Genomic DNA, 70,341 nt, shown 5'->3' with positions numbered 1-70,341 from the left:
GCAAGCAGATTCTTTACAATCTGAGCCAACAGGGATGCCCAGGGATTATCTGGGTGGGCCCCAAATGTTATCACAACTGTCCTTATAAAAGGGAGGCAGAATGAGACTTGATACACACAAAGAAGACAATCTGACCACAGAGCAGAGGCGTGAAGGTGCTGGCCTGAAAGACTGAAGTGATGTGGCCACTGACCAAGGAATCCCCCTAGCCACTAGAACCTGGAAGAAAAAAAGGAACAGCTTTTCCAATGAAGTCTCCAGAGGGAGAATGGCCTGTGTGCACTGATTTCAGCCCAGTGATGCTGATTGTGACTTCTAGCCTCCAGAGCTGTGGGAGAATCAATCTGTGTTGTTTTACATTACCCAGCTGGTAATCTGTTAGAGAAGTCACAGGAAACAAGGTCTTAACATGTGCCTCGAACTTATGACTCACACTCAGTCTCTTTCCTGGTGCTGGATCTTAAAATGAGACCCCAAATACCAACGATGATTTAATATTCTTAATGGACCATTTCTACCATTGGTTCAGTCTGCCCACAGAGAAAAAGAAGGGTCTCTTTAACCATGCCAGAATTGATGCCACAGACTCCCCAGAAAATTACTGGGGTCCCTGAGGCAGTGTGCTTGGCCAGTGGACTCCAACAGCTGACAACTTCTGAGGTTTCACTTCCCTGGTGGTAAGCCAGGAATAAGAATGCTTAGCTAACAAGTGTTACTTTGAGGTGAAAATGAGTCAGTTTGTGAGCCTCCCACAGTGTCTGCTGCATAGGGCACCATGTTAGACATGGTTCTGCTGATGTCACCACCCCTGTTACTGTCATGAGAGGGATTCCTCCATCTGTTGAAGATACTGTGCTCAGTTGCTCAGTCAGGTCTGACTCTTTGAGACCCCATGGATTGCAGCCCATCAGGCTGTTCTGTCCATGGTATTTTCTAGGCAAGAATACTGGAGGGGATCCCCCTCCAGGGGATCTTCCCAACCCAGGGATCAAACTCGAGTCTCCTGCATTGCAGGAAGATTCTTTACTGTTGAGCCATCGGTAGTAGGCCTCTAATAAAGAGTGCAATGGGCTCCCAGTTCAGAGCACTCAACTGAGTCCTCCAAGATTCCCCCTTCCCTTGTCACTCTGCCCACACAACTGCCCTTTTTAGGTGGGTAGCCACCCACATCCAGTAATATTAAGGCCTCTCTCCAGGTTCCCATCCTTTTCTCCCATGCCTGCCAAGGAGACAAGCATCCTCCATTTGGCAAAGTATGACTTCCAGGAGGATGTTTTCCTTGTGCCAAACACAGACCTTCTTTCCCTCTTGGGGAAAGCCTTAATCTCTGCCCAACACTCCCATAAACACACTGTCCTCCTTCCCAAGACCCTGCTGTGTTCCTTTAGGGTGCTGCCTTGGAATCTCTGATGAGAAGAAGTTTTCAAATGAAACAAAAGCCTCATGAAGGGGAGTGAAAGAGTATCTGGGGCTGAAGGGAAGGAGAAGAATCTTTGCGTGGCTAAGCTATGGCTAAGATATGCCTGGCTGTTGAAAAAATGGGCCGAGGAGGTTAAAATTCTACAGCAGTATCTGCATCAGAATCTTGAAATAAGGAAGACAGGCTGTGTGGGTCAGCCAGAAAGTAACGTCTAGGGTAGAAGAGAAGAAAGACACTGCTGTAAAATGAATTCAGAACGATGTCATTTGAGTGCCAAGGGTAAGTAAAAGTAGGTAAGACTTCCAAGTAAGAAACAAGAGAGGCTGCAGACATGACAGTTATAGGGTAAGAAGGAGCAGGAACACATGGGATAAATCAAACACCTCTAGGCTGGCAGAAGGTGGTGTGATGGACATACATGCCGCTTATTGTTAAGTGAAAGCAGCCTCTCAGAAAGGACCATGTATTGCATGATTCCAACTATAGGATATTCTAGAAAAGTAAACTTGTAGAGACAGTAAATTAATCAGCGGTTTCCAGGAGTTAGGGTGGAGGGAGGGATGAACAAGTGGAGCACAAAGGATTCTTAGGGCAGTGGAACTACTTTGTACACTACACCAGTGGATATATAACATCACATATTTGTCTAAACCCACAAAATGTACAACACCAGAGTGAATCTAATGTAAACTATTGACCTCTGATGGTAATAATTAATTGATGTAAGTTCATCACTTGTAACAAATGTAACACTGAATGCAAGATATTAATAATAGGGGAAACTGGATGGGGAGGGTTGGCATAGAGAAACCCTGTACTTTCTGTAAGGATGAAACTGGCTCTAAAAAATAAAGTTTATCGGTTAAAACAAAACCACAAAAAAAATCAGAAGCAGCTCAATTAGTCGGGGAGATGACCATGTTCTAAAATAGACTGCAGTGATAAATACACAAGCTGCAGCTATATTAAGAAACTTTGCATGCTTTATACAGATGAACTGTATGGTATGAGAACTGTTTTAATATTTCCATATAGCTCCAAGAGGAAAAAAAAATCCAATTAGGCTGACATGCAGGGTAGGTGGTGGGCCTATGGGATGAGGGGAGGTGGGAAAGCAGGTCCAGGAATGGTAATTCAGTAGGAATCCTTCCGGAAGGCATGGATTCTTACCACACCTTGGGATCATTTCGAAGTTCTGAAAATGTCCAACATGGAAGATGGGTGGACACCCAAATGGCAGAGCAAAGACCAGCAGGAAGGGGAGGCCTGAGGAGCTGCCACCCTGGATGGAAGTTATGATGAGGGGTTTGAGGAAAACAGGAGGCATGAGGACCTGGGAATGAGACGCGGTAGCAGCAAAGTGAAGACCAAAGGGAGATGGGGACAGAAGTGAACTCGTGTGCGAGACACGTGTTGACAACAGCAGCAAATGTCCTCTGTGGGTGGGCTGGGCAGAGACAGCCTGACATGGATGAGAACGTGGCTGCCACACTGGACATGAGGTGGCAGCAGAGAACACGTGAGCAAACTTTCTGCAAGTGGTCTCTCTGCCCCTTGGACTTTAACTGCTGAGCTGTTGGCTTGTTCTCACCTTGGGGAGGTCCCTGCTCCACTCTCCATTGGTCCTCCCCTTGCTCCAGGTAGGAGATCACATTTAGTTTCGAGAGCAGAAGTCCTGGTCAGTGGAGGAAAAACAGAGGGCTTGGTCTTCTGCTGGGTGACAGGTCGAGCTCTCACCCCTGGGGTCAGATGTGGATGGACTAGGAGGGGGCCCCATCCTCCCGAGTAGACTCCCCACACCCTGAACCACAAGCCACAGACTTGCCCTGGAGGAGGGATAAGCAGCAATACCCAGACCTGCATCTCAAAGGGACCCACTTCCAGCACCTTCTGGGCCAGTCCAGGCGTGCCTGAAATGAGCTGTGCCTTGGGTCTGGCGATGGGCAGTGACTGCCTTAACTAGGGAGACCAGGTGACTACATGTCTCGAGAGCCACCTCACGGTACACTGTCCTCTGGGCCAGGTCCAAATGTCCCCACTCCCCCCATGTGAAGGTCACAGCCATGTCCTTGAAGCTCACAGTTGGCTGAAACAACACTGGTGTTACCATGGAGCCCTGCTTTCTTAATGAGGAAGCTGGGGATAGGACAGCACAGGGGAGGGAGAACCTCTTGCTCAGATCAGACTCAGACCCAGGTCCAAGGTGTTTTCATTTTTCTCTGGGTATCTCCTCTACTGCTGGTTGCATCGGTGATCCTGATTTTCTGCTTTGGGAACAACGGGGACCTGTCTTGGAGATCTTCACCCCCAGCTTCTGTACAATATCAGATTGGAAACCAGGCAAAGAGGATGCTCTAAATCAGGGGTCAGCACAGCCATGAGACAAATCAGGGCTGTGGTGTTTCTAGGAAGCTAACGCCATGAGCTCAATTGCTTCCTCGTGAAACCACATGTGAGCCATCTAAGGGTGCCGTTGGCGCTTTATGGGCACACTCTCGGCTGCTCTCCTGAGTGGTCTCAGTAAGGGTCAATGGGCCAGAGTGGCTGACTGTTTCTGGAGGCTCAGCTCTAATCGCCCTCAAGGGTCCACTGAGCAAACACCATGAAGAAGTCTAAAGAGACCTGGCCCAGAGACCCAGGTTTGGGGAATGCCTGGCTCATTCATGTGGGAGCCCGTGCACTTCACCCCAAGGCACAGGGCAGCATTACAAGAACTCTCATGTGCGCTGACGTGAGGAGGTGGGTGTTATTCCTGGACGCATCCTACAGCCATGGAGACTAAGGCATTGAGAACAAAGGTCTCCAACTCTCCTGGGATGGGATCTGCTGAAAATATGCCTCCATTTCCTCCTCATATCTGGAGATGCTGTTGTGAACACAGAAGTCCTCAGAAAGCAGGGCTAGGGTTGGCGGGACAATTAGGGATTTAGCCCCTACCTCAGTGCCTCCACACTCCCAAGTCCACCCCCATGCCCAAAGGCAAGAGCCACCAGTGCCAGCTGAGGACTAACCCCTAGGGAGTTGTAGGGCAGGGAGGTGGGGCTCTGACCACATGATCTCCCTGTTCAAGGCTCTGAGGTCAGCCAAGGTGGCTAAGCTCTCTCACTGAAGAGGGCCAGTCTGCCTAGCTCTGGGCCTGGGCTGTCATAGGCTCAAGGTAAATGTCTTGAGGCATGTGCTGGGGTGTCTGAACCATGAACCCAAAGACACGCAACAGTACCTCAACACTCAAATAAAGGAGGGGCCAGTTTTTCCTATCATCTCAAGATACTAAATAGAGAGAAATGGAGGCAGTGTCAAAACAACTGATTGTACAATTTTAAAAAATATCTCAGTGAAACATCAGCCGGTTTCTAAAAATTGAGGTGGGAGAAGGGGACAAGGAGCATATGAAAATTCCCAGGAAGAGAACTAAGGGTACTCTGTGAGGGGGTATCAAACTTCTGGACCTTCTGTGATGCTGCCCAACTGGCCAGAAGCCATACCTATTATCCCCTGCTTCCCTTAATGCTGCCATTGCTTCCCATACTCTGCTTATCTTATCCCAAACCCTTCCCCATGTTTGACTCTCTCTCACTCTGTGTACTAAAAGCACACCTATGCTGCATGCCTGCAAGCATGCACACACACACACACACACCACAAACACACACACACATGTGTACACCACACCTAAGAAGACCGCTCAAGGCTGTGTGTGAAGCTATCTTGTTCTGACATTCCTGTCCATCCATGGGCAATCTACTATGTGAGTTCGTTTTCACCCTCAGGTCCTCTTCTTCCTTGTTGGAGACATCCAGGGCGAGGGCTGGGAACACCTCCCCTCCACAGCCAGACTGCCTGCATTCAAAGTCCTACCTCCACCAGTTGCCTCTGGAGGACCCTGAACAGGCCTCCTCAGCCTCTTGGGGCCTCATCTGCAGAAGTCTGGGAGGAGAGCAGGCCTGCTTTGTGGTGCTGCTGTGATGATTACAAGAGTTGCATTTATAGAGTTTAACACTTGTGCTGACACACAGTAGAGGCCACAGCAGATTTAATTCTATTGGTTACACCTGGACATAAAACTCCTTTCCCTCATGCTCGACCTCTTTCTAGAGGCCTCTCTTTCTCCTTCTCTTTCTAGTTTCTTTTTTTCCTGCCAGTGAGGGGGTGGGGGTTTCAAGTACTGCCCCAGGCCTTATGTCCAGCCCAGACCTCCCTCTCAGGCTCCCTACCACTGCAATTCTCTCCTCCATATCCAGCCATGCCTCTAAAGACTTGATGAAATAAAAATCGTATTTCATGGCAAGACAAAAAAATTTAAACTCTTTCGTTGCTCATTTGGGCCTCCTCCCTCCCATTTAGTGTGCATGGTGCATCCACATTAACCATACCTGCTTAGGGGACAAACTTCCTTCTTTCTAAGGGGTCACAATGACCCACTACCCACTCTGTACTGCAGGGCTGTATTATATCAACTGTCAATTCCTCATCTGACACATGGCCCTTTGTCTCAAAAAGTATACAACTGTGCTTTAACCTCCAGGGTGGAACAATCCTCAGAGCTTTCGGAAAAGCTGCTTCCTGAGTTATAATCCAAGGCTTGAATAAAATGTCCCATTTCTCTCTTAGAGCAAATATTGATTAATGTCTTCGTCCACAGATTCAACACAGCTGATAGCGTCCAGGGTTCCCTCATCCCTTGCACTGCGGCCTCCGTCCTGGCTTCTCACTAGAACCGGAAACTCAAGAGCCCTCCTCACACTTTCTACTCCCTCGGCACTGCCCCTCCACTGAGCCATTTACCGTCGGATTCTATTTACTGAGGCTCTGAAACCCAAACCCCAGCCCTCGCGCACCCGGCAATTCTATGGCCCGCTCTCCACACCTCCAGTCATGTTCACCTCTCCAGCCCCTTCTCACACCGATCTCTCCACCCAGGCCAGCATCACCAAACACGACCAACACGGGCCGCCAACACCTAGGTCCGGGGTTTGCCCGTGCCTTTTGCTCTGCCAAGACTGCCTGTAATTCTCTGTCCACCAGGACAACATACACGTTCTCTTCAAGCCGAGTTCGAAACCCACGTACCAGTGGAAGAACTGTGTCCACGTACTGAGCTCGGGAGGCCTGTGGCGCACAGGGGAGCCTCCGGGCTGGCTCCCGGGCCAGGTTCACCTGAGCGCGCGAGTATTGGCGGCACTTCCGGTAGGTGGCGGAAGTGCGCCCGCTGGGCGCGAGGAACTACAAGTCCCAGAAAGTCGCGCGCCGGCGGCGGTGTTTCTCGCTCAGGTGGCAGTTTCTCCAGTTGCCGCAGCAGACGTTACACCTCGCGGCGGCAGCACAGTGGCCTTTGGCGTCTGGGTGTGGAAGTCGAGCGAGACCACCTGCCGAGGAGCACGGAAGACGTTTTCACAGAGCCCGCTAGAGCAGGGGAGTCGGCCACAGCGGGTGTTTGGCAAAGGCTCAAAGGCCGGCCGGCCAAGGGGAGGGGAGGGCCTCGACTGTGCTCTGAGTGTGGAGTATGAAAGTTGGAGGCCGGCTAACTAGCTGTGCGTAATCGTGTGTGATGGCTTAGGGAAGCTTGTTTGGCTTTCTCCAATTGGTCCTAAGTAGGAAAAGGAGTGCGTCAAGGCTGTATATTGTCACCCTGCTTATTTAACTTCTATGCAGAGTACATCATAAGAAACGCTGGACTGGAAGAAACACAAGCTGGAATCAAGATTGCCGGGAGAAATATCAATAACCTCAGATATGCAGATGACACCACCCTTATGGCAGAAAATGAAGAGGAACTAAAAAGCCTCTTGACAAAAGTGAAACTGAAGAGTGAAAAAGCTGGCTTAAAGCTCAACATTCAGAAAACGAAGATCATGGCATCCGGTCCCATCACTTCATGGGAAATAGATGGGGAAACAGTGGAAACTGTCAGACTTTATTTTGGGGGGCTCCAAAATCACTGCAGATGGTGACTGCAGCCATGAAATTAGAAGACGCTTACTCCTTGGAAGAAAAGTTATGACCAGCCTAGACAGCATATTCAAAAGCAGACACATTACTTTGCCAACTAAGGTCCGTCTAGTCAAGGCTATGGTTTTTCCAGTGGTGGTGTATGGATGTGAGAGTTGGACTGTGAAGAAGGCTGAGCCCCGAAGAATTGATGCTTTTGAACTGTGGTGTTGGAGAAGACTCTTGAGAGTCCCTTGGACTGCAAGGCGATCCAACCAGTCCATTCTGAAGGAGATCAGCCCTGGGATTTCTTTGGAAGGAATGCTGCTAAAGCTGAAACTCCAGTACTTTGGCCACCTCATGCAAACAGTTGACTCATTGGAAAAGACTGATGCTGGGAGGGGTTGGGGACAGGAGGAGAAGGGGACGACAGAGGATGAGATGGCTGGATGGCATCACTGACTCGATGGACGTGAGTCTGAGTGAACTCCAGGAGTTGGTGATGGCCAGGGAGGCCTGGCGTGCTGCAGTTCATGGGGTCGCGAAGAGTTGGACACGACTGAGTGACTGAACTGAACTGAACTGAATTGGTCCTAAGTGGGACAGGGGCAAAAAATAGGGAAACTGGCAGTTAGTGAGCAAGTCCTGACTGTTTTGGACCTGTCGCTACAGAGATTGTGGGTCAGAGAGTTCTGTTTTATGTGGGCTGACCATTGTGTGCATATTCAGCCTCACTGCCTTGTGGGGCTGAGACCACAGACCTGCTATCCCGCCCTGGCTCCTCAAGGTGGGAGAGACCACAGGAAACCTTCCTAGGGTGGCCTTCTGGTGGGAACTACTCTGGCTCTTCATGAAAGAGGTTATCTGTGATAAGCTCTTAATTGAATACTTGTCAATATTTAGACATCACTTAAAACTTAACTAATTTATAATTTATGCAAAGTACTTTCATGGTTCCAACATGAAAACTACAGACACGAAAGTGTACTAAGAGAAGCCTAGCCTCTTTGGCTTCTCATCCCTGTATCCCTGTCCTCTCCCATTGGTAATTATAAGTTTTGGATTGTCCTTCCGTTTAAAAAGTATAAGCAATAGATTCTGTAAGTGTATCCATCACTCTTCCTTGGGTAAAAGCTTCGCTACTATACATAGTGTTGTGACACACTTCATTGTTTTCCACCTAACCGTTTGGTGGGAGATTGTTCTCTGGCAACTGCCAGGGCACCATTGTGTGTTCGGACTGCAGTTCCTTCCACCAGCCAGCTACTGATGACACATAAGCTGTATTGTTTTACAGACAGTGCTGCAATGGATATTCCTGTGCCTACATCATTTTGCATTTTTGCCAGTGTAAATTTAGAATAGATGTCTAGAAGTGGGATATTGGGTCAAATGTAAGTGTGTTTTTAATTTTGCCTAATTCTTGTTCTTTGGAGTAACACTTGTTTCAGCTCAGTTCAGTTCAGTCGCTCAGTCGTGTCTGACTCTTTGCAACCCCATGAATCACAGCATGCCAGGCCTCCCTGTCCATCACCAACTCCCGGAGTTCACTCAGACTCATGTCCATAGAGTTGGTGATGCCATCCAGCCATCTCACCCTCTGTCGTCCCCTTCTCCTCCCCCCAATCCCTCCCAGCATCAGAGTCTTCTCCAATGAGTCAACTCTTCGCATGAGGTGGCCAAAGTACTGGAGCTTCAGCTTCAGCATCAGTCCTTCCAATGAACACCCAGGATGACTCTCCTTTAGAATGGACTGGTTGGAGCTCCTTGCAGTCCAAGGACTCTCAAGAGTCCTCTCCAACACCACAGTTCAAAAGCATCAATTCTTCGGGGCTCAGCCTTCTTCACAGTCCAACTCTCACATCCATACATGACCACTGGAAAAACCATAGGCTTGACTAGATGGACCTTTGTTGGCAAAGTAATGTCTCTGCTTTTGAATATGCTATCTAGGTTCAGTACGTGAACCATGAACTCCCTGATGTTCAAGCTGGTTTTAGAAAAGGCAGAGGAACCGGAGCCCTTATAAGCTGACAGGTGTTGAAAGAGGAGCCACTAATAATAGTAATAAGAATAGTAATAGCTTAAGAGTTTGCCAACTGCCAGCCTGGTAAAGCACACATGTGTATTGATTCAGTACTCCTCTTAGCAACCCTATATTAACTTCTGCTTGGAACAGATAGGGAAACCGAGGCACAAAGAGGTTAAGTAATTAACTTGAGTGGCAAAGCTGGTAAGCAAAGCCCAAGATTTTGAACCCAGGTCATCTTGCTGCAGAGCTGCCCCCCCGCCACAGCCCCCGCCCCTGCAAATATATGCCAGTTCTAGACCAGACTGACTTGGAAATCTGAGATTCCCTCCACTCCTGGTTTGGTCTTGGCCATGTCTCCTCTTCTCTGGAAGATCAATTTTCTCATTGTGCCAGGGGAGCCCTCAAAGTTGGGGTGTAAAAGCTGAGTGTTGGTGTCACTGGCAGGAACCACTCTGCCTTATGTGATGAGTGGAGCCTGTAGGCAGAAACCCAGCACCCCACCCAGGAACGGAAGGAACACTGCTGAACAGCTCTCCTACCAACCGGACCCTGCAGGCTTGGGTGTGCTCGTAATTCCAGGAACAATCATTGCTCTGTTGGTCAGCGCCTCATGCAACTCCAGGGGGTGCCCCTCCCATGCAGAACACTGCTCTCATCTCCTTCTTTCCTGTGGGGAGCCGCATTAGGCATTACTGACAAAATGGAGGCACGGCCCTAAATCCCCTCCCTTTGTTCAGTAGGCACGGACCCGGAATGAAGGAGTTAGGCTTTGTGATTCTGACTTGTTTCTTTCCTCGGCTGAGCTGACTGAAGAGAATATTAAGGTGTTTATTGTTTTTGAGAGGAGCATGAGAAGGCATAAAGCCTTCTGCAGCTGTGCTCAAAGAGTAATTCCTAAAGTTGATCAGAGTGTTCCAGGGTGAGCACAGAGGCCACGGCTTGAGACCATGGGAGGGATTGCTATCTGAAGCCTATTTGTGAGGCAAGTGTTTATGGCAAAGGAGTTTGCTGAATTTAGGGCTTAGGAATAATTAAAATAGTTAGAAAGTAAAGATTTAAGGGATGCTGTAATGTTAGCATATTTTACTATAGCTTATAGAGATTAGGGACTTTAGAGATATTTATAGCTAGAAGCCCTTTCTTAGAAATAGCTTAGGATACTAGGGGCAAACAGGACTTAGAAAGATAAGAATTAAACTGAGGAATGTGGTATGCAGCCCAGATATTAGCATGAGTTACAGGGTATTCACAAGGACACATGAGAAAAAGAAGATAAGAGAATTGCTGAGGAAGGAACTCCTTTTGAGGGGCAACAATGATTTTTGGAGAAAAAGAAATCTGGGTCAATAGGAACTAAAAATATCAAACCTCTGACCTAATGCTTTTATAAAAGTATAAAAGAGAATCACAAGCTTGAAATAAACAGGCAGTCCAAAAAAACCTGAAAGGCTGTCTCAGTTTCTTGCCGACACCGCTCACCCCTTCAGGTTGAATCCCTGGCTGCTGGAGCTGGACTCTAGCACTTTCCCATTTTGTGACTTTTTAGCTTTTCTTTCTTTTTGTGTCATGAAAGGAACTCCTGCCTTTGGCTGTTCCCACTGAAAAGGCAGCAGGGATATTCTCTGCCACTTGATAACGGGCTTTATCAGAGGATTACCTCTCAGAGGTAAGGAGACATGTCAGCCACCTGTTGCTGCGTCCTGTGTGAGTAAATGCTAATTACCCCCTAAGTATGATCTCTAATTCTGTCTCATCACCAATGTGGTCCTGATGGTACACTTTTGTTAAGATGTTAACAGGGCTGCCTGTTAGAATGCCTACTCTGAGACCCAGCCCTGTATTCCTGGAAACAGCAGCAGTGGAAGAAGCCTCTGCTCTTGTGCTCCTGGAAATATCTTCTTTGCTAGATGTCCTATTTAAATAGTTTGAAAGTGGGCACCTCACACCAACTTAACACCTAAGATGCACCTTGGAGTAGTGCCAAGTGAACCTGGCAGAGGGCTTCTTGTTGCTGAGGGCTTGATTTCAACAAACAGTAGGATCCAATAGGGAAGGAGCTTTTGGACCCATCACAGAGGTGGGAACAAATGTCATTCTCTTTATGAAGTTACACTGTGGTGTCAGAATGGTCAGGCAGGCACTCCCACCTCTGAAGAGCTCTGGTTAATTTCTAATGTAGATGCACACTGCACATTAGGGAGAGGAAGTGCAAACAATTTTAGGGTTAACTTTTTCTTGCTCCTCCCTGAAATACAGAGTTTCTTTCATTAAGTGAAAGCAGCAAACACTGACTACCAGGAAAACCACAGCCAGCTCGTGGAATGGATCCCAAGCTTGTTGCATGTCAGACACTCACACTCAGGAGATGGGCAGTGGTTGAAGCTGTTCCCTTCTGAGACAGGCTGGGACCTGACCCCTGGGATCCTTTGCTGCAGGGCCTGCACCTGGACAAATGGTCTCTTTCAGCAACAAAAAACTAAGAAGCTAAAAGGGACTAAAACTAGCTGTGTGCCTACACAGTTGGGGCACATTATCAATGATGAGATACCAAAAGACCAAAAACTGAGCAGAAGCAGGGTACTGGCATGCACCCTGTACACAGCGCCACCCAGGGGTTGGGCAGACCACCTAAGTGACCCCTCCAGCCCAACTCCTGGACACACCCCTGCTCCCCCGCCACATAAGGAACCAGCTGTCTCCTCCTTAGGAAGCCAGCAAAGGTAGCTGTTACTTGTTTTCCCTCCCCTGAGCTGCAGCACGAATCCCAATAAAGCCTTGCCTGAATTTTTTGTCTGGTCTCTTATCTGGAACTTTCTGTGATGAGATTCTTCAATGGATTTCAAGTCCCCTCCAGAGGAACTACTGGATACTCTTAATGGTAAATCCCTGGAACCTAAGAATGATAGGAGGTGTGCTTGTCACACACTTCTTACTTCCCAGAAGCCAGGTACACTTAGCTTCTCAGTTCCTTATTCTGCTTCTTCCTGATATCCTCAAAGGAGGAGATAGTCCACACGATTCCAATTTTGTTCTGTTTTTTTTTTAATTTGTTAATTATCATAGGAGTATTTAAATATTTTAAAATGGGACCAATCAACTATTTACCCATTCCACTTTTATTCTTGTCCATGTGCAAACATTTTTTTAAACGTTATGACAGCATAATCATGTACATAATGTCTTTTTCACTTTATATAATTACAGAATCTGCATAAACATTAGAAACTACAGACTCCGCATAAAACAGATTAGAAACTATGCAAATATCCCCAAATGGTAAAATATCTAAGTGACAAAGAACATTGATACTATAAGTAAAAAACATTGACTCTACATTTCCATCAACTGTTTCCATCTTTAATCATCCAAGGAAACATTTACCCACATCAGTGCCTATTTTATTGTCCTTGTTCCTTCTCAAATCTAGGCCTCACTGCTATTAAGAACACTGTCTAGTTGATCACCTTTAGTAGGATTTTCTTTTAAGGAATCCTATAAAAGCAGAGGAGCAGAGATTGACCATATGTCATTACACTAAAAACTGTTCAGTTCAGTTCAGTCGCTCAGTCATGTCCGACTCTTTGCGACCCCATGAATCGCAGCATGCCAGGCCTCCCTGTCCATCACCAACTCCCGGAGTTCACTCAGAGTCACGTCCATTGAGTCTGTGATGCCATCCAGCCATCTCATCCTCTGTCGTCCCCTTCTCCTCCTGCTCCCAAACCCTCACAGCATCAGAGTCTTCTCCAATGAGTCAACTGTTTGCATGAGGTGGCCAAAGTACTAGAGTTTCAGCTTTAGCATTATTCCTTCCAAAGAAATCCCCGGGTTGATCTCCTTTAGAATGGACTGGTTGGATCTCCTTGCAGTCCAAGGGACTCTCAAGAGTCTTCTCCAGCACCACAGTTCAAAAGCATCAATTCTTCGGCACTCAGCCTTCTTCACAGTCCAACTCCCACATCCGTACATGACTACTGGGGAAACCATAGCCTTGACTAGACGGACCTTAGTTGGCAAAGTAATGTGTCTGCTTTTGAATATGCTATCTAGGTTGGTCATAACTTTTCTTCCAAGGAATAAGTGTCTTTTAATTTCATGGCTGCAATCACCATCTGCAGTGATTTTGGAGCCCAAAAAAATAAAGTCTGACACTGTTTCCACTGTTTCCCCATCTATTTCCCATGGAGTGATGGGACCAGATGCCTAATAGTTTTCTTCAGGGATGCAACAAGGGAAGAGCACCAAGTGAAAGCATTTCTTCACTGATTGTATGCATGAGATTTTTTTCACTATGAATTCTCTGGTGTTCCATAAGTCAGATGGTCTGCTGAAGGCTTTTTCACGTTACATTCATGTGGTTTTTCCACCTATATATGAATTTTCTGATTCACAATAAGATAAAAATCTCCATCTAAAGATTTCCCACATTGGTTACATTTACAGAGATTCTCTCCAATATGGATTCTTTGATGTCCAATAAGGTGAGAAGACGGTAAAGCGTCTGTCCACAATGTGGGAGACCCGGGTTCGATCCCTGGGTCAGGAAGATCCCCTGGAGAAGGAAATGGCAATCCACTCCAGCACTGTTGCCTGGAAAATCCGCTGGACAGAGGAGCCTGGTAGGCTACAGTCCACGGGGTCGCCAAGAGTCGGACACGACTGAGCGACTTCACTTTCCATTGGGAATACTTTTCCCATGACATTTATGAAGTTTTTTCTCCAGTGTGAGTTCTCTGAAGTGACACTTCAAAGGGAGAACTCCAACTGAAGCATTTCCCAACTGATTACACTTTCACATTGAAGAGAAAGGCTTCTTTCTCTTCAGTGTGAGTTCTTTGATGTGAAATTACATCAGAACTCTGAAGGAAAGATTTCTTATATTAATTGTATTCATTAAGACTTCTCTCCATTCTTTGATAGACATTAAAATAAATGACTAAAAGACTTCCCACATTGACTGCAACAGAACAGTTTTTCTTCAGTATGAGTTTCCTGATGCCTAATTAGTTGAGAACTCCTGCAGAAAGCCTCCCACATTCATGGCATTCATGGAGCCTTTCTGTAGTACAAATTATGTAATGTCAACAGGTGGGAGCACCAGGTGAAAGACTTCCCACCATTGATCGTATTAGTTCTTAGGTATGCGTTCTTTAATGTGCAACCAGATGAGAACTCCACTTAATAGATTTACCACACTAATCTTGTCATAGTCTCCAGTATGAGTTAAGTCCTATAATTCTAGACACAGACACACACCTCCAATTTTTAGTGTCCTTTGAGGGATTGTTTCAAACTTGACACTAACCTCCAGTAGGTCTTGACATACACAGATATCATAGACAACGCTGGAAGCAGCAATTGGGAATGAAGAGCAAGGAGAAGGAAGACCATATAATTTGGTGGATGAAGATCCTGAGGAATTGGTCATCCATTAGCTCATTCCATACTCTGAAAACCTCCACTCTCATACACCAAAGTCCTTATTTGACCCTTATTAGAGCCCTGAAAAACTGCTTTAATCCTTTATGTTTCACCCTTGCTGCTAAGTCACTTCAGTCGTGTCCGACTCTGTGCGACCCCATAGATGGCAGCCCACCAGGCTCCCCCGTCCCTGGGATTCTCCAGGCAAGAACACTGGCGTGGGTTGCCATTTCCTTCTCCAATGTATGAAAGTGAAAAGTGAAAGTGAAGTCGCTCAGTCGTGTCCGACTCTTGGCGACCCCATGGACTGCAGCCCACCAGGCTCCTCCATCCATGGGATTTTCCAGGCAAGAGTACTGGAGTGGGGTGCCATTGCCTTCTCCTTTTCACCCTTATCTTCTTCTATTTTCCACTGGCCATATTTTTCCAATTACAATCTAAGCCCCTAGGGGCTGGAAGATGATTCTCACGTGGCCTTTGAATTCTTTTCTGAAGGCATTCAAGGCCTGCTTGTTGAGCAAATAACTAACTATATGTAGATCTCTTGGCTCTGCTGCTCACCGGCTCTGTCCCCACAAATAGGAAGAAGACTGCCAGCCTGGGAAGGTTACTGTGCACACCAAGAAGATGCTGACTCCACATGGGAGCTCTCCTGGTTGTCTAGATGGTTGGTATTCATTAAATTCCAGCTCCAAAAGAACAGCTGTAATGGCGGTTGTTTCTATGTTCTGTGATCTGTGGATATGAGGTAGAAGAAAACCAGATCTTGGCTTCTTCATTTTCTGCAGCCTTCAGCTGACACAATGTAATAAATCCTGCATCACTTTATGCTATGTTAAGGGTGAACTCTTACATTCACATCAGAGATGAGTTGTCTCTGGCCTTCTGAAGCAGTCAGCTTAGGACATGAAGTTACCCACAGCCTGAAATCTTTCCCAACTGAGCCTTTATTACCTTCACGTTTCCTTCAGTGACAGAGTGGTGAGCACAGAGGCTCTTGCCACGAGACTGGGGCACTGCTGGCCCTCCTGGTGGCATCAGCCACCATTCCCTGGTTGATCATCCTCTAGCTCACCATCCAGGCTGCTCATATAATCCTTTTTTTTTTTTTTAACATTTTTTTTAAATTTTTATTTATTTATTTGGCTGCTCTGGGTCTTAGTTGTAGCATGCGGGATCTCGCTCCCTGACCAGGGATCGAACCTGGGCCCCCTGCACTGGGAGCTCAGAGTCTTAGCCGCTGGACCACCAGGGAATTCCCTGCTCGTATGATCCTGACAGATGTCCGTTCATCTGAAGGAGGTTCGTGCAACACCCGCCCTCCTACCTGCTGATCATGCTCCCAGGGCATTTCCTTCACCTGCCTCCCCACACACTCCCCTTACGCACTCTGGGACAAATTCCCGCGTCCACCCAGGGCCCATCCTTTTGTTTTAACATTGCTTCTTTTAACTAAGTCATTAGTGAAAAGATGTTTCAATAGGTGGGGAAAAAACACAGAGAGCCTACTACAGAAATATGTAGTTTATTTATCCATGTTCTCTTTCAACCCTTGTCCACATGCATAAACACTTTACCACAAACATCAGTGCACAGACGTCTTGGTATCTGTGTTTTTAAACTTACATCATAAGCATTTTCAGGTTTCACTAGCTATCACTCTTAACAACCAATGAACAAACAAATTGGAACAGCGAATCAACTGAGCAAACAGCCAGGAGCGAGCGATGGGTTCACGAGCAGCGACTCCACACGGGTTTTCTTCAGCGCAGGGCGGTGTCCCTGGTCGTCCCTGGGTCGTGAGACTCTCATCACCAGAGACTTTCCATTCGCATGCGAATCCCAACCAGGTTTCCTCAGGTGACACTGCTGCAAAGGTGACGCCTGCTCACACGGCTAGAGGGCTGGGAGGTGGGCTATTTCTTCCTGCACTTCACGCTGCTGTGCGTCTTCTGGTGCCCTATGAGGTGCGAGCTCTGCGTGAAGGCCTTTCCGCACTTGCTGCAGGTGTAGGGGCGCTCGCCGGTGTGCGTCCTCTGGTGCCGGATGAGATGGGAGCTCTGGCGGAAGGCTTTGCCGCAGTCCGGGCACGGGTAGGGCTTGGCGCCGGTGTGGGTCCGCAGGTGCTGGGAGATGGCCGAGCGGTCGTTGAACGTCCTCCCGCAGTCGTGACACGCGAAGGGTCTCTCCCCGGTGTGCACCCTCTGGTGCTGCCGGAGGGAGGAGCTCTGCACGAACGCCTTCCCGCAGTCCCGACACACGTAGGGCTTCTCTCCCGTGTGGATCTTCTTGTGCACCGAGAAGTACCTGGGGTTCCGGAACGCCTTCCCGCACTCGCTGCACCGGCACGCCTGGCTCCCCTTGTGGATCCGCGTGAAGGTGACCTGCGCGCCGGCCCGCGGGCAGGGCCTGCCGCCCGCGCCGCCGCCGCCCTCCGCCGCCCTCCCGGCGCCGCCGCGCTTGGCGGGGAGCGCCCCGCGCGAGCCGCGCGTCCCCGTCTTAAGCCCGGGCTCGCGCTTGCGCAGGCGCTTCCGAGGGCCGGCCTGGCGCAGGGCGCCCGCGCTCGGCGCGCGGCGGCGGCTGTCCCCGGGCGGCTGCGGGGGCAGGGCGTTTTCCGAAGCGTGGGCCGCCGGTTTCAGCGCCGGGTCCCAGAGCCCCGGAGCCCCGGCCCGCAGAGCCTCTGCGGAGGTGGAGGGCCGGGCGGCAGCGGCCGAGGCCCCGGCCTCCTCCTTCAGGGCGCAGGCGGGCCCCTCCTCAGGAGGCCCGGGCCGTGGTGTGAACTGCTTGCGGCCCAGGGTCGTCTCCCACCCTGAAAGAAACGCAGACGTGGGGACCGCGCTGAGAGAAAGTGCTGAAAAGGGTGGGTAGTACGCCATAATCAGGTATCCAGAAGCTTCCTGCCGCCCCACGCGCAGCCACGCCGGCGGGGGAGGGAGGCGGACGCACCGAAGCGGCGGCGCTCGCGGAAGGCTGGGCGTCTGCGTTCTCATGCCCCCTCGGGGTTTGGACAGCAAATCAGTCCTTCGCTGGACCCGAGGCTGCCCCTCTAGGTCTACACCGTCCGCTAAAGGCCTGGAGGCTGCAGGGCAGTCTCGAAGGCACGCACAGGCCTTGCGCGGGGCCCAGAGGAGGTATAAGCCCGGCGTTACAGCCTCTGGGGCATCCCAGTCCTGGGGACGGTGGCGGGGCCTTACCCACAGACACCAGGTGTCCGAAGGTCTCCAGCATCACGTCGTGGTAGTCAGTCCGCTGCGTTGGGTCCAGCAGCCCCCACTCCTCCGTGCTGAAGTCCACAGCCACGTCCAGGAAGGTCACTGGATCCTGCAACGTCACACACCTGTCTCAGCAGGAAGGTCAGAGTCCTTGGCAGGTACAGAAGAGAGGCTGGCGGGGACATTCCGGCAGAGCTCAGTGCTGGCACTCCCCAGCTTTGCGGGTTTACTGGGAAACACTGCCTGGGGCCCGGAAGAGGTCCAGTGAGTGTGTGCTGATGAAACCAGAGTCTGGGCCCAGACTGGAGTTCCTTCACAAGGACTACAGGTGCCACAAACGGCTCCCTCTTTCCCCGTGACTTCCCACAGGGGACTACCCCTCGGACGGGTGGCGGGGGCGGTGGGAGGCAGCAGCCCAGCTGCAGTATGGTCAGTCCTTTCGAGATGCCGACCAGGACTCTGGGAGTAAGAGGGCTTCCACTGCCCTATGTCTGGGAAGCACTCTGCCCACGATGGGCAGAGCCTGCTTGAGAAGCAAGAGGCTGGAGCACCTGAATACAGCCATACGTGCCTGTACGAAGCCTGAAGCCTGCCTCAGACCACTCGTTACACGAGACCCCTTCTGTGCTCAAGCCAGGTGTCAGCCCTGACCAAAGCCATAGACACACCATCACTGGCCACTTTCTGGGCCTCAACAGTCAGTAAAACAGGACCAGTCCTATTTTGTCTACCCCCTGGCTCTGGTTATTTTGAAGCAAATACCAGGCTTTGTTTTAGGTGTAAACACCCAAGTCTGTGTTTCCAGAGAATGAAGTCTCTTGTTTTAACTGAGATCAGCAGTCATCTGCATGCCAGGCCTCAAGGCTGCCTGCCTCTCCCTTGGCCCTTCTTCCTCTTCCGTCCAGATTTCCTGACTCTGGGTCACCGTGCCCCATCATGGTCTCCAATGACACTATGGACACTGGAGGGCAGGCCTGCCGGGGAAGTCAGGAGCAGAGAAGGAAAGTGCGACACTCCCCGCTCACCTCAGGCAGTGCCTTCGCGGGCCAGGTAGCTGTGTCCTTCTGCTGAGCCGCGGGAGGGAGCGCGCCGGGGGGGCCCTGGGTGGGCAGTGCTGGGAAGAGACGTCAGCACAGGGTTAGCAGGGCAAGGGCAGCCCACCTCTGGCTCTGGGACTCCTGGGGCCGGCATACACCCACAGCTCATCCCATCAGTGCCCCCTCTGACCTGTGCCCAAACCCCACTTTTGTGACCACAGGGCACCGGCGTCCCTCCTGCTGGCCCCTCTCCCTGCCGCTCCAAGGACTGTTCTGGAGCCAGGCCCTCCCCTGAGGCAGCCGAGTCACCGCCACACCACCTCAGCAGCTGGCTTCACACCTTCTCCTCAAACACAGAGACCCACTGCTGGCCTCCCTCCCGCCCTCCCCCCTCCCCACGGAGGGTGGGAGTTTCTCTGGCTGCCAGGACCAGACTCACTCCCTCAAACACATAGTGATGCAATTTTACCAAGTTTCTTCCACCTTAGAAAACAGCTCTGCCCAGCTCTGTGATGCTTTGACGTGACTCTCCCCCCATATGTCCCCACACGGTCCTTAGGCTTGCATAATGATGATGCGACCCCGCCGCCCCCCCCACCACTATCAAGGGGACACGTGATATGACCCAGGCTGGGCCACCAGGCTGTCGCTTCCTCCTGGCCAAAATGACTGCACCAGGGACAAACCCTGGCCCCCCAGCCAGCCAGTGAGAGCCAAAGAGGCAACTGCTGGAACATATAGGAAAGAGAAATCCCGTGCTGGGAGCCCCTACATGGAAACAGTGTGCATCTGAGTACAGCTACCAGAGGGATGATCCAGCAGAGGGCAAGCTCTGAAGACGTCTGGGACCGCTGGGTCTAGCCACGCGTGAACCTGAATCACTCTGGAAACACTCAGTGTAATTGTGTTTCTCCCTTGAACCACTCTGCAAGGGTTCATAGTGGTCACACCCAAGTTCAACAGATATGCTGGCCAAGAATGCAGGGCTCCGTGGGAAGCCTGCTCCACCGTCCTCTGCAGTACTGATTGGTTTCGCTCGCCCCCGTGGTGGGACATGGACTCACTGACTTTCATCTTATGAGCTTGACAACCGTCTTCCTGGCACCTGTATTAGTTCCCTGGTGTAACAAGCTGCCATGTCAGTGGCTCAAAATAACACAGATTTCCTGTGTGACAGTTATGGAGATCAGAAGTTTGACACAAACTCAAGGGGCTAAAATCAAAGTGCTCCCAGGGCTGTATTCCTTCTGGAGACTTAGGGAGAATGTATTCCTTGCTCCTTCCAGTTCCCGGAGGCTCGCTGCTCGTGACACTTTCCTTGTAGCACCCCTGCTTCAGCTGTCACATCCCCTACTCTGACTCTGACCCTCCTGCCTGTCTTCATAAGGGTCCTCGCAATGACCTTGGGTCCTTCCGGATAGTCCAGGCTAACCTGTCCATCTCTAGCTCCTTAACGTTATCACACATGGGAGTCCCTTGTCCCTTTCGCCATGTGAGGTTCAAGGGGTTCCAATGTGGATATCTTTGGGACCCTCAGCCTGCTGGCCACAGCACCCCAGACTCGGTGCCCATGGAGAGACCACTCCTGCGGCTGCCAGCCCCGCTCCCTGCCCACACCTGCTTCTCCAGGAAGCCCTGTTCTCTGGATGCCGCTCTCCAGGCTCAGATTCCCTCCCTCCTCCTCAAGCATCAAAGTCAATCAGTCAATCATTCACTCCCTCAAGCAGCATCTTTCAAGTACTGGTCACGGACATAGAAAATGGAGGTGAGCAAACAGGTGTGTGTGCTCTGTAGAACTCAGCCTAATGAAAATCAGGGCTCATCAAGGCTGGATCCCCAGTACATCCCAAGCTTGTACCATCTCCCTGGCCCACCGCTACTGTCACCACTCTAGCCCATTGCTGTCAGATGCGTGCTTATTTGTCAGACTCCCATCTTTCTTGCTAGGTTGGAGGCTTGTTGACCTCACAAGTGCATGAGTCCTGTCTGTCTCAGTCATCACCTTATTCACAGCCCCCAGTGAGTGTGCGATTTAGAAGCCCTGCCAGAAATATGTATACATACACCTGTGTGACGGAAATGGATGCAGCAGGGATGCCAGAAGGATAAAAAATGAAGCACGTTATCTGCTGGCCTCCCTCTTCTAGAGGGAGGGGACATATGTATACTTATGGCTGATTTACATTGTTGTACAGCAGAAACTAACAGAATTATCTTCCAATTTTAAAAAAAGGGACGCAGTGCCAGGCCCCACCCCAGAGTTTCAGCAGCTTTGAGGTAGGGCCTGAGGCCTTCCATTTCCACAAACAGGTCCAAGGATGAGGCCATTCTCAAAATTCTTTGATCTAGTGGTAGTGAAAGGTATGTCAGCAAGGAAACATCTAAAGTAGGAGTCCCCAGTCCCTGGGCTGCAGACAGGTACCAGCCCAAGGCCCGTTAGGAACCAGGCCACGCAGCAGGAGGTGAGTGGCGGGTAAGACAGCAAAGCTCCATTGGCTGATCCCCATGGTTTTGATTACAGCCCAAACCACAGCCTCCACGTCTGTCTATGGAAAAACTGTCTTTCACAACATTCCTTGGTGCCAAAAAGGTTGGGGACTGATGATCTAAAACTCTGATTCCCCAAATGGGGTTGGGGAAGGGGAGCAAGCAGATGCCCTTGCCCTAGATGGAGTGGGCACCACCCTCTGCCACCCGTCAGGAAGCCTGGGTTCCTTTGCTCCCACCCTCAAGACACCCTCCCAGGAGCAGCCATCTCCCCACCCTTCCGTGGAACTCACTTCCCTCCTCAGAGATCCAGGTCGCGTCCTCCACCAGGGCCACCGCCTGCCGGCAGTCCCCCGGGTGCTGCGACTCCACCCACTGCCGCAGCTTCTCGGGCAGCGCGCCCAGGAACCGCTCCAGCACCAGCAGCTCCAGCATCTGCTCCTTGGAGTGCGCCTCGGGCCGCAGCCACTGGCGGCAGAGCTCCCGGAGCCGGGCCAGCGCCTCGCGGGGACCAGCCACCTCCTCAAAGTGGAACCCCCGGAACCTCTGCCGAGCCATCTCAGGATCAGCCGTAGGCTTATGCAGATGTTGAGGGGGCTGCCTGAGAACCTCTGGGCTCAGGCCCTCATCTTCAGCATACAGGGCCCGGATCTGGGCATTCCGGGGAGCAGCCACCTCCTGGTTCAGCGTGAGGACTTCAACCACCTCGATCTTCATCAGGGGATTCCCGGCAGGAAAAGGATCCAACTGAGGTTCCAGCTGAGCCTCAGGACACTCTGAAAGTTGAAAACAGAGCAAGACAGATGGGCAAAAAAACACACGAAAAGTTTCGCAATGTTTTTAGCCACCAGGAAAATACAAGTCAAAAACCACTGTGAAATATCACTTCCCAGTCTCTAGGATGGCGATTGTCAAGGATGGGTGGTAACAGCTGTTGGTGAGGATGTGCATGCTGGTAGTAGGACTACAGAATGCTACACTACTTTGCAAAACAGTCTGGTAGCTCCTCAACAAGTTACACAGAGAGTGGTATCATGATACACGGGTTTCGATCCAAAAGAATTAAAAACACATGTCAACACAAAAACTTGTACAAGAGTGTTCACAGCAGCATTATTCATAATTGCCAAAAAAGGAAAACCACTTAAACGTCCATCAAATGATAAATGAATACACAAAATCAGATCTATCCATACAATACATTTCTTTGGCAATAAAAAGGAATGAAGTTTTGATACACACCACAGCACGAATGAACCTTGACAACATTATGCTAAGTGAAAGAAACCAGACACAAAAGGCCACATATGTATGGTTCTACTTATATGAAATGTCCAAAATGAACAAATATAGAGAGACAGACAGTAGAGTGGTTTCCAGGAGATAGGAGAGTTGAGGGGGTTGGGGGGTGATGGCTTCTTTATGATATAGAAACTATTTTGAAATAAGATCATACTGATGGTTGCACAACCTTGTGAATATAATAAAAACCACTGAACTTTACTTTCAAAGGGTGAACTTTATGATATATAAATTGTATCTCAACACAGAATAACAACAACCACCAAAAAAAACCCCAAGAGACAACAAGAACCATGCTGCTATATATGCCTGCAGCCATGAGGTGAACTGAACCTGATCCCACCTCCATGGGGGCCAAGAATGAAAATATCCGGGAAAGGCAGGGATGCGGGGTCTTGGAACAGAGTCCAGAGAGCATTTGCTAAACAGAACTCCAGGATGGCCGTGAAATGCTAAGGAACGTGCACAAAGTAACAGGAAACAAGAAAGTTCTCTACGACTCCAAGAAGAAATGCTAATTCTGAATGACTTAAAGATTCAAAAAATAAATTTAAAAAGGTAAAATTATGATTTACTTTCAATTAGACTTCTTTTATAAAGACAGAAATGGCATGGCTGATATCAAAAGCAAACCTGTACTTTCACCGTTGCTATTGTAAGTATTATAAGCGGTTAAGCACAGCTCTTCTTGGAAAGGAATTTATAGCGTGAACTCAAAGCCTAACAATGGATGCCTAGGAACTTTACCAGACGACCCTGCTTATATCAGGGAGCCATCCAGAGATGAAGACACAACTTCTGTGATACCCAGAGAATGGACACACAGACAAAGGCCAGCCAAAATGAAAGTGAAAGTGAAGTCACTCAGTCATGTCTGACTCTTTGGGACCCCATGGACTGAAGCCTGCCAGCCTCCTCCATCCACGGATTTTCCAGGCAAGAATACTGGAGTGGGTTGCCATTTCCTTCTCCAGGGGATCTTCCAGGCCCAGTGATCAAACCTGGGTCTCTGGCAAGAGCCACCAGGCTCAGTGGTAAAGAGTCCGAGTCCCCCTGCCAATGCAAGAGACGTGGGATCCATCCCTGATCCAGGAAGACCCCACAGGCTGTGGAGCAGCTAAGCCTCAGTGTCACAGACAATCAGCCTGTGCTCTAGAGCCAGCAGCCGCAGCTACAGAGCCCGTGTCCTACAGCCGCAGCTCTGCAGTGAGAAGCCCGAGCACCGCACCAGAGAGCAGACCCAGCTCTTCGCCCCTAAAGAAAGGCCAGAAAAGCAACAGCAAAATAAAAGCATTACAAAAAAAAAAAAAAAAAAAAGCTGGCTGAGGGGCCCAGTGGACAAAGCATTTACCTCAACTGGACTCATCAGCACAGCCGTCCCAGCCAAGTCGGTAGGCAGAAAGGCCCCAGCAGGGCGGCTCCTGTTCAGCCTGGAGACAGATTTTGGCCGAATGGAGCCCACGCTGAGCCTCTGATCTGCCTCAGAACAGCTGTACCAGCGCCTACCCCACTTGCTATACCTCAGTGCGGCCCAGGGTTCCCAAGATCCCCACCAGGCAACTGATCTGAGTACACACAGAGTTCACAATGGACGTCTAGGAACTTTACCATACTAATCTACTCATGAGCAGGGAGCCAGCCAGAGATGAAGACATGACTTCTGTGATACCCACAGAATGAATACACAGATAAAGGAAAGCCAGTATAAGCCAACAGAACTCCAAACTACAACTTCTGTGGCAACAAGCCCAGCTCTCAGGACTTGGTTGAAAGCTTCCAGTTTTTCTTTCTGACCCCCAAGCCAATAATCTCCAATCAGAACCTTCTCTTTTTTTTCACCATGATCTTCCCCCTCCCAATCTGCTTGACTCTCAGTTCAGTTAGTAAAGAATCTTCCAGCAATGCAGGAGACCCCGATTCAATTCCTGGGTCAGGAATATCCCCTGAAGAAGGGATAGGCTACCCACTCCAGTATTCTTGGGCTTCCCTTGTGGCTCAGCTGGTAAAGAATCCACCTGCAATGCAGGAGACCTGGGTTCGATCCCTGGGTTAGGAAGATTCCCCTGGAGAAAGGAAAGGCTGCTGCTGCTACTGCTGCTAAGTCGCTTCAGTCGTGTCCGACTCTGTGCGACCAAATAGACGGCAGCCCACCAGGCTCCCCCATCCCTGGGATTCTCCAGGCAAGAACACTGGAGTGGGTTGCCATTTCCTTCTTCAATGTATGAAAGTGAAAAGTGAAAGTGAAGTCGCTCAGTCGTGTCCAACTCTTAGCGATCCCACGGACTGCAGCCTACCAGGCTCCTCCATCCATGGGATTTTCCAGGCAAAAGTACTGGAGTGGGGTGCCGTTGCCTTCTCCGAACGAAAGGCTACCCACTCCAGTATTCTGACCTAGAGATTTCCATGGACTGTGTAGTCCATGGGGTGGCAAAGAGTCAGACACGACTGAGCGACTTTCACTTCACTTCACTTCAAACACAAAGGATGGTGGTTGACCTCCCCTGCTAGGTTCGACTCTTGAGTAATAGCCTCTGCATGTCCTCTTTTGAGTGGGCTTTATTTCCACAACACTCACTTCCTGAGCAACGTGGTAAATGATGGAGTAAAACTGGAAGACACAGGGAGTATTCAAACACAGGTCAAGAAAATTGTGAAAGATCCCCACGTGAACATTATAAAATTCGTACATTGATTTGAGGGGGACCAAGACAACATTGGAATGTTCCTGTCACATGCAGTAAAAAGTAGAACAGGAAATTACTGTTAAAAACGACTTCCCTACCGAGTTTATGCTTAACCTCTCTTACCAAAACTGTATTCCCCTTCTTGTCCTCTCTGACTTCAATTCCGCGCTAACTGAACATCAATCAACCAGTGTCAGACGACCAAAACTGCTGTGATTGATAGCATCATACTTTAATACAAACTGAAGCTGTCTGTCCAGGGCAAGATGAGCTAACAGATCCTGGAGCCATGGATCACCTGGCCAGAGACGTCATGATAAGTCATCTCAAGCTGCGATGCTATGGAGCCCACCAGGCTCCTCTGTCCATGCGGGTTCTCCAGGCAAGAATACTAGAGTGGGTTGCCAGAAAACAGGATTAAGAAATGTCAAAAAAAACGATGATTAACCCCAGCCTCTGCAATCTTTCCCTTTAAAACACTCCTAGGATTTGTCTCCACAAAACAGTTAGAACTGGACAGGGAACAACAGACTGGTTCCAAAGAGGAAAAGGAGTATGTCAAGGCTGTATATTGTCACCCTGCCTATTTCACTTCTATGCAGAGTACATCATGAGAAACGCTGGGCTGGAAAAGCACAAGCTGGAATCAAGATTGCCGGGAGAAATATCAATAACCTCAGCTATGCAGATGACACCACTCTTATGGCAGAAAGTGAAGAGGAACTAAAAAGCCTCTTGATGAAAGTGAAAGAGGAGAGTGAAAATGTTGGCTTAAAGCTCAACATTCAGAAAATGAAGCTCATGGCATCTAGGTCACTTCATGGGAAAAAAGTGGGGAAACAGTGGAAATAGTATTAGACTTTATTTTGGGGGGCTCCAAAATCACTGCAGATGGTGACTGCAGCCATGAAATTAAAAGACGCTTACTCCTTGGAAGGAAAGTTATGACCAACCTAGACAGCATATTCAAAAGCAGAGACATTACTTTGCCAACAAAGGTCCGTCTAGTCAAGGCTATGGTTTTTCCAGTGGTCATGTATGATGTGAGAGTTGGACTGTTAAGAAAGCTGAGCGCCGAAGAATTGATGCTTTTGAACTGTGGTGTTGGAGAAGACTCTTGAGAGTCCCTTGGACTGCAAGGAGATCCAACCAGTCCATTCTGAAGGAGATCAGCCCTGGGATTTCTGTGGAAGGAATGATGCTGAAGCTGAAGCTCCAGTTCTTTGGCCACCTCATGCGAAAAGTTGACTCGTTGGAAAAGACTCTGATGCTGGGAGGGATTGGGGTCAGGAGGAGAAGGGGACGACAGAGGATGAGATGGCTGGATGACATCACTCGACTCCTGAGTGAACTCCGGGAGTTGGTGATGGACAGGGAGGCCTGGCGTGCGGCGATTCCTGGGGTCGGAGTCGGACACGACTGAGCGACTGAACTGAACTGAATAAACCTTTACTTTGCTGCCAACTCCCGCTGTTGGAGTTTGGCTTTCTACGCCTGGCGCACACGAGGTCAGTTATATTACTGTGGAGTAACTGCAGCTGCTTAAAAAAAAAAAATCTGAAAGCGACTAGGAGTAGCGGCTGCTTGTTCGCTGTCTCCGTGCTTTCCCTTGCAGTCTGTGGCCACCCAAGCACCTGCCGCGTATGTCGCCGCGCACTTAGCTACGGCGGCCGCGGAGCTGGTTTTGCAGAGCCCGTGGCCACACCAGACCACTGTGTACGAAGCGCGCCTGGCCCCTCCTCCCAAGGGTGAAGAGTTTAGACGCCTACGCTCCCTTCACAGCCGCACCGGCTCCTCTCCCAAGTTCTAGGAGCTTAGGACCGCGACTTCCGGCCTGGACGGAAATGCGTCACGCTCCCGCCGCACTACAACTCCCAGGAGCCTCCAAGTCGAGGGACTTCCGGCGCCGCCATCCTGAGGCTTTGGGGTCCTCTGAGGCCTTTGGCAGGTTTGCGGCTCACTCGCCTCTCACCTCCTCCTCTCGCTTTCCCTTTCCCGGCCTCCCTGGGTCAGTGCGGCGGAGCCTCCATACACACCTTCCCGAGCTGCAAGTCTGTCTTGCTGGGTGACGCTGGGTGTCGGGAGCGCGGCCACTTCCCTCGAGAGTAACGAGCACCTGGCTTCCCGGTCCATTTTCCTTCCCCGCCCCTACACTCTTTCCCTGTCTGTTTAGGGCTTTTTTGTCTTCCTTTCTCCGAATTTTCTGATTACACACCTCCACTCGGCAGCCTCCACGGACCTCACGGGTTTTGCCCATTGCTGGCGCGTGATCCGACGAGTCAGCTCGGGGTCAGAAGTCGCCCAGTGCCAGCTGGGGCCGCCCATCCAGACTTGCCTTGGGCGCTCCAGGGTTGAAAAACAGCTCCTGCACCACGCTGTCACCTAATGGCCGCTGCCTGGTCACTCCTTTCCTACTTTTAAAGGACTTTTTCCTTGATGAAACTTACGACAGACATTTGACCTTCCATTTCCAAACCCTTCCCCCAACTTCCTCTCAAATAAGGCTTTGAGTTAGTTTCATGTGGATGCTTGCCTGCCTTAGTTCATACCTGCGTCATCTTGAGCATTTATTTAGTTCCCTTCCTGTTCCTCAGGATTTCTGGAGGCTTATTCCCGCCTCGATGAACATGAGTTTGAGTAAGCTCTGGGAGTTGGTGATGGACAGGGAAGCCTGGCGTGCTGTAGTCCATGGGGTCGCAAAGAGTCGGACCCGACTGAACTGAACTGATTCCCACCTCCCCGCCCAGTTATTCTTGACTTGAAGAGTTTTTTCTTTCAATTACAGCTCTTAAGGCTTGGAATTTCTCTCTGAGGGTAACAAGGTGGGGCTCGCTAGGGGCTCCGTGCTGGGCCACCAGCACCATTTTGAACAATAATCATGCCTTAATTCTCCAGATTGCTTAATAGCTTTTTAGTTTATGAAATTTCCGTATTTTATTCCTTGGTTAATCAGAGGAATTTTTATTCAGTGCTTTCTCCCTTAAAAACAAGTGTCTGGTTTTTTCCTATCCTACTTCATTCCCTCTAACCCCACCCCTTCTTTAATCTGGGTCATATATTTACTTCTTCCTTACCGTTGTGGGCACCAGGGTGTTTTACTTTTTTGCTGAATCCAGTGTACCCGTCCTCCCTGCTGTAGCAACCCTTCAGGTGGACACTGGTTATGCAGTTATAAACACCTACTGGATGCTGTGCAGTACCTGAAATGGCCGTGGGTAAGTGTCACTCCAGGCACCTCAGTCCTCTTGTCTCATCTCAGGAACAACTCCCCAGTCCCTCTAAAGGTAACCCTCAATGCTGTCTGTATTGGCCCCACTTGACAGAAAATGAAAGCTCTGTGTACTAGCTAGCAAGCCTGAACCTCAATCCACACTTCACTCAGGAGGGGCTGACTAACCTACCCACCTGCCTTGGGAGCTGCGTAAAATGATTCCTCAGCCACAAATCCCAAGTGCTGGCTTTCAACCCACCAGCTGAAAAACCCCGGGGGGTGGAGGGTGGGGTAGGATTGGGGGAATTTAGTTCCCCCACGTGCAATTCCTTATCTAGCTAGGAGGCTATTTTACGAATTCACTGAGCCTTTGGGCAAGGGGCTTAATCCTTCTGGGTCTCAGTTTCCCCACCCTAAGTGAATAGGGACCTCCAGGCAGATACTGAGTTGTAAAGGCTGATGGGAGCTGTTGTTTTCTTCTCTCATGCTCTCTCTGCTACCCTCAGGTAAGCTGTCTCTCTCACAGTGCCGTTTTCTAGTGAAAGCTTTGCTACCAGACCACAAAAATAATAGTAACTAATTACAATGTCCTTCTACCAGCTTGTTGGGGGGGCAGGGGCAGCTCTCCTCATCCTTGTTGCACCCTCCCTTTGTCTAGGATGCCCTCAGCTCACCCTGTCTCATCCTTTCCCCATTTCTTACTCCTCAGCTCTGGACATCTTGCTACATCACCTTCTAAACGTGTCTCCCCTCACTGGCCTGCTGAGGCTGCTAACTGGGTCTCACGCATTGGAAACTCCTAAGCCAAGCCCGGAGGAGGATGTGCCAAAGCTGTTGATGATTACACAGTCAGTAACAGCAGCTACCATTTCATGAAGCCCTCCAAGGACCTGCTGGGCTTTTAAAACACCACAGCCCCATTAAGCAAGTGACCAACTTTTACACAGATCCACGCTGGGAGAGGCTACGAATCTGCAGAAGGGAGCACCTAGGAACCAAACCCTGTTCTTTTATGCCTTTTATACCACTGCACATAGCTACAGTCTTTTCCTCAAATGTGCCCAAGTGTCTCATCCAGAAGTCACTGCACTTGCTGCCTGCCTGCCCGGTGATGTCTTTCCTAACATCTCTGCTTCTCCTTCCCCATCCAGCTCTCAGGTCAGATGTCATCTCGGAGCTATCTTCCCACCCAGTTCTAAACTAGTATTGCCCACCCGTGCTTCTCCACTCCTGTATCTTCCCCATATATAGACTCTTATTGTTTCATTTTTCTTCATACCATTGATTGCCATCTTTAAGTATCTGGCTCATTAATTTCTCTCTCCACCCTCTCTAGAATAGCACTGCTCAGTGGAACATTCTTTGGTGAAGGGAATATTCCAGATCTGCACTGTCCAACATAGTAGCCATTAGCTGCAAGTGACCAGTGAACATTTGAAAGGCCAGCACAACTGAGGAACTGAGCTGGTAAGTTTGTTTTAGTAGGTCTACATTTACTCATTGACACAGGCTAGTAGCTTCTCTGGAATGAGTGTAAACCCAGTGAGGGGGCCTTTCCACTCTGTTTATCATGGTGACCCTTCCCTATAACAGCACTTGGCATTTTGGCAGGTGTTCAAGCAGTATTTGTTGATACAGCACAGCTTCTAAGTGCTTTGATGAACAGTGCACCAAGACATTTGGGCCTTTCAAAGGCTTATGCTTGCCCATATTTCAAATTTCAGGAAATCTCACTGGCACTGAAATTGTGTCCATCTGTAAGTTATGGGAAGATAGCTGCTGCTGCAACATTGCCATCTTTCACTTGGGAGCCTAAGCACGTCATGGGGTAAGAGGACCCTGGTTTAAACCCCCACCTGCTTCTTCCCAGACAAGCCAGGTCAGGGACTTGCCTTCATGCTCCCACAGCATGAATGGGGATGTGGAGTTCCTCGGGCTGCTGGCTGGAATAATTATAGGACTTAAGAAAGCGACTTCATGCACTTCTAGCCTTTTAACCCCTCAAAAGAAGTCAGTGTTTTTACATACTTAAGTCTTACATGGCCCTCTAACATAACTTTCTCCAAATAGAGCCTGCTCATTCCTTACCAATTTATTCTTAGGTTCCATTTCAAAAAAGTGTCAATAACAAAGTCTTTCCTCTATGTTGAAGTGGTTATTCCTGCTTTAAGCCACAGGTATTAAGTTTCTGTATTTTATACTCTGTTGCAGCTGCTCAACTCTTACAACTATTTCAGAGGATAAGTTTTTTTAACACATTATCTAAAAATAGATAAAACAGGTGTTCGTTATTACAAGCTACAGATATTTTCTCCTTTTCAATATTTTCCTCATTTTGTGCTTTAGTGAGAACAGTGCTGTGTACAGGTTGCAGAAAGGACCTGTTAACAAAGCACTTAGTGTTCTGTCATTGAGTAGCTTATGTTCTTTGGAAACCTATCTTTTAATAGGAAGCTAAAAAATATTTACTGCCTGGGTTAATACAGAGATGCAACTATTTATCTACTTTGTTCTTAAGAAAAAGTTGGTTTTAACATTTCTCATGGGCCAACTTTACACTTTTCCAGAAATCTTTCCATCTTATTGTTTGTTCATTCCCCTACTTAAAATACTTACTGAACACCTATGCTGTGTCAGGAGCTGGTGACGCAGCAGGAAGATGACAGTCTTCCATTTTATGAGCATAGTTACTGGCAGGACCTCTGAGAGTGGAAGGTCACCCTCCCACCCAATTTCCTTCTCTGGAGACAGTCACATCCTATAGTTTCTCTATTCTCCCAATGGTAACAATTGGCATATTAATACCTGGTGTATGTTTGCAAGTATATTTTTAAATGAAAAAAAAAAAGACATTGGTATCCTGGACGTCTGTACATCTTTATATATATGTTAAGGTGGACTTCCCTGGTGGCTCAGATGGTGAATCTGCCTGCAATGCAGGAGACCCAGGTTTGATCCCTGGGTTGGCAAGATCCCCTGTTGAAAGGAATGGCTACCTGCTCCAGTATTCTTGGCTGGAGAATTCCATGGACAGAGGAGCCTGGCAGGCTACAGTCCGTGGGTTGCAGAGTCGGACAGGACTGAGTGACTAACACTTTCACTTCACACGTTCACGTTAAACATAGATAGGTATCTATGTTACAGGTATATATTTTTAAGAAACACAAATATCTCATGGTGATTGTTTCATATCAGTACATAAAGCTGGCTTATTCTTCATTCTTTGGCCATACCACATGGCAAGGGGATCTTAGTTCCCCAACCAGGGACTGAATCCACAGCTCTTGCAGTGGAAGAGCTGAGTCTTAAGCACTGGACCCCCAGGGAAGTCCCGAGCAGGCTTATTCTTTGACAGTTGTTTAAAACACTATAATGGGAACATGTATTGTTGAATATCTGCGTAGTTTCCTTTCTCTGTATAGGTTTTTAACTTGCCATTTATTTACCCTTATCTATCCAGAAAATGGGCTCTTTTTCTCTTCTTCATTTCTGACTTACTACTGCTTTTATCTTATTTTTCCTCAGGACTCTTAGAAGTTTTTTTTCTCCTCAAAAAAGGTTTGAGTCCAATGCTTAGTTCATTTACTTTCCTTCTTTTTCAGTTAATAGTTAAAGCACTTCAGGTCTTGAAATTACTCCAGAGACTGTACCTAGATGCTAGGGAAAGTGGTCCTCAGATAATAGGATTAAGGTTACATGGGTCCTAGAGAGCAAATGGATGGTAACAGAGAACATGAAGTATTCTTGAATAAAGACTGCACAGTATGTGACCACACCCTGATAGGCTGGATTCCTGCCAAAACGTGTTTGATAGCCATTCAAGGTTATAGACTTTTGACCTTGTCCCCAGGAGTGCAACCATTTCAAAGTTCTTTGTAGCACTATTTTAAGATTTCTTTTATCATCCTCTTGGAGCCTGGCCTAGTCTTCAGACTTTCCTGTTTGAAGATTTCCTCATCTCTTGTAATTTTTCTAACTGTTTATTCACTCAACAGTTTCCTGAGCTGCAACGTCAATTATTTCCTAGCCACTGGGGACATGCGAAGGAGACTGAAATAAGGATGGCTGGCTCACTCATGCTACTTAACATTTGTTCTAGATGCTCAGATAGATAACAGAACCCAGATTGGAGAAACAGAACCTGTTTTACTATATATTCATACAGTTGACCCTTCACATCTGTCTGTACTTCACAGTTTTATTGTATTTTTTTAAAGTAACACGGAGTGCTTCACGAATGGCCTGTTATCCTTGCACAGGGGCCGTGCTAACCCTCTCTGTGTTGTTCCAGTTTCAGTGTGCATGCTGCCGGAGCAAGCACTGTACTGCACCATTTCTATAAGGGACTTGAGCATCTAGATTTTGGTATCTGTAGGAGTCCTAAAACAATCCCCCATGGATATCAAGGGATAGTCCTCATGTGATCAAGGTTTTAGGGTTTGTCTTTCTTATGACAATCTGGTGTAAAAACAGAATGAGACATTTCATTTCTGTTATTCAGGGTGGGTCTCTTCAGTCTGTTTCTCTGTTGTTCTGTCAAACAAGGGGAGAGCTAAGATGAACGACCTGCCCGCACAGATTACACTGAGACTCTGCTCTCATATGAGTCCTCTGATGCTGAACACAGTGAGGACTCCTACTGAAGGGCTTCTGGTCAGTGGGTTCTGTGACTCCTCATGCTTAACACTGATTACATTCTCAGACACTCTTCAATACCTACTTCTGTGATATTGAAAACAGCTGTTTATGAAACCTCTCCACAGCAACCATTTCCCGTGATTTCAGAGTTCTCAGATACAATGACTTGATGTAAGAACTTTTCCAAATGGAATACCACTGGAATTTTTTGTCTAGTATGAATTCTCTCAAATTAGGCTATAAGCGTTTCCTGCTATGATTCCTGGATTTCTTCCATTTGAGTTCTCATATTGAAAAACACCTGATGAAAAGGACTTCCTCCATTTGAGGTTTTTCCATGTGAGTCTCCTCTGTGAGCTGAGCTAAAACTAGGCTTTCTCACACTAAACATATTTACTCTTGTTCCTAAAAGAATTATCCTTTGTATAAAACAAATGATTTCCTACGTCCCCCACATGTTGGTTTTATAGCCCATGTGAGTCCTCTCAGGCTACACAAAAAATCTTGAGAAGAATTTCCTTCTATTCCTCCCAACAATACAATCTTCTTGTACTAGCCTTTTTTTCCCTACTAATGTCTATACTAATTTGAGTTGCCACATTCATATTTTCAGGGCTCTTCTGCTTAAATTCTTGACAAATCAAAAAAATTAACTGTCCTGCAGGCTTTCCTACAATCATGACCTTCAAAATAGTGTCTTTATTCCATTGCATTGTCCCTAATGTCTGATCTATATAGATTATGTCTCAAGATATTCCACCCAAGCCACACATATGGTAGGTAATACTTTCTTGAAAGAACATTGAGAAGGCTTAAGATGTGAGTGCCATCAAATATTTCTCCACATTTCTTATCTTCACAGCATCTTTTCAAACTAGTGCCTTCTTGAAGATTAATTCCATGTCTTAAGCATTTACCCAGGTTCCTTTCTACTTCGGCCACTGTCTGTGCTGCCATTTTTGCTGTTCTGGAGAGCTAAGACACGTGCAGACTGGGCTGTATTCATGAGGCCTAGCTTTTGTTCAGTTCGTTCTCTGCCTTGAGGAGAGGCACAGCTACATGAGTGCTGGGAGAAAGGGACCGCTGAAGGAGACGGTTCTCTTAACAGTAAGCAGGCCATTCCAAACACCTAAGACTCCCATGTTTTTATGCACTGCCTGGACCTCAGACAGGGGCATGCCACTGGCTTCACAGACCTTTACTTGGGTGTTTCTAAGTCGCCTCCTATTCATACGCCATTAATAGAACCAGTCAGGACATGGTACAGTTGCAAAAACATGTGAATTTAGGTGGACGCTCTTAGGTGGTTCTTTGTACAATTGTTCCATTTGCTTAAAATTATTTCAACATAAAAATAAAAGCCAAAGAAAACCTATTTCCACCCTTCAAAAGTCTTGGCCTTTACCAGACTTCCATGTCACTGACCAATGCCAAAAATGCCAGAGTAGTAATACCTCTGTTTTTAGTTCAGTCGCTCAGTTGTGTCCGACTGCGACCCCATCGACTGCAGCACGCCAAGCTTCCCTGTCCATCACCAATTCCTGGAGCTTACTCAGACTCATGTCCATTGAATCGGTGATGCCTTCCAACCATCTCATCTCTGTTACTGTATTTTTAAAATGAGATACTGATACATTTTAAAAGTGTGCATGAAAAATGCATATAAATACATACATTAGAAAGAATAGTCATAAGAAATCCCCTGAAGCCTTCACCTGTGAGCAGTTCTTTGCAGCTTCCTTTCCTGTGCCCTCCTGGTCAGTTACTCAACCGGCCCCATTGGATCCACCTGACAAGAAGAGGAGCCAGCTTCTCCCAGCCCTGTTGCTATTCTCTTGGGGGCAGATATTAACCACCTCTTCCCTATGTACTACTACCGCAGTCCCCCGCCTGCTCGCATCTGTGCCCTTCTGTCCTCAGCGGTAAAAAGCACAACACACACCTACTCAAGGAAGATGAAACCCTCCTGACAGTGGAGGCCCCAAACTTAACTTGCCTATCAGTACACCTCAGTTACTTCCTTCCAGCCTAATAGGTGACTTTCCATTCCCAGAATGTGCCACCCTTGCCCCATTCTCAGGGGAACCCCCACTGGCATTTCTGCACCAGGAAACGAAGCTCTTCACCTCCATTCTTGCCCATCTGCCGACTTTCTGTTCTATAGGCATTGGCTTAAAATCTTGGCCCTGCAGTGTCCCCTGACCCCACCTCTAGAGTAATTCCCTGTGGCTCCCTGCTTTACACCATGTTCTTTTCCTTCTCTGCCCATCCCACTAGTTACCTGGCGTGACCCAGCTACATCTGTGCAGCGTGTTGGTAGAAGGTGCTCCTCTGTGAGACGGAGGAGTCTACAGTCACAGGGATTACACTAGGTCTTTGGCTTACTACCAAGTACACACTTTCTCTTTTTTATATTGCATAGGACACGAGGGGCCTTCTACAAATATTTCTGAGGTCAAGGGGAGACAGTGGAGGAAAAAACATCACATACAGGATTCTTTGGAACGCAGCATAAATATGTTAGGCACCTATCACCCCAGGCCTAGCTTGTAACACAGGATCTTTCGTTCTAGGACACCAGCCCTGAATCTCCCATCCCCTGGGAAGCCAGCTTTTCTGACACTGCACGTAACCATAAATGCCCAATGCCCCCCATGGCAGCTAGATTCAGGAAACTTGCCAGATCATCCAGAGATGCATGGCTAGAAGGTCATCATCACCAAAGATGCAGGCCAGGTACAGATTTCACAGCTGGACACTGTGAAAGTTCCAGGTAGTTCCAGAGCCAATTGCATTAAAGCACAGAGAACAAAGCAGGAACACAAGAAGTTCTCCTTACAAAGCCAACACACTCTCATACAGAAGTGTCCAAAAATACCAAACACAAAACCATCCACCTCCCCAGTATAATTTATGAACACTGATGCAGAAATCCTAAAAAAGTTCATAGACATCAGGACATTACTACAGGGGCACATCTATAATTATTAACTGTTCAGAAAATCTCCATCATCACCTTGGAGGGCTTTGGAGGGGGAAAATTAGGGCTCTTACTAATTTTCATTTACTAGAAAGGGTGAGATGACTGTTCCTTTATCCAGATAAAAAGTGATATGAATCAAAGCAGAATCCAGAAACTGTCCCTTTCAAGTCAGAGACCAGATACTTAAAATCATCACATTCTCAGCCCAGTGTTTGGGAAGTAGTAGCTGTGAGGAATACAATTACCTCCTCACCTACCTTGAATGCAAAAGAAGTAAAATAATTATACTTGCCAATAATATGACTCTGTACTGAGGAAATTAGTGATGACCTAACAAAACTGTTACAATTAAGAATTTAGCAGCAGGCTAGGTTCATCTGCAGCAGCTACGCAGGACTGCAAGGGAGGGGTAACCTGAGCAGATAAGATAGTAACTGGAAGGAATGCCCAACCGCAGGTGGAAAGCCTGACTAGCGCGGTGAGGGGAGTGGATCCCTCCTTGTACACATGTGGCAGAACTTGACTGAGACCAGTTCTGATCAAATTTCTGGATGAAGTTAAATGTAATATACATTCTAACAGCATTTTCTCAATGAATCCTGACAAGCTGATGGTAGGTATTCATCTGGTTGAGAACAGATAACAGGTTTTTTTAATTAAAAAAAAACAGAGGGCCTACCGTTTATCCAAGATTGTTATAAAGCTACAGTAAGTACAGTAATACGGTGTTTACTAAGATACTGACAGAGATCAAGGGACCATAAGGGGCCAAGAAGGCCTGCACGCAACAGTGACTATGCGAGATGATAAAAATGGTGTTCCAATAATCAGAAAATGGCACTGAAAAAACTTGTGCCCCACACCAATTACATAAGGAATCCAGTACATGAAACAGCTAAACAAAACCCAGAAGTACCAGAATAAAGTATTTGTACAATCTGCCCATGTATGGCATGAATAAAGACAGATCTGAAAGGAAAAAAAAAATCTGAAATCATAAAACTTCTTTATGGAGACTAAAGGTAGGAGATACACATTGGACTGTTATCTGCAGTGTTATTATCCATAATATATGGTAGAGTCCTCCCCAGCACCACACACAAAAGACAAACCAACAGAAGGAAAAAAAAGGAAAATAGAAAAACTCACAAAAGCAAAAGTACAAATAATCTGTAAACTTAGAAACCAAACTGAACATCTTTTCCTATCAGATCTGTAACCCTTAAAAACAGGACTATAAGTCACCAATCTGTCTCACGCAGCTATATGTATTTTAAAGGAACTTAAGACAGCAACTTGTCGCTACCAAGTTTTTCCGCTTACATCTTGGTTGATTTTACATTCTATTTCTAGAAATGCTATCTACACAAAAAACCCAACTTGATTGTGCAAAAAATTGTATGCGAGGATTTTTTTTGCAACAACTTGAATGTCCATCAAGAGAAAAAAGTCAAAGTCAAAAGTCTACACTGCATTTGTGAATGAATGATGCAAACCTGTCTCCACTGAGTATGGTCACACCCCCAAAACATAAACTTACATAAATGTAAACATTAAATCTGGCCAAAGCCACACACCAGTTACCGGAGATTACCAAAGGGAAGGGCAATAGACCATGAGTGAAGCAGGGTGAGGACGCCCCTACTGCCAACCTGGCACCAGCAAGAGGTTCCCATTCAGCCAAGCAGTGCCCCCGACTGAAGCCGAGGAAGATGCAGAGCTTGATTCGGCGTGTTTGCAGCTGCTCTTCGTGTTTGCAGCTGCTCCTCCCGGCACCCCGCTCGGGATTTGCCCCCATCCACCTCCTTTGCTGACACTAGTTCCTGCTAACCAGGACTCCCACACCAGGACGCCCGTGTGCCTGGTTCTCACCTGAAAAGGTGTCTTGAATTCCTCTCTCCACCGACCAGAGCTCTTCCTCTTCCTCTAACTGAGATACCACATCTGGCTTGGAAAGCTGATGTTCTGCCCAAGGGAAAAGAGACAGTGCTTGGGGGTCTGTGTTCGGGAGAAAGCACTTTCCTGCTGTAGCAGTTCTGTCCCTGCGTTCTCCCTGGTAGACACGCCTTCTGGTCGAGGGCAGTGTTGCTAACTCCACCCATCCCCTGCGCCAGCTGCTTCCTTTTCTGGATCTCTTGACGGTAAAGGAGGTAGTGGGACTTGGTTCTGGTCAGTAAAACACTAAGGGAAGTTTGTCAGCTGGGGGCTTATGGCATTTGTCTTTGTTTGTAAAGTGTGCCGGCTATAGAAAGAGAACTAATCAGGGCTGCCCTGGCGTTACTTTCTGCCTTAAACTTGGATGGACATAATGCTTGGCATCAGTCAGGCACATACCAACCTAAGAATGAAAGCTTCACACTAACCATGCAGAGATGGGAGGGGGCAAGGCCTTTGATGATGCACCTGAGCTGTCAGACAGTGACACCACGTTCTGGAATTCTCGTTAGAAAAACAGTAAGCATCCATCAGCAGTTGGAAACATCCCCCATAGGCCCACATCCCTGATATTGAACACCTCTGAGGGGTGGACTTGGTAAAGTTTCAAAAGTTGTATGTAAAGTTGCCCTTTCCCTCAGGCTCCAGGGCCTTGATCCTTGAACTCAGATCCCTGCAGACTGAGCCAAAGCAGACACACACTTGAGAGGCACCACATTCGGGCTGCAAAGCACAAATCTTTATTGACGCAGAGGCCGGCCTTACCGACTGAGACCAGGTTCCTGTAGTTCTCCAGCGTCACCTCCCTGTACAGGGACTTCTGTTCGAGGTCCAGCTGGCCCCACTCATCTGGGGTAAAACCCAAGGCCACATCTTCAAAGGTCACTGGTTCCTAAAACCCACAGGTGCCTGTTCAGCCAGGGCCTGTTGTCACCCGTGCTGACAGGAGGAGGAGGAGGGTGACTGAGCACATGTAGGCACAATTAACAAGGTGACTCGAGCATTCCAGATACATCAGGAGTTCCTGAATTTGAAACAGCAAACCCAAGCTTGATCCTATCAGGTCACAGCAAGTAGGGCAGCCCATGAGGTCAGAAAACATTGTTCATTCTCTGAAAACCTTTCCACGTCTTACTAACCTGAGGATTCCAACAGTGATATCGGGTGTATCTTTTCTCCTACGGAATTCCGTTAGCTAAATCACCACACTTCAGTCTTTAGCCTCCATCCACTGGCTATTCTGCTGCTACTTCCTTCACCTATCAGGGATTCATCCCCATCTCTCTTCTCACCCAGTGACTAAGCTTTAATTCTAAAGTACTACTGAACCCTAAGTGAAGCCTGATTCCTGTTTACACCTGCCAATGGCTTTTTCCCCATTCCGTTTAAAAGATAAATTAGAATCCCCTGCTATTTGTCCTCTATTCTATTTGCTCCCTTGGAAAGCTAAGCAACTTGCTATCCCTCCGCCCACTAGGGTCTCTCCTCCTCCTACAGTCCCCCATCCCTTACCTAGATGCTAGGGGACCTGGGGGTATCCCAGGAAACGCGTGGGCCTGCATCACCCCTCCACCCCCGCTCCCAAATCCAGCGGTAGACTCTGAAACTTATCAAGAAACCTCTACTCACACGGAACCAATCCGTCGGAAGCCCGGAGGCCATAACTTCCTCTTCCTCAACGAGTCCCGTGGGAGTAGGCAGAGACCTAAGAAGGTCGAATTTGGGAGGCGGAAGGGGCGTGAGGGTTAGACCAAGGCCCCCGACCCCTCGGCCCAATCAACAGGAAATGACAGGTCTAACTCCAACCTCGGAAAATGCTCTAAAAAGTCGTCTCCACCTGTTCTCGAACAGCCACAGGGGCAATTTCCCAACCTCCTCACCCCGATGGAGCCGGCCCCTTACCCAGCTCGCAAGCGCCCGGATGGGGTGGGCCCGCCTCGCGCCCCTGTGGGCCCCGAGCCCCCGATTCTCACTGCCCTAAAGGCCCCACGGCGGAAGGACGGCAGACGAGGCTGGCTCTGGGCGCCTGCGATTGAAGAGTTGGGGGCGCAACTGGGCGCTCCCCGGAGAGCAGCCCTGGAACACAGCCCCCGACGGGCGCAGCTTTCGCGCCACACTCACCCTGCGCGCGCGCGCCGTACAATGGCGCCTGTCAGCCCCCGGCTAACTGCGTCAGTGCGTCCACTTGGACTACAACTCCCAGAGCCCCCCGCGGCGCGGCGCACCCCACGTTGTGGGCGGCGGACATCTTGGCGGCCAACTCCGGCGGTAGGCGAAGCCCGGGTCGCGGAAAGAGCGCCCGCGGTGATCCCGCTGGACAGGAGGAGGCCTTCGAGGGGCAAGTCGGGCCGCTGGGGGGGTCCCAGCACCTGCATGGGCGGCAACGCAGGCTGAGAGGGGGCCTCGCCAAGCCTCGAGGGCTGCCACGCGTGGGACGAATGGGAAATGGAGAAAGGGAAGGCATGGGAGGGGCGGGGCCGGGAGTGCTGAGGGGCGGGGCGAGCTTCTCACCAAACGCAGAGAGAGGAGGGCCGGGCCGGAAGTGCCTTGAGGCGGCGGTTAAGTTGGTCCCCCTAGGCTCCGCAGTCAAGAGTTGGCCTGCAGTGCAAAAGACACCGGAGAAGGCAGTGGCACCCCACTCCAGTACTCTTGCCTGGGAAATCCCATGGATGGAGGAGCCTGGTGGGCTGCAGTCCACGAGGTCGCTGCGAGTCGGACACGACTGAGCAGCTTCACTTTCACTTTTCACTTTCATGCATTGGAGAAGGAAATGGCAACCCACTCCAGTGTTCTTGCCTGGAGAATCCCAGGGACAGGAGCCTGGTGGGCTGCCGTCTATGGGGTCACACAGAGTCGGACACGACGGACGTGACTTAGCAGTAGCAGCAGCAGCAAAAGACAGAATACGCGGGTTCGATCCCTCGGTCGGCAAAATCGCCTGGAGCGGGAAATGGCAGCTCACTCCAGTATTCTTGCCTGAAAAATTCCATGGACAGAGGAGCCTGATGGACTTCAGGCCAAAGGTTCCGATACAGTTGAGCACAAAGTCCTGCCAAGTTTTGGGGAAGAGGATACCAAGTGTGTATTCACATCTAAGGGAGAGGAAAAGGGATCGGGTTGGGACGGTGGGACGTGTTCTGAAGGGGGGACTGAAATCCTCCCGAGCTCCTGGGAGGAAAAGAGGTAAGGGCCTGCTGTGAACTGTGCGGGTGTGAAAGTGTTAGTCGCTCGTCGTGTCCAGCTCTTTGCGACCCCATGGACGGTAGGACGGTAGCCCGCCAGGCTCCCCTGTCCATGGGATTTCCCAGGGAAGAATACCGGAATGGGTTGCCATTCCCTCCTCCAGGGGATCATCCCGACCCAGAGATGGAATCCGGGTAGATTCTTTATGGTTTGAGCCACCAGGGAAATGTGCAGAAGGTGAGGTTAGATGTCCTCCAGGCCCAGGGAGGAGAATGGGGTCAGGGCTGACTATCCACTCAGGTTGTGAGGAGGGCAGAGCAAGTGGAACCAAGGCAGGAGAGTGGAGGGAGGGTTGTTCACGGGTAAATCAGAGCTGGACGGAAGTTAAAGCGGTGATAGGTTTTCTTCAGTAAACTTGCAACGGGGGAAGGGGGAAGACTCCAGTGTAGAACAGCTCAGTTCTGAATACAACTAGAGTAAGTGGCGATTTATGGCCTAGGAGTAAGGGGAAAGGTACCAGTAGATAGAAAATTAGGAGAAGGAGACATCGTGTCTGGGGGATTCTAGCTGGACAAAGCTAATAGACTGTTTTAAGGAAGGCAGGCCAGGGTGATGATGTATCACCTGGGGGAGAGAGTAGGGGTGAGGAATTTGATCAGATATCAAGAGTAGGGGAGTCTTCATAAACTGACTTAGGATTCTTGCTCAAGTGGGATTCTATGAGGAAGTACAGGTATGGACCTTACTGGGGAGGAGGTTCAGAGTAACCTTGCTAACTGGCTAAGCAGAGAATCAGGGAGTTGGTGTGGTGTGGGCTGGACAGGAAGGCTCCTCTGCCCTGGGTCCTCATCTGTGAGCCAGGTGCCCATGTCTAGGAAATGGAAGAAGTCTTTCCCTGCCCAGGACCTGGTGTGTGCCCCTCTTCCTTGAGCCCAATCCACTCTCATCTTTCTTTGGAGCCCAGGACAAAATAGTCTCATGGCTTCCTCCAAGTCCAGTATCTGGTGTCCTTCCATCTTCCTGAGGTTCCAGGGCCCAGGCTCTGATGTCCTCTCTCCTCCTCGGTGCTTGGGACTCTCCTACTGAGACCCAGGGCCCAGGGCACCCTCTCTCCACTTCCTAGCAGGTTTCAGCAGCCTTATGCCTCTGTGTGAGTCATCCTGTCCACTGCATGCTATGCTTATTCCAGCAGTTGTACATCTCTGTGGCCACCGTGGAGAATACTCACACATGGGCTGCACACTGTTCATCTTATTGCAGTTGAGACGGTGTGTCTGTTGACTTGTTCCTGTTAGCACTGAGTCACTAACCATGCGTTTCCCTGAATTTTTCTTGGCTGTTATAGCTAAAACAGCATCCCCATTCATTAAATAATTCACGCCTCTTTCTCATATTTTCACTTTAAAAAAATGGTGTTCTATAGCCATGGGTAGTAGGACAAGGCGATTAGCCATATTGTTTTCTTCTGGTTATGACTAGGGATCCTTCTAGTAGTTTACTGTCAATTTGATGGCGGTTTTAACATCTTAAGGAAACGGGCCTTCTTGGAAGTTCTTTCAGTTCTTTCTGTTTGTATACTATAGAGTAAAAACATGATTTTAGGTTAAAAGGTGATCTTCAGTATATTATTTAAGATTGATTCATGAAACTCACTTTAGTACAACTTTTAATAATAAATTGCATGTTCTTTTTCCCATTTAGCAAATTAAGAATGCTATTTAATTTGCTGTAACTTGATTACATTAAAAAACATTTCTGGGGGGGTTTCCTGGTGGTTCAGTGGTTGAGAATCTGCCTGCCAATGCAGGGGACGCAGGTTTGATCCCTGGTCTGGGAAGATCCCAAGTGCCGCAGGGAAACTGAGCCCATGTGCCACACTACTGAAGCCTGCTTGCCTAGCACCTGTGCTCCACAGCAAAAGAAGACACTGCAGTGAGGAGCCGACTCATTGCACCTGGAGAAAGCCTGTGCACAGCAGCAAAGACCCAGCGCAGCCGAAGATAAATAAGTAAATAAACACATTTTTGGATGAATGTTAACTGTTATGTACATAAAATGTCAAAAATGTTACGCATCCTACCTAGATGTCCATCAGCAGACGAATGGATAAGAAAGCTGTGGTACATATACACAGTGGAATATTACTCAGCTATTAAAAGGAATGCATTTGAATCAGTCCTAATGAGGTGGATGAAACGGGGGCCTATTATACAGAGTGAAGTAAGCCAGAAAGAAAAACACCAATACAGTATATTAATGCATACATATGGAATTTAGAAAGATGGTAACGATGACCCTATATGCAAGACAGTGAAAGAGACACAGATGTAAAGAGCAGACTTTTGGACTCTGTGGGAGAAGGCGAGGGTGGGATGATTTGAGAGAATAGCACTGAAACATGTTTATTACCATATGTGAAACAGATCGCCAGTCCAGGTTCGATGCATGAGACAGGGTGCTCAGGGCTGGTACACTGGGATGACCCTGAGGGATGGGATGGGGAAGGAGGTGGGAGTGGGGTTCAGGATGGGAAACGTGCTCACATAGCCGATTCATGTCAAGGTACGGCAAAACCCACCACAATATTGTAAAGTAATTAGCCTCCAATTAAATAAATTAAAAAAAATGTTATGTATCCTGTTTGCATACAGGGCCCCAATCCCTTGTTCAAAACCTTCAGAGCCGGAAGTATTTTGGAATTCATAAGCATTTGAATCCACATGTGACATACCACATGTGACATCCCCCACAGGTCTGGGGCAGCATCTGGGTGTATCTGTAGCAAAATATATAAGGGGTCACAGTAAATTGGAGAAAAATTGTGTAAATAGCTGTGTTGTGCTCAGTCACCTCAGTCGTGTTTGACTCTTCGTGACCGTATGAACTGTAACCCACCAGGCTCCTTTGTCCATGGGGTTCTCCAGGCAAGAATACTGGAGAGAAGTTGACGGTTCCTCCAGGGGATCGTCCCAACCCAGGGATCAAACCTGTGTCTCCTGCATTGCAGGCAGATTCTTTACCCACTGAGCCATTTGGGAAACCCTACACAGCCTTGTTATTTCAGCTGAATTTTGCAGATGCATAATAGGGGAAGAAACTTTTCATTAGAAAAGGTTTTAGAATTGCAGAAAAGGCATTGTGGATCATTTATGAAAATGGCTAGATTAGCAATAATAGTTTCATTCAATTGCAGGGTTTGATTTGCACTTCATCTCTCTTTGTATACTCTATATAGTTTAACAAGCATGTTTATTGAGATACTGAATTGTTGAAATAGTATTCTTTCATACGCTTTTAAAATCAACAGTGCACTACTGGCTGAATAAGAGATATGAAACTATACATTGACCAAGTCACTGTAGCACCTGGTGGCCTCAACAGGTGGATTCAGTCGACTCAACAATGGACCTGTGATTTGGTCTCCACTCATCATTGTCTTAGTTCATCACACAGAGCATCTCAGAGTGTTTCATGTGAAGGGGAACATGAGTTTAAAACTCATTTAAAAAGAGAAGAGGAAGAAAGATGTACATTTTTGTCTTTAAAACATGAGCCTCTAGGACAAACTCAGAGCTTGAGAACTTCAGCTTGGAGAAGCAAGGAATACATCAATCAGCACATTAACTGTAAATTATTAGTGTCATAACTGGTTCCCCAAACAGACTTTGGGGTCGTGACTACTACACATTTGTTCTATGCCCGTTCTCCCCAAGATAAAGGGTGAGTTCAACATCAAGATGATCCAGACTGGGTGTAGCACACGGAGGAAAGGTAAAGAATCTGAGCTCTGAGCAGAGACAGACCACATGCAGCTTCCAGAAGTGATCTGTTTCAAAGAGGAGTGTGGGAAGTCCACAGAAACTGGACAAACCAGTAAGTCGGGTTTGGAATAGGGTGTGTTTGGCCATAAATAACTGAAAATCCAGCTATCATAAACACCGTTTCCTCAAAAATGAACGTCCTGGGACCGGCTAAGCTGCCAGTGTCACCCAGGACCGCACTCTCACTTTCCCTGCTGCTCTCAGTGCAGGAGTGTGTCACCCTTCCTGGCCGCTGGAGGGCAGACAAAGAGGAAGCCAACAACCTGCTTACTGCTAGTCCTTTTGTTATTCAGTTTCTCAGTCGTGTCCCGCTCTGGCAACCCCATGGACTGCAGCATGCCAGGCTCCTCTGTGCATCGCCAACTCCCGGAGCTTGCTCAAGCTCATGTCCATCGAGTCGGTGATGCCATCCAACCATCTCATCTTCTGTCGTCCCCTTCTCCTCCTGCCGTCAATCTTTCCCAGCATCAGGGTCTTTTCCAGGGAGTCAGCTTTTTGCATTAGGTGGCCAAAATATTGGAGCTTCAGCTTCAGGATCGGTCCTTCTAATGAATATTCAGGGTTGATTTCCTTCAAGATTGACTGGTTTGATCTTGCAGTCCAAGGGACTCTCAAGAGTCTTCTCTAGCACCACAGTTTGAAATCATCAATTCTTCATCACTCAGCCTTCTTTATGGTTCTGAATGCCACCAATTTCTACATTTCTCTTTGCCTTAGGAAATTGACCTTTTCCTCTCCAGTGAAAACTGACCGTTCTTCATTCTCTTGCCGGTTCACTCTTCTGTTCAATAACCATGGACTGATGTGCACATCCAAAACAGAAGACCATATCTGCTCTCAGCAACCTTAAGTTTAAGATTTCTGGGTGTTCTTATTATCACAAGTAAGATAGGAAACAGACCTAAGGGCTATAACTACTGGAAAAGAAAATATAAAAATGCCTTTCCAAATAGGTAACAATAAAATACTTGGGCTTCCCACGTAACACTGGTAAAGAATCTGCCAGCCAATGTAGGAGGTGTAAGAGGCTTGGGTTCGATCTCTGGATCAGGAAGATCCCTTGGAGGAAGAAATGGCAACATTCCAGTATTCTTGGCCTGGAAAATTCTACAGACAGAGGAGCCCAGCGGGCTACAGTCCAAGGGGCTGCAAAGAGTCAGACACAACTGAGCATCTGAGCACATTATCGTATGCACAAAATCCAATTGGAGATTAAAAAAAACAAGATTGCAGTCAACGAGGCAATAAGAAATAAAGGTATATGAATCAACACGCATGTAACATACAAAATCTTTACAAACAAATACACTGAAAAGGAGATTCACAGATGAAGCATAAAGACAAATGTCTGGGATTAATTTGTTGGGAAATGCAAGGAATCTACAGAAAGATACGTTTCTGGAAAGAATTACAAGTAAAATTGTATAAATGAAGATGAATATCATGCTCCAGGTTGGGAAGGCCGACTATAAATCGCAGACCATCACTGGGCTGAATACAAGAGCAAGTGGGATTACAGGACCACAGTGGGTGCTCTGGGCGCCTGGCTCCTGGACTAGGCTCTATGCTTCTTTCCTCTTGACAATGTGATGGAACTCACCACCATCCTCACTGGGAAACTACTTGGATTCAAATTCATTTTCTCTAAGAAATGCCCCCAGAAAGTACAAGTGCCAAAAAATTCTTTTCTTTCCTGTAAATTTAGACTTCAAAGCCATCAACAGCATGCAGTAATAATCATACAACTTTTCTCATGTGTGTGGTGATGGCTGCACGGGTTTCATCTTGTTCAGCAAGTTGGCGCAGTTTTTTAAAATTGAAGTGTATGGCTTTTTTCAAGCACTTTTTTTTTTTCATCCAGAGAGGACTCCTGTAACCCACTATGAAGACTCAAGGGGATACTGCGCCCACGTCTGTGTGTGTAACTTGATGAATCCACCATAGGCCCTTGGTCCCGTGTATTATCACTTCATATCCTTGGAGCCTGCAATGTCTATTTGTGTCCTCTGTGGCCCCTTGGCAGTGCCTCTGAGACTGCAGCTGAGGTAGCTTGGCCCATCTTGCTTACCACAGTGAGTCTCAGCTCCTTGTGGTGTGTCCACCTCCTGAGAAAGGACTCTGAGTCAGGTAAGCAGGGGTCAGCCTGAGCCTGTACAACCTGATTACCTGGGATGACTTCTTCTAGGAGTCCCTAAGCGGCTTCCCAGGTGGCGCTAGTGGTAAAGAATCCACTTGCCAGAGCTGGAGATGTAAGAGATATGGGTTCGATCCCTGGGTCGGGAAGATCCCCTGGCATGGGAAATGGCAACTCATTCTTGCCTGGGAAGTTCCCTGGACAGATGAGTTTGGCGGACTAGTCCATGGGGCTGCAAAGGGTCGGACACAACGGAGCACAGCAGCGTGAGCCAAGTCTGTCGCTAAACTGGCTCAGCATGACTAAATGAGATTGGAGAGCAGCAGTTGGTTGGGAACAAGAAGGAGTTATTGTGCAAGATGGATTTTTTTTGGCCACAAGTTGCAGAATGTGCCACCATACATTATCTTACATCGCATGCAGTCCAGAGGCAAGAGCCCCCAGGGGGGGTTGCAGGCACTCTCCATCACCTGCTCATCGGTCCTCAGTATATTGTCTTGGTTTTTTTGGAGGTTCCTGTTCTCATGGTCTCAAGGTGGTGGTTTCATGCATCGCTTGAAGCCATACAACATTTGGCCGAAGATATTGGCACCAGGGAGTGTTTGTTTCCTTTGACACTGTAACAAATTGCCACAAATTTTGTGGCTTGAAACAGCAAAAATGTATCATCCCACAGCTGTGAAGATCAGAAGCGAAAATAGACCTTTCCAGGCAAAATAAACATGTTGGCAGTGCTGCCTTCTTTGGAGTCTGTAGGGGAGAACCAGCTTCTTCGCCTTTTCCAGCTTCTAGAGACTTCCTGCCAGTGGTGTCAGTTCAGTTCAGTTCAGTCGCTCAATTGTGTCCGACTCTGCAACCCCATGAATCGCAGCATGCCAGGCCTCCCTGTCCATCACCAACTCCCAGAGTTCACTAAGACTCACGTCCATTGTGTCAGTGATGCCATCCAGCCATCTCATCCTGGGTCGTCCCCTTCTCCTCCTGCCCCCAATCCCTCCCAGCATCAAAGTCTTTTCCAATGAGTCAACTCTTCGCATGAGGTGGCCAAAGTACTGGAGCTTCAGCTTTAGCATCATTCCCTCCAAAGAAATCCCAGGGCTGATCTCCTTCAGAATGGACTGGTTGGATCTCCTTGCAGTCCAAGGGACTCTCAAGAGTCTTCTCCAACACCACAGTTCAAAAGCATCAATTCTTTGGCGCTCAGCCTTCTTCACAGTCCAACTCTCACATCCATACATGACCACAGGAAAAACCATAGCCTTGACTAGACGGACCTTAGTCGGCAAAATAATGTCTCTGCTTTTGAATATGCTATCTAGGTTGGTCATAACTTTTCTTCCAAGGAGTAAGCGTCTTTTAATTTCATGGCTGCAGTCACCATCTGCAGTGATTTTGGAGCTCAAAAAAATAAAGTCTGACACTGTTTCCACTGTTTCTCCATCTGTTACCCATGGAGAGATGGGACCGGATGCCATGATCTTCGTTTCTGAATGTTATTGAGCTTTAAGCCGACTTTTTCGCTCTCCTCTTTTACTTTCATCAAGAGGCTTTTTAGTTCCTCTTCACTTTCTGCCATAAGGGTGGTGTCATCTGCATATCTGAGGTTATTGATATTTCTCCCAGCAATCTTGGTTCCAGCTTGTGTTTCTTCCAGTCCAGCGTTTCTCATGATGTACTCTGCGTATAAGTTAAATAAGCAGGGTGACAATATACAGCCTTGACGTACTCCTTTTCCTATTTGGAACCAGTCCGTTGTTCCATGTCCAGTTCTAACTGTTGCTTCCTGGCCTGCATACAGATTTCTTAAGAGGCAAGTTAGGTGGTCTGGTATTCCCAACTCTTTCAGAATTTTCCACAGTGTATTGTGATCCACACAGTCAAAGGCTTTGGCATAGTCAATAAAGCAGAAATAGATGTTTTTCTGGAACTCTCTTGCTTTTTCCATGATCCAGCGGATGTTGGCAATTTGATCTCTGGTTCCTCTGCCTTTTCTAAAACCAGCTTGAACATCAGGAAGTTCACGGTTCACATATTGCTGAAGCCTGGCTTGGAGAATTTTGAGCCATACTTTCCTAGTGTGTGAGATGAGTGCAATTGTGCGGTAGTTTGAGCATTCTTTGGCATTGCCTTTCTTTGGGATTGGAATGAAAACTGACCTTTTCCAGTCCTGTGGCCACTGCTGAGTTTTCCAAATACGCTGGCATATTGAGTGCAGCACTTTCACAGCATCATCTTTCAGGATTTGAAATAGCTCTACTGGAATTCCATCACCTCCACCTGCTTTGTTCATAGTGATGCTTCCTAAGGCCCACTTGACTTCACATTCCAGGATGTCTGGCCCTCGATGAGTAATCACACCATCGTGATTATCCGGGTCATGAAGATCTTTTCTGTACAGTTCTTCTGTGTATTCTTGCCATCTCTTCTTAATATCTTCTGCTTCTGTTAGGCCCATACCATTTCTGTCCTTTATCGAGCCCATCTTTGCATGAAATGTTCCCTTGGTATCTCTAATTTTCTTGAAGAGAGCTCTAGTCTTTCCCATTCTGTTCTTTTCCTCTATTTCTTTGCGTTGATCGCTGAAGAAGGCTTTCTTATCTCTCCTTGCTGTTCTTTGGAACTCTGCATTCAGATGCGTCTATCTTTCCTGTTCTCCTTGGCTTTTCGCCTCTTCTTTTCACAGCTATTTGTAAGTGGTGTAGCATCTATAAGTCTCTCTCTGACTCTGACCTCTGCTTCATCATCACATTGCCTCCACTGACTCTGATTCTCCTGCTTCTTTTCTTTTTTTCTCTTTTTTTTTGAAGATAATTGGAGGGTTCTTTCTTTTTTTCTATATTTGCTGCATTGGGTCTTCGTTGCCACATGCGGGATCTTCCTGCCATCATTCAGCATCTTTCACTGCAACGTACAGATTCTCAACTGTGGCACGCAGGCACTGGTGCATGCGGCTTCAGGAGCTGTGATTTGTCGGCTTCGTTGCTCCGCGGCGTGTGCGATCTTATTCCCCAACCAAGGATCAAACCTGCGTTCCCTGCGTTGACAGGCAGATTCTTAACCACTAGACCACCAGGGAAGCCCCTCTCCTGCTGCTTCTTAAACAAGGACAACTGCGATTACATCGGCCCCAAGATAATCTCATCTCAAGGCCATAAAACTTAATTGCACCTGCAAAGCACTCTTTGCCCTGCAATGTAACAGTCACTGGCTCCAGCTATTAGGGTGTGAACAGCTTTGAGGAGCTATTCCCTGCCGACCACAAGGAAGGAATTCGTTATCTTCTCGAGCCCTCTTTCCATAGACTTTCTCAGGCCCCGTTGGCTAGGGTTGACGCACGTGTCCATGTCCTGCCTCTGATAAAAGCTGGAAAAGGGTGGCTCATGTGTTGGCATCTGGAGCTGACCTCTTCTCAGCGGTGGGCACAAAAGTCAGCTTGGAGGAAACTCATCTGCCCCAGAACCCTCTCCTCCAGTTGGGTTGTAGGGCCGTGTGCCCCTGGAGAGCAGCTGGTGCTGGAAAATGCCGGACTTGCTAGCAGCAGAAATCTGGACCACATCTTGTCCGTTGTAAATAATGCTGCAGTGAACATGAGGGGTGCATGTGTCTTTTCAAATTAGTGTTTTTATTTTCTTCGGATAAATACCCAGGAATAGACTTGCTGGAACATATGGTGTTTCGATTATTTTTTATTTATTTTTTTGTCCATGCCAAGTGGCTTATGGGATATTAGTTTCCCAACCAGGGATTGAACCCGGACCGTGGCAGTGAAAGCGCTGAATCCTAACCAGTGGACCACCAGGAAGTCCCCTAATTTAATTTTCCGAGGCACCGCTATGCCGTTTTCCACAGTGCCTGCACTGATTTACATCCCCAGCCACAGTGGATGAGTGTTCCCTTTTCTCTGCGTCTTTGCCAACACTTACTATTTGCTGTCTTTCTGATAACAGTCATTCTGACAAGTGTGAGATGACATCTTGTGCTCTGCTTTTCACTTCCCTGGTGACTCATGATGCTGAACATCTTTTCAGGTGCCTGTTAACCATCTGTTTGTCTTTGGATAAATGTCCATTCAAATTCTCTGCCCTTTTTAGTTTGTCTTTTCCTTTTTAAAATTGTGTTTATTTACTTGTTTTTGGCTGCACTGGGTCTTCTCTGGGGCACAAGGGCTTCTCTCTTGTGTAGCCTGTGGGCTGCAGAGCACATGGGTATGTCTGTTTAGCCCTGCCTGGATGCTGGCTGTGCCCCTGGAAACACGAAGATGCAGGCAACTCTTTATGATTCCTCTCTTAAACTTAGTAGTAGAATGCCAAATGTGAAACAGTCATGAGTTAGTATAAAACTCTGTAATTTGTCCGATGTGACAGGACTATGCAAGAAAGAAATGGATGGCATATTTTTCAGCCCTCTTCTGTGATTAGCATAAAATTGCACGTATATTAATCCCTGTGATGCTGAAGGATCCGTGGTCTCTGCCTGACACTCAATGGGATGGCTCTCTGGCTTTTATACAATAGAAAAAATGGGGTGTCGCCACTGGTAACATTTACATTGTATTATCTATCACGTCATTTCCATGAGGCATTGTCCCTGAGGCCTAGACCCTAAGGCCCACTAAATGATGTTTCTGCAGCAAATCGAGGGCACATATGGAGCGTAACTGCTCAGATTGCACCGTCCGTGCCTATGGGGAGCTACAAGCGCACAGTCGCATTACAGTCAGGGCTTCCGTTGTGGCTCAGCGGTAGAGAACCCACCTGCCAGTGCAGGAGACTCGGATTTGATCCCTGGGTCAGGAAGATCCCCTGGAGGAGAAAATGGCAACTGGCTCCAGTATTCTTGCCTGGAGAATCAAATGGACAGAGGAGCCTGGCTACAATCCATGGGGTCACAAAGAGTTGAACATGACTTAGTGATTAAACAACAACAGCCTATTTGTGGGTCAAAGATAACTCGTGGATTCTGCCTCCTTTTTCGTTTCTTTATCGAATTTCATTCACATCGAATGAAATTCCAAGCAACAGCTTTTCCATATTGATTATGTTCAGTGAGTTTCTCTAATCTCTATGAGTTTCCTGGTGTCAAACGACATGAAAGCCATAATCGAAAGTCAGCCAGCCTTGCTTCTACCCTGTTCTCCAGTGTGAGGCCTCTTGTGCTGGATAAAGAGAGAGCACCTCCCGAACGTTCTTCTGCACTGTGTACTTGTATGGGGTTTTCCCAGTATGAGTCCTCTGATGTCGCAGCATAGTGCTGAGCTGTGTTTAAAGCCTTTCCCACAACGCATATATCCACAGGGTTCTCTCCAGTGCGTTTGCTGTGATGTTGAGTCAAGGAGAAGAGCGTGAAACCTTTTCCTGGATGAGTGTGTTGTAGGGTTTCTTCCCAGACCCTTGTAACACAGAGCAGTCACTCCTTGAAAATAATGTCTTGAATTCACTGCAAATATGAACTATCTCATAAGTATAACTTCTCTCATACACAATAATGGATAGTTTGTGCCTGTATATTTATAGGATTTTTCTCCTGTATAAGTTCTAAAATGTACTGAAAGGCAATCTTTCTCCTACGCTCACATGTTTGTAAGATGTGTCTCCTGAGAGAATGTGTTCGTGGTTTTAAGGGCTGAGCTCTGTTCATATTTCTGTAGTCTCGATATATTTGTATGACTTCTTCGATGTCACTGAATAGAGGAAGAAGGAAGGACAGTCCTAATTAACTTTTCCCCCAAATGTACTATTCTTGCTCCCATTGTCTTGAAACAGTGTTTCCTCGGGGGCCAAGTGTCCACCTCTCTCTCCTGGGTCTCCTACAGCTACTGGAAGCGAGCCTTGTTCCTAGTCTCTGCCAAATGTGGAGGGATGTCTTTCATCCTTCATGAATCTTTCTGTTCTCAAGCAGCACATGATTCTAGGAGAAATGCTCTGCTTTCTGGTTAACTCTTTGCTTTTGAATTGGGTTTCCCGACCTGGAAAAAAATGTAAGTGCTCAGTGCTCAGTCGCGTCTGACTCTTTGCGACCATATGGACTGTAGCCCACCAGGCTCCTCTGTCCATGGGATTTCCCAGGCAAGAATACTGGAGTAGGTTGCCACTTCCTCCTCCAGGGGCTCTTCCTGACCCAGGGATTGAACCCACGTCTCTTGTGTGTCTCCTGCATTGGCAGGTGGATTCTTTACCACTGCACCACCCATATGCAAATAGAGACATTTATGTATAAAGAAGGTTGAGTGCTGAAGAATTGGTGCTTTTGAACTGTGGTGTTGGAAAAGACTCTTGAGAGCCCCTTTGACTGCAAGGAGATCAAACCAGTCTATCCTAAAGGAAATCAGTCCTGAATATTCATTGGAAGGACTGATGCTGAAGCTGAAACTCCAATACTTTGGCCACCTGATGCGAAGAACTGACTCATTTGAAAAGACCCTGATGCTGGGAAAGATTGAAGGCAGGAGGAGAAGGGGACCACAGAGGATGAGATGGTTTGATGGCATCACCAACTCGATGGACATGAGTTTGAGTAAGCTCTGGGAGTTGGTGATGAACAGGGAAGCTTGATGTGCTGCAGTCCACGGGGTCGCAAAGAGTCAGACATGCCTGAGCGACTGAACTGAACTGATGTATATTACACACACACAAACACACATACACATACATATATGTCACATATATATGCCTCCCCACCTGCACAGGGATACATTGCAAGTCACTAGCAACACGTCAGGACATGTAATCCTTCAGGAAAGGCAGTGAAAATTTGGGACCAACAATTGAACTAACTAATTTTCAGCCAATGAATGTTCATTAAGTACCTAGTATCTGCCAGGTAGAAGAAAGGTTAGAAGAAGGAATGAACTGAGCATGTATCTGGTGGAAACATACTCCAGGCAAGGGGGAACAGCATGTGCAAAGGCCCTGAGGTGGAAGCGTATTGTGCATGTGAGCACCAGGGAGAGGACCGGTGTGGCTGCAGCTGAGGCAGAAAGAAAGGTGTGGATGATGAGCTCAGGCAGGCAACTGAGCTGACCTGGCCACCTCTCAGGCTACAGTATGGACTTTCCCCACTGAGAGAGCGGCAGCCCTTGAAACTTCTGAGCAAAGGAGGCAGGTGGCAGGAGAACCGTCTGGCTGCTCTGGGGAAATTGAGTTGGGAACAAGGACAGCAGGGAGGCTGCCGACAGGATCACTGTAAGAGATGCCGGCTGTCGGGCAGGCAGAGACAGCTGCATTCTGGGTGGGGGTCAGCAAGATGCTGGCAGAACATGCTGTCCAGTCACAGGTAGGATCTGACTTAGGCGAATCCAGACACCAGTGAAGACTTGGCCTGCGCCAGGCAACGAGTGGAAACGCTAGGAGCCCAGACAGGTAGCACGGTGAGAGGAGTTGGAATTGAGGGCAGCACTGGCATTTGGTTTGGCACCAAACTTACGGTTACCAAAGGGGGAAGAGAGGGAGGCAGGGATGCATTAGGAATATGGGATTAGCAGATTCAAACTGCAATGTATAAAATGGATAAGCACCAAGGATCTACTGTATAGCACAGGGAACTGAAGTCAGTGTCTTATAATAACCTGTTGAGAGAAGGAATCTGAAAAAAATCACCGAATCACTTTGGTTTTCACCTGAAACTAAGGGCGTCCCAGATGGAGCCAGCGGGAAAGAACCCGCCGGCCGATGCAGGAGACCCAGAGGCCTAGCGTGTGGGCACTCTTCACCCCCTTCTGATGTCTCCGTCAGAAGCTTCCTCTGTCCTTCACGGTAGTAAGACTTCTGCCACACAAAGTTCTGACTGTCTGAAGCCTGGTCCCTGGTCCCGAAGCTAAATCTTTGTCTTCGGATATCACGAATCCAACATCGTTCACCGTAAACTATCATCCTGATCCCTGAGTCAGATGCTCTGGAGGAGGGCATGGCAACCCACTCCAGTATTCTTGCCTAGAGAATCCCATGGACAGAGGAGCCTGGCAGGCTACAGTCCATGGGGTCGCAAAGAGTCGAACACAAATGAAGTGACTCAGCAGGCACGCACACATGAAACTAAGGCAATATTGTAAATAAGTTGTATTTCAATTAAAAAAAAACCTACAATCACCAATATGAAGGCAAAAAGGTATAAATATTGGGCGAGATTCTTTGAGAATTGTTTCCTTAACCTTGACTTTAGCTGTGTAGGGATGGAGCCTGGTCTAGGCCTCCCAGACATGTCCTGCCTGGGCTTACTCTGAGGGTCAACCCCCCCCCCCCCCCCACACACACACACATTCATGCTGGAAGAATAGCAATTTATTATTTTTTGTATATACACGAATGATTTTTTTTGGATTGTTTTATACACATACACAAAACTGCGATCTTTTCAAAGCATACTTTCTGCTTGTTATATTATTTTTGAATGGTGATTTTTTCCACAGCACATACATTCATTCGCAGTCCTAATCCATCAAAAAATCCTCAACTCATTGTCACATCAAATCCAAAAATGCGTAGCTTCTGTTTAGATTTCTAAGTAAATAACGGTACTGCTAATTGATACTGAGTTGCCCTCATCTGAATCTGAACATATTGTTCTTAAAAACAACAAACGAGGGATGGCATAGAATTATTTCGGCAATCTGCGCAGGACACAAAAATAGGGCCGCACAATAATGATGTTCTCGGATGAAAGCCGTAGGCGAAAACAAATGTCGGGGGACCCACACTGATCGCCATAAATGACCGAGTTAGTAGATGCGGCGACCGCACAGCTCTGCGCCAATGCACTTCTCTGAAGCCCCGGGCTGCAGAAGCCCGGGGCTGGACGCGAAGGCTGGGCGCAGGGCCGGCAGAGGCAGCCCGGAACGCGGGGCCGGCCCCGGCGCGGGGAGCGAGAGGCGCGGGTGTCCGCGGCGCGCGGGGCGGGGGCCGCGCACTTCCGGCCCCGCCGCGCGCACGCCCGCTGGCGGGAGCGTGGCCGCCGCGGGCGCCGGCGCCGCCGACCTGCCGAGGGGGCGTCCGCCGCGCCGCTCGCCGCTTGGCGCCGCGGCTGGGGCGGGGGCGGCGCGCCGGCGGCAGTGAGCACGGCCGCGCGTGTGCAGACGCCCGTCTCCCGCGGGGAGGACGCCCCGGCTTCTGCGAGCGAGGACGCCCCCGGCGCGTGTGGACGCCCCCTCGCCTGGTGAGGACGCCCCCGCCATTTCCCGTCGCCGGGCCCGGCGGTTCGGCGCTCGGGAGGAGCCGGCCGGCCCTTCGGCAGGGACCGTCTTGCCCCTGCCTGCTCGGCGTCCGAGCCCGGCTGCTGGGCGACCCCCAGGCCCGCCGCCCTTCCCCGGCCAGGGCTCGGGCGAGCCGGTGTGGGCATCGGTAGGAGTCGGGCCACGGTGGCCCCACTGCGCCCACGGACGGTGCGGCTTCCCACCGCCCGGCGGACCAGCCGGGGTCAGGCCACCCGTGTCTCAGCAGCTAAGAGCTGCAAAGTCAGGTCTTGCCGGGGTTCTCAGTGGAAACCGCGTTTTCCCTCCTGTTAGTGGCCTTTTCGCTTTCCTCTCCCTTGACTCGTTGTTGTTGTTGTAATATTTGTTTATTTGGCTGCTCTGGGTCTTAGTTGTGGCATGTGGAGTCTAGTTACGGGACCGGGGCCGACAGCTGAGCCCCCTGCTTTGGGAGAGTGAAGTCTCAGCCACTGGACCACCAGGGAGCTCCTCTTTCTGAGCTCTGCTTCACCAGGAGGTTAGGGTAAGTTTTTCTGCAGAGCGTGAAGTGAGTTACTCGTACGTCCTTATTCTAATCCATTAACATCTGCTCTGCCCGCCGTGTGCCCCATATTTGTTCCCTTTGTCCACCCTTTCAGCTCCACTGATCTTTCTGTGTTGTTGCTCCGTTGCTAAGTCGTGTCTGACTTTGTGACCCCATGGACTACAGGGCACCAGGCTTCCCTGTCCTTCAGTGTCTCCCAGAGTTTGCTCAAGAATCTTTTGGGGATACGTTCAAAATAAATGACAGATGATTATTATTACTTACCCCCTCAAACACCTCACTGTGCTTAACATCAATTAGAGTTCAGTATTGCTCTTTACGTTTTGGAGGGGAAACTGACTTACAGTGAAATGCACCACTCGATGAGTTGTGACAAATGTGATTCCAACTTTTATCCAAATTACCATTACCCCCAAAGATCCTTTCAGTTCAGTTCAGTCAGTCGTGTCTGACTCTTTGCCGCCCCATGGACTGCAGCACACCAGGCTGTCCATCACCAACTCCAGGAGCTTGCTCAAACTCATGCCCATCGAGTCAGTGATGCCATCCAGCCACCTCAGCCTCTGTTGTCCCCTTCTCCTCCTGCCCTCTATCTTTCCCAGCATAAGGGTCTTTTCCAATGAGTCATTTCTTTGCATCAGATGGCTAAAGTATTGGAACTGCAGCTTCAGTGTCCGTCCTTCCAATGAATACTCTGTACTGATCTCCTTGCAGTCCAAGGGACTCTCAAGAGTCTTCTCCAAAACCACAGTTCAAAAGCATCAGTTCTTCAGTGCTCAGCTTCCTGTTATAGTCCAGCTCTCACATCCATACGTGACTACTGGAAAAACCATAGTTTTGACTATATGGACCTTTGTCGGCAAAGTAATGTCTCTGCTTTTGAATATGCTGTCTAGGTTGGTCATAGCTTTTCTTTCAAGGAGGAAGTGTCTTTTAATTTCATGGCTGCAGTCACTGTCCACAGTGATTTTGGAGCCCAAGAAAATGAAGACTGTCACTGTTTTCATTGTTTCCCCATGTATTTTCCCTGAAGTGATGGGACCAGATGCCGTGATCTTAGTATTTTGAATGTTGAGTTTTAAGCCAGCTTTTTTACTCTCCTCTTTCGCTTTCATCAAGAGGCTCTTTAGTTCTTCACTTTCTGCTGTAAGGGTGGTGTCGTTTGCACATCTGAGGTTATTGATATTTCTCCTGGCAATCCTGATTCCAGCTGTGCTTCATCCAGCCCGACATTTCTCATGATGTGCTCTGCATATAAGTTAAATAGGCAGGGTGACAATATACAGCCTTGACATACTCCTGTATCTTTTGTCAGTTAAAAAAGTTTAAGGACTTGGGTTGTAAAAACGTGTTTCAATGCCAAGCTTTTTAGTGTTTCCCACCCACAGCCAGGTAACTTTTCCCCCTTCTGTTGCTTGTCTCTCTCTCCTACCCGACTTTTTATTTTGAAAAGTTTTGCGCTTACAGAAGTGTTGCAGGAATAGTCCAGTGAACGCGTGTAGAGCCGTCCAGACGCTCAGTCATTAGCACTTGGCCTCCTTAGCTTACCTTCCTCTGCTCCCTGCCTCACACGCACACACTGTGCTGTGCCGTGCCTAGTCGCTCAGTCCTGCCTGGCTCTCGCGGCCCCATGGACTGCAGCCTGCCGGAGGCCTCTGGCCATGTGATTCTCCAGGCGGGAGTATTGGAGTGCGTTGCCATGCCCTCCTCCGGGCGATCTTCCCAACCTAGAGAGGGAACCCACGTCTGCCTCATTGCAGGTGGATTCTTTACTGTCCAAACACATAAAGGCACACTCTTTTTTGTATTTTACAGACAACCCGAGAAGATGAAAGGTCTGTTACTCACAGGATGAGACTTATTTTGGGAGAGCAGGACAGGCTTCCTAAAGCGATCCAAAAAATCAAGAGAGACCACGCAAAAGCTTGCTAGGCTTTATTCATTTATTAGTGAGAAGCTTGTGGGATCAGTTAGGGATTGACCCCCAGGTCCTCGGCATTGAAAGTGCAGAGTCCTACTCACTGGACCATCATTGAAGTCTTTCTCTGGGCTTTTATAGTGATTAGAGAATGGAATTGGGATGATGGTGGCCTTGCATTGATTGGGGCTTGGATGGTTTGAACTTCCTGCCAACTGCGAGGAGAAAGCACTTTGCTCTCTCTTTTCTTTTTCAGGCTTCTTGTTCGTTCGCCTAGTTTGCAGAAGGAGAACGGGCGGTAGGTGGTGATGAGGATGGGAGTTGAAAGCTGCCAGCAGTCAGTCATCAGAAATGAAGTCAGACTGTTGATCACAATTGGTACTCCGATGGGTAACTTTATTAGGACAGGGCTAACATTAGTGGCAAACAGTTTATTTTTGTTAAAGAATGTATCATTTGAACAAGTAAACATTATCATGTTTGGTCCACAGAGATGTCAGGAACCATGCAGATGGCATCAGACAGCTGAAGTCTGGCAACCTCTGATGTCAAACATCCAGTCGTCGGGGTTAAATGAATTCCTCTGCAGGGTCATAGAGACTGGGGGAAAAGCCCTTCAGAGGTGAGTACCTGGGAATGGAATTCTCCATGAGCTTTATTTATTTCTTTATTTTTTACTTTACACTATCGTATGGAATTCTCCATAAGCTTTAAATCTCAAGGTACCAGAAACATGCCCAGTGGAGTCTGGACCAGTAATTCTGACTCCCAGCAGTTTCAGTACCTGCTTTTTTTTTCTTTAATAATTGTATTAAAGTATAATTCACATACCATAGAATACACCCTCTTAAGATACACAGTTCAGTGCTTTTTAGTAAATTCACTAAGTTGTGCATCCATTACCAATATCAGTTTTAGAATATTTTCATCATCCTCTGAAAGGAAATGCACGTTAAGCATTAGCTCTCACTTCCCATTTGCTCCCTTCCTCTCAGGCCTAGGCAAGCACTACCCTACTTTCTGCCTCTGAATTTGCCTATTCTAGACATTTCACACTGATGGTCATACAATGTGTAATCTGTTGTTTTGGCTTCTTTCACTTAACAGTGTTTTCTAGGTTTATCCACATGGTAACGTGTTAGTACTTGGTTCATTTTTATAGATGAATAATATTCCATTGTATGAATATATTAAATTTTTTATCCATCCATCAGATGATAGCCATCTAAGTTGCTTTCATAGAATAATGCTTCTGTGAACATTCACATACAAGTTTTGTGGGGTTTTTTTTTGTGGACATATGTCTTCATTTCTCTTAGATAACCTAGGAGGGGAACTAATTGTAGCCATCCTCGGGGGTGTGAAATGGTATCTCGATGTGGTCTTGATTTATAATTCCCTGATGGTTAATGGAAGGGATTGGGGGCAGGAGAAGAAGGGGACGACCGAGGGTGAGATGGCTGGATGGCATCACGGACTCGATGGATGTGAGTCTGAGTGAACTCCGGGAGTTGGTGATGGACAGGGAGGCCTGGCATGCTGCGATTCATGGGGTTGCAAAGGGTTGGACACGACTGAGCGACTGAACTGAACTGAACGGATGGTTAATGATATTAAGCTTCTTTTCATTGTGCTTGTTGGCTGTTTGTAGATCTTCTTCGTTACACTATCTATCTGGATCTTTTGCCCATTTATGAAATGGGTTATTGATCTTTTTATTATTGAATTGTAAGTATAGTTTATTCTGGATACCAGTGCCTTATCAAGTATATGATTTTCAAATATTTTATCCAGTCTCATGGGTTGTGTTTTTAACTTTCTTAGTAACACTCTTTGAAGCACAAACAGTCTTAATTTTGATTAGTCCATTTTATCTCCTGTGTCACTTGTGCTTTTGGTGTTATATTTAGGTTTCTGAAGATTTATGCCTGTGTTTTTAAGAGTTTTATTGTTTTGGCTTGTATATTTATGCTTATGATGCATTTTGACTTAATTTTTCTGTAATGTTCACTCTTTAAGATCGATAGTTGCAATGTGCCTTTTACCATCCTGGAAAGAATTCTATGGATAATATTAAAAATCCATATAATTTTAAAAAGTAAATGTAAAGAATCAATAAAAGGCATTTGTATTAAAAATGTATTTCTGTATTTAAATGCTTGGCACAGGTACCTATAGGAAGAAGTCTGGTGCTGGAGATTATGGGTTTGGGTTAAGAGAAATAGGACAGTCAGAACTCGTCGTCCTCAGTGAAACTGAATGCGGGGAGGTGTGACTGGATCCTGCTGGAACCTGAGTGTTGTGGGTGGATCCAGACCAGGTGTATTAAATAGGAAGGGAGGAACGTACCTTGGTGGAAGCAGGTTCTAAGAACCTCACTCAGCTAAGGCAACTCAGGCTGTCTGGATGGTCTGGGCTGACAGGTGTGGGACCCATCACCCCCTCCACTGTAACCTGCAGCAACATCAGGGTGATTTGTTGCAGAAAACAGCTCTCCAGACAGAGCTGAAGTCTCAGCATGTGCTGGGGCACCGTTCAGTGTAAAAAACCTTAACGACCACCTTCTTTGGTGGCCATGGGGAAGAGAAGGCTAGGGGAAACTAGTCATGCTGGGGCTCCAGAGAAGTGGTTGTGAATATCGGAGGTCAGGTCAGAGGAAAAGTGTATGTGTGTGGAGGAAACAGAGAACTCCCCAAATTTGTGAAGAGCATGAGGATGAATTTTTTACCACATAATTTTTGTATCATTGTACTGCCAAAAATAGCAATACACGGATATGTATGAGGGTAATAATAGATTTTAAAAACAACCTTAATTAATGAAATTCAGTTCAGCTCCTTCATTAATTACCCTAATTTAATACTGTCGCCCTGAAGTTTGTCTTAATGTCCTCCTATATACTTGAGATAATTTGTTCTGTTTGCAGTAACCGCCAGGGCACTTCTCACCACCTCGGCGATTGAACCCAGGCCCACGGCAGTTAAAGCACTGAGTCCTAGCCACTGGACTGCCAGGGAGCTCCCAGTTCTTGTCTGTCTGTTTCCAGATTGGCCACACTAGTAGGTGTAAAGTGGCATCTCACTGTGGTTTTGATTAGCATTTCGCTAATGACCAGTGCTGTTGAGCATCTTTTCATGTGCTTACTGGCCATGTGTGGGTCATCTTTGGAGAAATATCCATTCAGATCCTTTGCCTATTTAAGAAATTTGGGTTGTCCTGTTATTATTGGGCTGTCAGAATTTTTTTTAATACCTTCTACAAGTCCTGTATCAGATTCATGCATTGTAAACATTTCCTCTGATTTGGTAGCTTGTCTTTTTCCTTGCTTAGTGCTATGTAAATCTCATTTCAATAGAGGAAGTGTTTATTATAGATAAAATGGACATTGCTTTTGCTCCTCAAGGCCTGTTGCCTTCCACACTTCCACACAGTCGTGATCATAGCTTTGGTAGGCATGTTGCCAGGGCATTTTAATATTTTTACTTCGAGAATATTTTGTGTGTCAAAATTTTCACTAAGTGATATCGTCTTATATATGATGACATCTATCTGACTTACCTCATTTCTTTTAAGTGCACACACTCATCCTCCCCTTAAACACATGTAGGGAGGTGCTCTCCATCTCTTGTTTCCACAGGACAGCTGTAGGACACCCAGGCTCCAGTCTAATCAGAAGGCCAATTTGGAAACATGCAGCCTTAAAATACTTTATCAGTTTATTGACATAAGGTAAAGGGGTCTACTGCTTTAATCTGAGAGCATTTTGATGATGAGTTTGGGTGAGATTTGTTCAGATTACTTTAGTTATTTATTGAGATGGGGTGTAGGGAGTGTCTTCTATGTTGATCTGAAAATGTGGGGAATCTTATCAGTTCAGTTCAGTCGCTCAGTCGTGTCCGACTCTTTGCGACCCCATGAACCACAGCACGCCAGGCCTCCCTGTCCATCACCAGCTCCCGGAGTTTACCCAAATTCATGTCCATTGAGTCAGTGATGCCATCTAACCATCTCATCCTCTGTCGCCCCCTTCTCCTCCTGCCTTCAATCTTTCCCAACATCAGGGTCTTTTCAAATGAGTCAACTCTTCGCATCAGGTGGCCAAAATATTAGAGTTTCAGCTTCAGCATCAGTCCTTCCAATGAACACCCAGGACTGATTTCCTTTAGGATGGACTGGTTGGATCTCCTTGCAGTTCAAGGGACTCTCAAGAGTCTTCTCCAACACCACAGTATAGAAGCATCAATTCTTTGGCACTCAGCTTTCTTTATGGTCCATCTCTCACATCCATACGTGACCACTGGAAAAACCACAGCCTTGACTAGACGGACCTTTGTTGACAAAGTAATATCTCTGCTTTTTAATATACTATCTAGGTTGATCATTACTTTCCTTCCAAGGAGTAAGCGTCTTTTAATTTCATGGCTGCAATCACCATCTGCAGTGATTTTGGAGCCCCCAAAAATAAAGTCTGATGCTGTTTCCACTGTTTCCCTATCTAATTGCCATGAAGTGATGGGACCGAATGCCATGATCTTTGTTTTCTGAATGTTGAGCTTTAAGCCAACTTTTCCACTCTCCTCTTGGGTGTAGGGGGAGTCTTCTGTGTTGATCTGAAAATGTGGGGAATCATATCAGTAGATATTCTAATGTTTCACAGTCCTTGCTTTCCTGGGATAAATCCAACGTTGCCATTTTGGTAACTTTTTTCTCTTTCTTCATTAAATCCCCGTTTTATGATGACTATCACCTTGTATGGCTTCTTATTTTTTAATGATTATATTCTTGTCAAAAATGGTTTCATTAGTTGTTTCATGTAACAGACTCTTGCTCTTCTTCACCTTCTTGGATGTTTACTTGTTTCTGTAATTTTTGCTTTTGCCTTCCTGATCACCTTCCTACCACCTCCTGTTGGTTTTCTGTGTAGCTCCTTAAATTTGAACAATGATCTCACTAACTTGCAGCCTTCTCTTTAAAATATAAGCATTAGGGAATTCTTTGGCGGTCTGGTGGTTAGGACTTTGCGCTTTCATTGCTGAGGGCACAGGTGCAGTCCCTGGTTGGGGAACTAAGATCCTGCAAGCAGTGCAGCTCGGCCACAAACAAACAAACAGACAAACCCACCTCAGCCCTCTCCCCAGATGCCCAAGCATTAAAGACCGACATTTTCTGCCGAGGAGCTACTTTAGCTGCGTCTTCCTTTGCCACGTGTTTTGAGCTGCGTCGTCATCAGTTGCTCGGTACTCTGTTTTCTAAGTCAGTGCTTGCTAATTTTCATCAGGATTTCTATTTGATCTGTGGATTACTGAGAAACAAGTTTTCACTCTTCCAAATAAAGAGGGTTTTTAAAAACTTAATTATTTTGTTGTGTATTTGGTGCTCATTCTGTTACTGTATTTTTTTCCCCCTTAACTTTAAACTTTTTATTTTGTACTGGGATATAGTTGATTAACAATGTTGTGGTATAATAATTTCAGGTGAACAGCGAAGAGACTCAGCTGTACATATACATGTATCCAGTCTACCCCAAGCCCTGCTCCCACCCAGGCCGCCACATCTTCTATTACTGGTTTTTAACTTGACTACATGTGTAGTCAAAAGACTGTGGTCTGGCCTTTGTTGAGCCTGTTCTTTGGCCTGGTCTATGGCCAGCGTAGCGTATGTTCCACTTGTGGGAAGCCTTTGGCTCTGATTGTTGGCAGTGGTCCTTCATGCAGCTGTGTGACCAGGCTGACTAATTACATTCTCATGCGTGTCTGTATTCAGTCTTTCTGTATTTCCATTTCTGAAGGAGGCCCTTTAAACCCACCCAGTATGGTTATATTTGCTGACCTTGCTGTGTGTTTGCAGGCAAAATGTTAACGTAGACTGTTACAGAGCCCTGTTGTCATCTTTGAGGTTCGTTGTTGGTTAGCAAAGAACCAACAGTTGGTTGGTTGGTTTGGTTTGGGCTCTGTTTGGAGAGCATATGTCTGCTCGAAACTTTGGTTTTGTCTTCTGTGTTGCTTTGCTTTTGGCGTCTGTTACAAACACGTTGTTTTAACACAGTCTGACACAGTGTCTTTATCTTACCCGTCAGAGTCATTTATTGTCATTGGTGATGTCCTGTTTTATACTTTCTATTCTAATGCGTCCTTTCTGAAGTCTCACCCTTGCCACCTTCTTCTGGATCAATCTGTGTGTTTTGTTTGTCTTTATCTTTTCCTCCTCTAATAGGATTTTTCCAAGGCAACACTGTTGACCTCTGGGTCTGGTCACTCTGTTGTGAAGGGCTGTCTTGTGTTTTCAAGGGTGTTCAGCAGCATCCCTAGTTTCCAGTGGCATCTGCTCCCCAGTCGTGTCAACCAGAGCTGTCCCCAGATGGTGCCTGGTGTCTTTTGGGGGTTGAGAACCACTGTTCTGTGGACTTGGAAGTTTTACAGGGAGGTTGATGACAGATTTCGGAATGTCAGAACTTTCAGGAAAGTAGGCCCGTGCTCTGTCCAGTCTGTAAAGGCAGAGCTCTGACCACAGAGGTGGGTTGAGGACTGCCTGTTCAGTGCTGAGACCATTGTTGGGTGTTGCTCTGGAATATGTGCTGACCGCTGGTGGGGAAGGGTCACGGGGACAAGCACAGAGTGGCTGAGACGGTGCTCCCGGGTGAGCGGTGACACGGCCCCTGGTCTGCCGTGCCTCAGACTAGGCCTCTTGGTGATCATCACCCCCAGCACCGTTCCTCCTGTCTGGTCTCTGGGAAGCGGGAAATGCCACGTGGTTCTTCTTGAACTTGCTCTTGGCCCTGTCCTTGACTTTCGTTGTTTCTCCGCCTTGTTCATATATGAATTTCAAAAAGAAAACAAGTGAAAAGACAAACACACCCCCGGCCTGTCACCGTTTTCATTCCTCTTCTAGACTCAGCTTCGTGTACTTAAGTCTGTCTTTTTCACTCTTTACTTTCCAGCCCGGGACGCAAGATTGAAAATGACAGCTCGGAATGTGCCTGAGGAAGGACTGTCCTGTGACGTGGAGATGGAGGCATTCGTGAGAGAGGCTCCTCGTCTCTCCACTCCAGGGCCCAGCTGGGACTCTGAGAACCCAGAGGGACGTTTGAGGCGATCAGCCTTAACTCAGGAGGAGCCAGGGGCCCGGGAGGCAGCTCCTGAGCATCCTGGGTTTGGGAAGCATTTGAGCGTGAGCGCAGATCTTCCACAACGTCAGAGAGTTCCTGCAACAAATGGTTTCCGGGCACGTGGCTCAGATGTTAGAAGTCTGGGTTGTGACCCAGCTCCACATGCTGGTCAGAAGAGCTACGCAGCTAAGAGAGCGGGTGACAGGGACTCCTGTGGGAAAGCCTTCAGCCGTTCCATGGAAGTGACTCAGTTTGGAAGAACTCAGACCCGAGAGAAGCCCTATAGATACGCTGACAGTGTTAAGTCTCTCAACCACTTTACCCCTCTTGGCCAACAGAAAATCATGACCCGAGGGAAGAAACTGTGTGAGGGTGAGGACTTTGGGGACCTTTTCACCCTGAGTCCGTCTCCTAGTGAAAGCCGGAGTGGCAGTCCTGGAGAGAAGTTGTATAAATGCGCCGAATGCGGCAAGTGCTTCAAGCGGAACTCTTCTCTTGTCCTGCATCACCGAACCCACACTGGGGAGAAGCCTTACGCCTGTGATGAGTGTGGAAAGTCCTTCAGCAAGAACTACAACCTGATCGTGCACCAAAGGATCCATACAGGAGAGAAGCCCTACAAGTGCAGCAGGTGCGGGAAGGCCTTCAGTGACGGGTCGGCTCTGACGCAGCACCAGAGAACCCACACCGGGGAGAGGCCTTACGAGTGTCCGGAATGTGGGAAGACCTTCAACCGAAACTCGTCCCTGATCCTCCATCAGAGGACTCACACGGGGGAGAAGCCATACCGATGCAACGAGTGTGGGAAGCCTTTCACGGACATCTCCCACCTCACCGTGCACCTCAGGATCCACACTGGCGAGAAGCCCTACGAGTGCAGCAGATGTGGGAAAGCCTTCCGAGACGGCTCATACCTCACCCAGCATGAGAGGACTCACACGGGAGAGAAGCCCTTTGAGTGCACAGAGTGCGGGAAGGCCTTCAACCGCAACTCCCACCTCGCAGTGCATCAGAAGATCCACTCCGGGGAGAAGCCCTTCGAGTGCACGGAGTGCGGGAAGGCTTTCATCGAGAGCGCGTACCTCATCCGGCACCAGCGGACGCACACTGGCGAGAAGCCCTACGGCTGCGACCAGTGCCAGAAGCTGTTCAGGAACATCGCTGGCCTCATCCGGCACCAGCGGACGCACACTGGCGAGAAGCCCTACGAGTGTAGTCAGTGCGGCCGGGCCTTCAGGGACAGCTCCTGTCTGACCAAGCACAGGAGGATCCACACCCGGGAGACGCCATACCAGTGCCCAGAGTGCGGCAAGCCCTTCAGGCAGAACTCTCACCTGGCGGCGCACCGGAGACTCCACAGCAGGGAGGGCCCCAGCCTCTGTCCCCAGCGTGGGAAGACGTGCCGGAGGGGCTCCGCCCTCATCCGACACCAGAGCTCACACCCCGGCAAGCAGCCCGTGGGCGCTGAGGGAACATGGGCCACGCTCTCTCCCGACTGACTGGCTCTCAGGCACCTTCGAGTGGGAGGAGGGCCTCCAGGCGTGGCTCCTCCCTGTCAGGGGAAAGCGCTTCTCTGAGCCCTGCAGCGAATCGACAGACGTGAGATGTTCCCTGGCCACACTGTTCCGTCTGCAGGTTCGGGAACGCCTGGAGAGAATACAGGTGGTGATAGGCGTGGCCAAGGCTTCATGGGTGACTCCCCTGTACCACGTGTGACAGCGCACCTGCGTGACAGTGCGCACACTGGAGTGAAGCCTGCGCTCCCCTGGAGGAGCCGCCTGCCCGAATGTTGGGATCCTGGAACTGCAAGGCTCTTCTGTAATCAGGGTGAGGGGTCCGTGACAGGGAGTGTTTGCCTCGCGGTCAGTAGGCAGACTCCTGCTAGAGCCCAGTGAGGGGGACTGTTGGCTGGAGCCCTTACATGCTTTATCTGCATCAGCAAAAGCCTACACACCACTGCACCCTGCGGCGACTGCAGAGTTACAGCAGACTGCTGTTTGAATGGATTCCCACGTTACTGTCCTGCCAGGTGCTGGGGACTTGTTTCAGCAGGGGCAGCTGGGTGAGGAAGTTGCTTGTGAATGAACAATGATGTTTCTTCCAAGAGGAGACTGAGTAGATTCCTCCAAGAGGGAAGGGGCTGCTGCTCAGAAACGCGAGGCATTGCTTTAGTTGTTGAGCCAAGCAGACAGAAAACACTGAGTTGGCATGTTTGTATTGTCACCCCTCATTGTTCACTTGGGACACTCCTGATTTGTGCAGCCATGCCGAATCATGATAATAAAGATTTTGTTGTATTGAAAATGCTTATAATATGGTCAGCAACTGAAAGCATAAAATAGACTTGCATAGCTGCAGCCACGTAAAGGCACACACACGTACAGGTGTAGGTTGGAAGTTGATCACAGAGAAATAAACATGGTTTTTCTAAGGGACTGTTGACTGTGTGTGATTCTTCCTCCATCACAAATCATGTGGTGGTGGTTCAATAATTGGTTGAGAAGTGAAAAGGTGGGGTTTCCTTGGACCGTTTTCAGACCAGAAGTGCCTGGATCAGGGTCTCAGGGCAGTTTATGTAAGAATGGATGGGGGAATGGAGGAGGGGTATCCAGGGGGAACCCCTGCCCCCCATGGATGGGAGCGTCCAGGCATAATCTGCTCTGGGTTTAGCATCCACAGCTCTGGGCATGAGGATAATTTCTCTTGTCAGAACCTGGAGGATGAGAGGGTGTTCCCGTGGAAGATGGGAGTAGGCCACAGAGAGGTCTAGGAGGACCTGGGGCTTCCTTCCTAGGCTGAGCAGCACTGTGACCTGCTGCCACTGGTCAGGGTGGCCTCAGAGCCCCGGGTGGTTCTCGTCGGGGGGAAGGCCACTGAGGTAATTAAGGCTGTGAGATGATAAATCTGCATTATATTAAGCTGCTGGGTTTGTGGTAGAAGAGCTGACTCACTGGAAAAGACCCTGATGCTGGGAAAGATTGAAGGCAGGAGGAGAAGGGGACAACAGAGGATGAGATGGTTGGACAGCATCACCGACTCGATGGACATGAGTTTGAGCGAGCTCTGGGAGATGGCGAAGGACGGGGAGGCCTGGCGAGCTGCGGTCCACGGGGTCACAAAGAGTCGGACACGACTTGGCAACTGAACAACAAAGCCGTGAGATCCAGTGTCCTCAGCTTTGCCTTCCTTTGTCCCAGCCTCTCTGGCTCCAGACCCTGTTCTTCTAGAACAGGGGGACGTCGTGGAGATCAGAGAGGCCAAGCTCACAGAGGCTGAGTGGAAGCCAGAGGGCCCTCTCTCCCGGGCGCTCCCAGGCCCGTCCACCCTGGCTTATCAGCATCTCCCCCCATCATCAGTGCACCCGCAGCCGCCCCAGGGAGGCCAGAGGAGGAGCAGGGTGGGCACCCAGACTGCCGCCTCCCCGGGAAACGAGGATGAGCCTGGTCCTGAGCTGAGGCTGGAGGTGGGGGAATTGGAGCTCCCCGAGATCGGGGAGGGGCTCTGACGCGAGCCCTCCCATCGCCTCCTGGGAGGTCCTGGCCAAGTGGCCCCTGACCGCACGCTGCCCCCCGACCCACTGCGGCCACTGCAGCCTCCTCCCTGCCCCTCTGGCTGTGCCCAGCATGCTCTTGCTCCCCTCCTCACCCTGCTGCGTCTGCGTTCCCGGGCTTCCTGCTCCCACCAGCCAGGACTCCCGATCTCATCTCCTGCGTGGCTTTTGTCGATGTCTGTCTGCCCTGTTGTGGCCCTGCCACCTCGAGCGCAGGCGTGGAGCCCGTGTGCGTTGGAAGGACAGAAGAGCCTCGGGGGACTAAAGGACTGGTCCTCAGCGCAGGTGGTGGGCAGTGTCTGGGGGGCACTTCGGGTGTCTGTCCTGGCATCTACAAGGGAGAGGCTGGGGTGCCGTGCAGCACCCTGCATGCCCAGGGCGGGCCTGGCCCCAAGAAGGTGGGCAGTGCTGCAGCTGCGGAGCCCTGGGCCGGGCGGGAAACAGGGCGTCTGGGCAGAACCAGGACGGTGCTCCCCAAGCATCTCGCTGTGGGCCTGACGCGGAGGGGCCGGCCTTTCTGGATCAGGAGCCTCAGTTGTGGAGCTGGTTTCCAGATGTGCCTGCATACAGGGGAGGGCGGGGTAGGGGACCAGCAGGGCCCTGCTGGAAAAAGAT

The 70,341-nt window shown here is 48.4% G+C and overlaps 2 protein-coding genes, 1 long non-coding RNA gene and 1 other non-coding gene across 8 annotated transcripts in view; 1 reads left to right on the top strand and 3 right to left on the bottom strand.

Annotated features, from left to right (window-relative positions):
* Positions 1-6,578, bottom strand: part of LOC128063076 (uncharacterized) — a 7,227-nt gene extending 649 nt beyond the window's left edge. Inside the window, exons 1-2 of the long non-coding RNA XR_008200871.1 lie at positions 6,491-6,578; positions 3,012-3,095 (exon numbers count right to left, since the gene is read on the bottom strand). This is a non-coding gene — a long non-coding RNA (uncharacterized LOC128063076). The remainder of the gene's footprint in view (positions 1-3,011; positions 3,096-6,490) is intronic.
* A 9,752-nt stretch (positions 6,579-16,330) lies between these two features.
* ZNF274 (zinc finger protein 274) lies at positions 16,331-40,452 on the bottom strand. 2 transcript variants are annotated; one of them, XM_052655623.1, is made up of 8 exons: positions 40,412-40,452; positions 39,920-39,995; positions 39,056-39,182; positions 38,228-38,320; positions 21,831-22,313; positions 19,039-19,127; positions 17,996-18,122; positions 16,331-17,610 (listed from the first exon to the last, which is right to left on the bottom strand). In XM_052655623.1, exons 2-8 carry the CDS (start codon positions 39,950-39,952, stop codon positions 16,718-16,720), a joined length of 1,845 nt encoding a protein of 614 aa, XP_052511583.1. In that variant the 5' UTR covers positions 39,953-39,995; positions 40,412-40,452; the 3' UTR covers positions 16,331-16,717. The 2 variants fall into 2 exon arrangements, with proteins under 2 accessions (XP_052511583.1, XP_052511584.1); XM_052655624.1 differs by lacking the exon at positions 40,412-40,452 and adding an exon at positions 40,193-40,395.
* Positions 32,950-33,055, bottom strand: LOC128064268 (U6 spliceosomal RNA). Its single transcript, XR_008200984.1, has one exon. It is a non-coding gene; the product is annotated as a U6 spliceosomal RNA (small nuclear RNA).
* A 16,058-nt stretch (positions 40,453-56,510) lies between the features above and the next one.
* On the top strand, positions 56,511-68,604 carry ZNF329 (zinc finger protein 329). 4 transcript variants are annotated; one of them, XM_052655631.1, is made up of 5 exons: positions 56,511-56,575; positions 57,002-57,132; positions 59,328-59,369; positions 59,563-59,693; positions 66,009-68,604. In XM_052655631.1, exon 5 carries the CDS (start codon positions 66,029-66,031, stop codon positions 67,673-67,675), a length of 1,647 nt encoding a protein of 548 aa, XP_052511591.1. In that variant the 5' UTR covers positions 56,511-56,575; positions 57,002-57,132; positions 59,328-59,369; positions 59,563-59,693; positions 66,009-66,028; the 3' UTR covers positions 67,676-68,604. The 4 variants fall into 4 exon arrangements, with proteins under 4 accessions (XP_052511591.1, XP_052511589.1, XP_052511590.1 ...); XM_052655629.1 differs by having other exon boundaries at positions 59,328-59,449; XM_052655630.1 differs by having other exon boundaries at positions 59,328-59,461.
* Positions 68,605-70,341: the final 1,737 nt, after the last annotated feature.

Source organism: Budorcas taxicolor, chromosome 18 (assembly GCF_023091745.1).
Source record: "Budorcas taxicolor isolate Tak-1 chromosome 18, Takin1.1, whole genome shotgun sequence".
Classification (NCBI taxonomy): domain Eukaryota; kingdom Metazoa; phylum Chordata; class Mammalia; order Artiodactyla; family Bovidae; genus Budorcas; species Budorcas taxicolor.
This window is presented reverse-complemented; position numbering and strand designations above follow the sequence as displayed.

Excerpts from the sequence above, each read along its gene's own strand:
- ZNF329 (XM_052655631.1), top strand. The coding sequence starts at position 66,029 with ATGACAGCTCGGAATGTGCCTGAGGAAGGACTGTCCTGTGACGTGGAG.
- ZNF274 (XM_052655623.1), bottom strand. The coding sequence starts at position 39,952 with ATGGCCTCCGGGCTTCCGACGGATTGGTTCCGT. Across the intron at positions 38,321-39,055 it reads CAGGAACCTGGTCTCAGTCG|AACATCAGCTTTCCAAGCCA; the intron begins GTAAGGCCGGCC and ends TCCCTTGGGCAG. Across the intron at positions 19,128-21,830 it reads CTGGATCTCTGAGGAGGGAA|CACTGCCCACCCAGGGCCCC; the intron begins GTGAGTTCCACG and ends GTCTCTTCCCAG.